The sequence below is a fragment of the Trachurus trachurus genome (assembly GCF_905171665.1).
Source record: "Trachurus trachurus genome assembly, chromosome: 15".
NCBI lineage: Eukaryota > Metazoa > Chordata > Actinopteri > Carangiformes > Carangidae > Trachurus > Trachurus trachurus.
The window spans coordinates 28,649,414-28,721,502 of record NC_139906.1 but is presented as its reverse complement, the minus strand read 5'-3'; the positions used below and the strand labels follow the sequence as shown (position 1 = coordinate 28,721,502).

The window sequence follows — 72,089 nt, the reverse complement described above, 5'->3', positions numbered from 1 at the left end:
CAGATCCGAGACTGCAACTACTCACTCGCGCTCACCCCTCCCGTCAGCAAAGTGACAAAAACATGTTTACCACGACTGGGAGTATTTCAGGAGTATGGAGCGATGAGGTGAAGATCTAAAACATTTTACGATATGTCTGCTGTTTCCTCCTCCTTCTTCTTTCCTTCCACATTCTTCTTTGTTGGTTTACTTATGAACGCGAGACTCGCAAAATCTGCTCTCTGACTGGCTGGATTTTGCGTTCGGGCTGCCGTACAAAGATGGCGACACTCTAAAGCAAGACCCTTGTTATATGTTTATATAAAAGAATAATTATAAGGCTACGAAAACCAAACTAATTTATTTTATAGCGATTATACACTTACACAAATATATTCATGGGTAGTATATTCAGATGTTGCCAATAACCTTTGCCAAATATTACACACTGGACCTTTAAAGGTGTTCAGAAATGGCAGTTTGTCCTGCGCCTCCTTCTACGAGTTTCCACGAATTGCTGCACGAGTTTACCCGAGTAAGGAAACAAATTTGATTGGTCGTTATCAAGCGGGCAGGATATTCAACATTTGGGCGAGACCGAGCTCGGTGTGTGTGTGTGTGTGTGTGTGTGTGTGTGTGTGTGTGTGTGTGTGTGTGTGTGTGTGTGTGTGTGTGTATGTGTCCCAGAGTTGATTGTGGATGACCGATCTAATAGTATTGGCTGATGAATCGTGAGCAACATGACACATTATTCGTGTGCCTGCATTATCCAATGTGAAAAAAACGACCCCACTTTCATCCCGGATTTACTCTAGAATTTTGTACAGTTTGGGCTACATTGTCTGATAGATGAGTTATTACACTAATGTTAAGACCCACAGTGGGCTCAAATTAAATTTTCTTTTCTGAATACCTTTAAGAACAATCATCACCATCACCATCATCATCATCATCATACCTGGTTGACAGCATCAGGCCAATTCTGTGTCTCCAGACAGAAGGAGCAGTGCTTCCCGTACTTGGCCCCGCCCTTTCCTATGATGGAGCCGTCCAGGTAGTTGGCAGTGTAGAACTGGACTCCTGGTTGGCTGCTAGAAACCTCCAAGACACGCCCACTGGCCGGGTGACTCACCCTGAGGTTAATAAGGAAGTTTCCTTTATTCAAGATAAAGTCATGTGTGTTGTTGTATGTGACTGTGTGTAAAAGCGTGTGTGTGTGTGTGACTGTGACCTGGCAGCGTGTCTCTCTGTCCAGGCGTCCCCAGGTGATGACAGACAGAAGTTGTGGTCAAACCCTGGACCTGGAACCTCCTTCAGCCGAGGGCCAATCGGAACAGGCTTCCTGAGGTCAAAGGGCGTGGCCTCCACTGCTCTGATCTCTCCTGTGGATACATGAAGTTATTAAAGGGATACGGCATTTTTTTTTCGTGTCTTGCCTCACTCCAGAGTCCATGACCAGCAGATAGACACCATCCTTTCACTGTGCATGCAGTAAAAAGGGAGATACAGCAGAGCTGGCGCACCGCTAATTAGCTTAGCTCAAACACTGGAAGTGCATAGGTAATGTTAGCCTGCCTCCACCTAAAGTCATCAGAGAAACTCTTCAGCAACTCTAAACGGAAACCGGCGGCCGATCTTCGTCTCAGAGCTGACAAAACTCTCCGGTAAGGCATCTTGAGCGGTCAAATGCTGCTAACGGGACGAGATCGGTCAAAACGGAGGGTTCAAGCAAAGACGGTTTATTTTGGTTCAAGCTAGCTACATCGAGGGTAGGTTAGCTTCCTATTTCAAAGTAAAAGCACAAATTCTATCGTCATGGTTTTCTGTAGGTAAAGGGCAACGGGTGTTTTATTTTGTGAAAGTAACCGGAAGTGCGTTGGTCACAACGGCTAGCTTGAGTAGCGCCAAATTCATCTGAACAAAATTGTAAACAGCTGGTATTTAGACAAATTAACGACACACTGCTGATCTAAACGACTACTTTCTCGCCTAAAAATGTTGAAATGTCGATAAAGTGATATATTTACAGAGTTTAGAGCTAAAATGAAATCAGTCGCAGGACTTATCTCTACACTTCTGACTGCTGATTTCGGCTCGGGTAGAGGCAGGCTAACACTACCTATACACTTCCAGCGTTTGAGCTAAAGCTAATTACGGGCAAAACGGGCTCTATCTCCCTTGTTACTGCACGCACAGTCGAAAGGATGGTGTCTTTCTGCTTGTCATGGATGAAAAAAATGTTGGCGTATCCCTTTAAGTTTGGATTCTTTAGGGGAAATTTACACAGAGAGGAATAAAATGTTCTCAGAAACACAGGCTGCAGTGTGTAATTATCAGAGCAGAACAACCTAAACGATGTTAGAGAAAGTAGTGAAAACACAGTAATAACTAACCCCCCCCTATAGACTGAAGCAGGCGAGTCACAGCGTGTTAACTAGACTTCATCCTCACATATAAATCATGCATTAATCATACACAGTGTCGACTTCACACCTGACCGCCGCAGCACACAGGAGAGACACGGATTCAAGTGTTTGTGCTCTGTGCTTTTGTTCAGTGGTTATAAATAACAAATGACATTAACTGAACAGTAACACCTGTCTATAACTTGACTGGGTGCTGCTTTTATTCTGAATGTCAAAGCTGTGTATCACATTTCTTTCTCCAAATATTACTTCATCTCACACATGTCTATACTTGGTTTTTTATCAGATTTCCACCTCAGTGATTTCTCTAGCATGCGCCAAACCCAGCTGTGACATAAACTCCATAAGATTTTATTATATCTACAGGTGTTTCCATCACTATACAGATGTTCTGCTCATGTTTCTATCAACGAGACAGAGATCAGGAGAAGTCTCAGCTCTAGAAAACCTCATCTTCTCCTCCAGGTCATTCAGACGATTCAGTCCATGGTGTCAGAGATCGTGTCTGCTATCCGTTTTTAAACCACTGCTTTCATGTGAAACCATGTGTCATCAATTCATTGTTTCATGGCAACTAATCATCACCATCAACAAAGAGCTGCATTGTATCATAGGACACACTGTCGTAGAAATAATTCACTATAATTGCTAGCTTGCTGTGCTGTGTGTTCTCTGCAGGCCTTTGTGTGTTCAGTGTGGGCAGGGTGACGCTGTCTCTTTAAGAATGATTTTTATGCAGTGAATAACTCTTTATCTTGTATTTATTTTTATCTTTTCATTTATTTGACCTGCACCTTGATAAAAGAACTACTTTCCCGCAGTTTCTGGACATTTAGTGACTATAAAGAGTCAGACAGCAGAAGGTCTTTCCCTTAAAAGGGATAGTTTCAACATTTTGGCAAACTGGCCCATTGCCATAATCCCTATAGTTTTAGTAGTAGGGTCATTACCTTTATTTGTCGGTGCAAGCTATTTTTAGAACGGTGGAGCAGAGCCGCGAGCTGCTCAGAGCTACGCTACGGAAGCTCATGGGATTTCTTGGTTTCCCTCATCAAACTCATCAAATACACAATCCAACAACTCCAAAACGCTCTGGTGGACAAGTTGTGACCTGCACATTCACCACGCTATGAGATAATAATGGAACGTTATGAGACAGAGTTGTTTTAGAGGTAAATGCAGAGGCTGCTTGCTGAAAAACTGCCCTTGACAGGAACGTGCATCAACGGTTTCGCATGAATTTACCTCGAAAACAACTCAGTCTCGCAAAGTTCCGTTATTATCTCATAGCGTGGTGAATGTGCAGGTCACAACTTGTCCACCAGAGTGTTTTGGAGTTGTTGGATTGTGTATTTATGAGTTTGGTGTGGGAAAGCAAGGAATTTCCATTAGCCTCTGTAGCACAGCTCTGAGCAGCTCACGGCTCTGCTCCGCCGTTCTAAAAATAGCTTGCACCGACGATTAAAGGTAACAAACCTACTGCTATGACTATAGGGATTATGGCAATGGGACAATCTGCCAAAATGCTGAACTATCCCTTTAACTTAGCTGTCACAGTGTCGACCATGGCAGTTTCATCCTCTTACAGCTGTGTTCAGCCTCCTGCTCTCTGTTTACCTACAGTCCGTTGCGCCACAGCGATTAAATGATTTTCAGATGTTGTTCTTCTTCTGACGGAATCATCATAAATCCAGGTTAAAGACGAAATGAGATCATAGCTGAGGAGAAGCCGTGCTGAGCACTGACTGAGCGTCAGCGATAAGACAGGCAGTGCGGGTCGGAGAGCATCCTTCTTAACGTCACTGCCTCACAGCTGGGTATACTGTACTGTAGATTTTTGCAGAAGCTTTGGAGAAGCTTGTTTTTGAGCATGAACAGAGGACTGAGATATAAAAGAGAGAAACACAGATTTACTGTAAATACAACTTCATCCCAGCCCGGAGCCCTCCTCCTGTTGGAGATCTGACAGCAGAGAACACAGGGCGGGAGCACTGAGTACACACCACTAATTTTGACTGCGCATTTATTCCAGATTTTTAAGTCATGCTCTAATTCGGCCTTTGAGGTGGATTTCCATTGTAACACTGATCCTGTGATATAAATAGGCCGTCATTAACTCCTCTGTCTCCAGGGAAACCAAAGCTAATTGCAGAGTAATGAATGTTTGTCTGACAGAGCATGAAGAAACACTCCACACAAAAGTACAAGTGTTCGAGCTTCCACACGTCGTACTAACAGTTATTACAGCAAGCATACACCATAATTAAAGCTAATACTGTGCCAAGCGCAAAGAGTCATTGACAGTCACATAAAACTGCAACAGAGAGACAACAGCGCTGATCTCCTGACACAGACACAGAGTGTTTAGTGGAGAAGATCATTCTGCTGTGCAGCTAAAAAAAAGACAAGATGTCAGTCTGAGAAAAAACATAAAGAAGTAGGGCTGGGATGATATGCTATTCTCCCGATTCGATTTGATTTGATTTAAACTGCGATTCTACGATATTGCCGATTTTTTGTCTGCATTTTTAACATTTATCTGCACACAAATATTGTAGGAGCCTATACATTAACATACTCTATTATAAAGTGAACTTAAACCCTTTTCAAAACCTGTACTTTCTGTATGTAAAAATGCTAACAAATGCACATTGCACAATATAAAAAAAAAAAAAAAATCTATTTAAAAATCGTCAAAAAAGATATCGCAATATTTATATGAATAGATTTTTTCTTCCACCCCTATAAAGAAGCATAATGTCGACATGGTGAATTTCCTCCCAGAAGGTTAGTGCTCCACTTTTTATTTGAGAAAAAGAGAAAAAGAAAAAACATCTGATACCTGCTGTTGTTGAGCTGGAACTGATTAGCTGTACCAGTGTTTTACTGCACAAACAGTATGTGATGTGTGAACCTCATGTTTTCAAGGGCTGATGTGGGATCAGGTTTACTGCGTCCACACACAATACCCCAAACTGATAGGGCTGAAAATTAACTTTAGAAATGCTTGCATCAATCAAAAGGGAAAGAATGAATATTGTTAATTGCATGTAAGATGTTGGAAAGAGACCAAAGCAGGAAACAGAGATCAGATGGACTGAGCTAAAATGTGCTTGTTGTACATAAACATTTAGACAGCTTCAAAGTTTCTCTCAACTCTCTGTTTATGACACACAGCTGCACAAGAAACATTTAGTGACCATGTGTTCAGTTCTTTTTGAACGACCTAACTGGGTGAACTCTCCCACTTCTCTCTGTATTGATGTAACCTGCTGAGCCTGAACAAGAAACAATGTGGAACTGTTCAAATATTTGAAGTGAACTTTATGGATTTACCCTTCGTTGTCAGGAACTCGGAGCATTAGAAGCTTTATGTCACATAATAAAGATGTGGACAAAATCGTTGGTACTCTTGTGTTAAATATATAAATTCCCACAGTTCACGCTGAAATAACTTGAAACTGACAAAAGTAATAATAACCTCCGACTTGAAAAAGTGCAATCAAACGCCACCTCAAGTCAGAACTCCAACTCGGCGAAGTCGGAGAAAAAAATCTACCCCGACTTCACCAAGAATCAGTTGTCTGACGTCACACCGCCTACAGTAAAACATCAATTAAAATGCATTTAAATGCCAAAATACATTAAAAGTCATTTTTTAAAAAATTATTTTTGTGCCCTTTATAATGTTTTTATGCCTTACGTGAAGCACTTTGAATACAAAGTTCGTTCTGGACTGGTCCCCCATGTTTTTGGTCATTCTGCCGTGGTGCGTCTCAAACGCTTTGAAGTCGGAACTCTGAGTTTTCAACTGGGAAAGATCCGAATTCCGACTTGTCTCAAATGCAGCATTAGACCGGGCTTCCTGACACTGGGCAGCACATTTGGCTCCAGAATGCCTTGATAGTCTTGAGATTTCATTGTAATCTGCACAGATTCTGTGTACAATGAGCTGATGGGAGAACGTCCTTTGGTCTTTTACTTTTGTCAGTTTCAAGTTGTTTCAGTGACAATTGTGAGTTTTTCCTTCTTTGACAGAAGCGTACCAACCATTTTGTCCACGTCAGTAAATCAATGTGTGTTGCATTCGAGCATTTAAAAAAAAAATCTGGTGTATCTAAACTTAATTCTCATCAATCAGTGTTGTACCTGTAGGATGGATGTGTCGTCCACAGGCAGGTAGGACTGAGCACTGATGGACACCTGGTGGTCGTAGATGTCTGCTGCACCCTGCGCACACACACACACACACACCTGTCACCCTCCACACACACCTGCTGCTCTTTTCCTTAGTCAGATTTCCTTACTGAGAAAAGACAGACAGACAGACAGACAGACAGACAGACTGACTGACTGACTGACTGACTGACTGACTGACTGACTGACTGACTGACTGACAGACTGAAGAGTTTTTACCTGTCCAGCCAGGTTGAAGTAGGAGTGGTTGGTCAGGTTGATGGGGGTGGTTTTAGTTGACCTGGCTTGATAGTCAGCAGTTAGTGTTTCACCCTGAAAACACAGTTCAGATCTTACTGAGCTCACGTACACATCTGTAAACCATCTATTTATATTCAAATCAACAAACATCTGCCTGGTTATAAGTTTGTGACAAATATTTAAAAGGGACAACGAGGAGTTTCTCCATCGGCAGAACGAAAAATTCCGCGACAATAAAAAAGTCTCACGTTAATGTGGATGAATCTACGTTACCACTTGTTAATGGGCCCATTTTCAATAAATATATCGTTTTGTCTCTATCGTTATTTTGTTATTATTAGTGGTGGTGGAAATGCTGGGCGAGCCGACCAGCGTTTCCTTACTTTAGGTGTTGCGGCGAGTCATGAGAATAACGCCGCCGAATCGCCGTTTATGGTCGGAACTACGACGGTATGTGATCGTCTTTGAACCTCTGACTTTAATTCTTGATGAATGAAAACATGAGTCTGTCTTGCGCCGGTCAAAGAATTTCACGGTGCGGAGGCTCATAAATGTAGTGAGAAAACACTTTGCTTTTCCAAAACTCCTCGTTGTCCCTTTAATTTACTCAACATTTACATCAGGTTGTTCAGTTTTACCATTTTGATTTCACATTAAACTGAATCATCCATGGGACAAACCCCCTCACACTGAGGCAGATCATCTAACACACACAAAAAAAATCTGGAATGAGCTAGTGAGCAGTTTGGTTGTGAATCAGGTGTTTACCTGTAGGGTGTAGGTGACGGACACCTGGACCTCTCCAGGATAACCCTGGTCTCCATCTGGACTGGTGAGACTCAGCTGCACACCACCCTCCACTGCTGCAGCCAGCCAGATAGCCTGTCAGACACACACAGTTATGCACTTTATGAAGCAAAATCAGTGGTTTTTACCAGATGTTAAACGGTGCAACGTTCTAGATTTACAGGAAGCACATGCAGATCTTCACTGGTGCACAGGTATCTAGATATGAGATATGAGGCCTCATCAGTCTGATGGAGAGCAGTCAAGAAGTTGAAGCTGCTCATTTCATTATTGCAGTATCAGGAAAATCTCCACTTCATTCTCACATTTTGACTGTTTTCCTGTAAAATGGAGACTTTCCTGGCCTTCTTTGAGGCATTTCTCTTGGAAAACAGATCCAAATTCAAAGCAAACATCGCAAAGAAATGGCACATCTTTTGGGGCACGACCCACACGTTTAGCTTTACATCAGTAAATAAATGTTTTACAATGGACCGATCAATCTACATTAATTATTTATTTTTTTTAAAGTTATATAACCTGGTTACGGTACATGACAAAGATACTTCACTTCTCTAAACCGTCTTTGGTTAGGGTTAGAGAGGTCAGGGGCGCATTGCATTGTGGGATGCAGTAGCCTACACAATGTAGACTGGTCAGATTGGTCAAATCATGGATCTATACATACATGGGTCAGATGCATACTGGACATATTTTCCAAATCAGTACGACATCTGTTTTTTTTTTTTCGCATACTGCAGATTGTGCTTTTGTTTGCATACTGTCTACTACATACTATATTTTGGCCAAATCAGTAGGCGACATACAGCACTAGCAGCACAGTATGTGGTTTTGAATATAACCACAGTGTCACAGCATCAGCTGCACTGCTGTGAAGAGTTCATGTGTGCTCCTGCCCCGGCTTGGCTGATGGCTGCAGTTACAGCCATCGTGTCACTAATGCAGTGGTTCCTCACCTATAAGTATATTTTTTGGGCTTTCTTGCCTCTAATGGACAGGAGAGTTGAGAGAGAGACAGGAAATGGGAGGCAGAGAGGGGGGAATGACACGAAGGATAGGGCCGCTTGACACGGGATTCGAACCAGGGCCGCCTGCAGTGAGGACTATTAGCTCCACACATGGGGCGGGTGCTCTACCAGCACCGCCCCTCAAGACCCCATTTTGATCACGACTGCATGTTAATCAAGATGCACCAGCTCATATTTTATGATGCATTTTATTTGAACTCAATTTATATCCGAGAAAGTGAAAGTATAGAATAGAATCAGTATTTTTTTTTCAATTACTAGACATTTCAGGCGACCCCATTTGAATTCCAGACGACCCCACGTGGGGTCCCAACCCCAAGGTTGAAAAACTGCACTGAAAAATCTGCACTAATGAGTCTTATTTCTTGATCCTGCCTCAAGTCCCTTTAATAAAGGGGAGAAATTATTGACTGAAATAACATTTTTTTTTACTTTTTTGGGGGAGTTCAGTTACTATCAAACTAAAAATAACTTTCATTACAAAATGAAGTGGAGGCACAAGCCAATAGAAGACAGCAGAAGTCTTATCCAATAATTTGCCAAGAAGATAAAAGTGTTCGATATTTTCAGTGCATAAGAGTCATGCATCAAGTGTTATAGCATTAAGAGGAGCCATAGACAGTCCCAGAAGGTCATATAAATACGAATGACAGTACTATGATCTCAAATTAATTTTACTGTTTAAAATACTGTTATATGTATATTCACAAGTTTATTCTTAACTACAATGTACCAGTCACAAGTGGTCAGCTATGAGGAGTTCACACCTATGTCCCACAGTTACCATTGTGTTAAGTGATCTCATCTCACTTTCCTGTTCAACATAAAAATACAGTGATGCATTTCTCACATGGGAAACGTCATCCTCACCACTCTCAAGGCAGTTCTCAGGGCTTTTTTCATTATGACACTAAATCACCTCCTCAACAGGCAACACCCTGTTGATGTGTCAAAACCTGCAAATTCACTTCAACAACGTAACATGTTTGTAAAAATAACACTGTATGACTTTTTACTGCACCATGACTGTGTCGACCTCTCAGCACTTCACTGAACTCTATCTATTCCACAATGTGTGGGAATGAGAAGTCTGTAGAAAATAGTTTTTAGAGTTTTTAGACTAGGAACATGGTTCATCCAAAATATTTACTGTAATGTAGACAGTGTTTGGCATTTGATTCAGACACTTTATGTATTTATACATTTTCACTGTATGATATTTTCACTGCTATGTTTCATTTTTAGTAGATATAATGTGCTACTTGCAATTTTTGGATTTGTGTGTAGAGTTTTAATAAAACGAGTCTTAGTAGAAACATTTGTGAAATAAGCCGTTATTGTAAAACTGAGGAAAACAGAATGATAAACTATGAATCAGAAAATAGAGAAACTAAATTATATAATCAAACTCAGAAAATGAAATAAATAAGTATGTGAGTGACGGACATTTCTCTGTACATAAATGAAGAAACTAAGTTTAAAGACTGGATTGAAAACACTTTGCAGTGCAGCTGTGTATCACGGCGAGTGAGAACTCTAATGAAGCAGTAAACTGTATTAATGAGTTGTCACAATGGGATGAGACACATCAACACAATGAGAAAATGTCTTGGGTGAAAGGTGTGAACAAATCCAATGAGAAATGCTAATCTGTGTGGGGACAATTAACTGTTCTGAGAGCAGCATTAATACTTTTGAGAATTAGGTTTCTGATGTGAGAACTGCATCAAATTGACTGAGAAAACCTGTTAACACATGAGAGGGACGTGGAGCGCCTGAGTGCATCAGTGCACTCCACACTATTCTCCAGTGAATGAGGATTTTACCCGTTTGAAATAGAGAAAAAAACAAAAACAAAACTAGAGCTTCAGAAAATATGGTCCCAGTCTGAATACTAAACAACAACTCTTTATCTTCGGCTTATAGTTAAACTGCGTCATAATTAGTGAATGAATTTGTGAGGTCACAGTGTCACAGACGTGTTCCTGATTCCTGTGTTGACTGATTTCATTCAGAAGAACATGAGATCACTTTAACCTTTGGCCCTGACCACCAAAGTCTAACAGTTCATCTTACAGATACAGATAACTTCATGTATCCCAAAGAAATGGCAAATCAGTTTCTACAGTCCACCTCATGCAATCATTCACACAACTTGGTCTGAAAGTGCCAGAGGCAGCATGGTATGGCCTATGTGAACGAGTGCAGTTAAAATAATACAGATGGAAGAATAAAACACAGAGTACAGGCTAAACAGGCATAACTAAACAAAAAAATATCTAAAAATCTAAATCTAATTCCTCAAGGTGGTCTTGAGCTACCACGTTCAAGAGGATAAAACATGTTTCGTGAGGTTCACCACGACTCGAATTTGGACTCTGGTGCCAAAATATTAGAAGAACTTCTCTGAGATATCACAGTAACGTATGGACAGACAGAAACATGCCTCCATGAAGGTAGCAATGAAGTAAATGGAGGAATGGGAAACACTGAGAAAAAGTGAGGTGGGACAAGTGGCAGAGGACATGTGTTGAGTAGGTGGTACCTCACTGACACCTTTTCATTCAGTGCCGGGTGTCAAATGTATCTCCATCACATATACAGTATATATATATATCACATGAGATGCATATGAATGAGTATGAACGGTAACTTCTATCTTTGATATTAAAATCTAAGAGACCCTCATGATAAATCTGTCTTTATATTCTGTGTTTCATAAAATGAACAGTGTTCACTGATAGATTTCTATATTGAGATCAGCCTCAAAAATGTCAAGGACATTGTGGAGCTGTGTGACTGAAGAACGAAGCCTTGTTCACACAGCTCTGTGTGTGAACAGACACTTTACACTGAGCTAATTCCTCTTTGATTGCCACAGCGTGACCACATGCAGGCCGCCCCTCTTCTCTTTGCTTTACAGCTTCAGTTTAAAACACTGTCCTGTCTGATGTCCGTCCCATCACCTCAGGCAGTGCATTAATAAAAGCCTGTCTGTGTTGAAGCTCATGAGACAGCTTGTCTGACAGGCTACTTTAATCAGGACATTAAAGCACTGCCCAATTATTTCCACACACCAAAAATAAAATCTCTAAAAATCATTTTCATTATTTTCTATTCATTTATTGATTCAATAAACTGTTCTGTTTTCTCTGAATTCTACTTTATTCACATTTAGTTATGGCAGAGGTCAGAGTGAGGGACACCATGTCGACTGAAGTACAGTAGTCAAAAGATTTCTCATTCAGTGTTTCTTCTTTATTTTTATTATTTTCTACAACTGAAGACATTAAAACTATAAGGGAATGGAATTATATAGTGAACACAAAAGTATTAAACAAAGCTGAATATGTTTTAGATTTTGGATTTCTTCTTTTTTTAACCTTCACTCTGTGGTCCAACTCATCCCAAACCATCTCAGTTGGGTTTAGGTCAATACACAGATAACACTTATGTGTTTACAACATAACTCCATATGTGTTCCTATCTACAATGCAGAAGGTGATAAAAATAAAGAAAGACCCAGAATGAGAAATTGTGTCCAAACTTTTGACTGGTAGTGTATCCCAACATCTACAGGATACAGACGTTCATGTTTCCTCAGGATGAACCCTACTGACTGGGGGGCATTTCCTCTGGCTACACCAGCAGGGGGAAATGTTGTCAACATCTGGTGAAATGTCTTAATATCTGCATTGGACAACCTTTTGGTCTTAAAGGGAAACTTCGTTTTTTTTTTTTAAACCTGGGCCCTGTTTTCATATGTTTTTCTGTATACGTGAGTGATGGATAATACAATTATTGAGGTGGCTCCCTCCCTCAATGAAAACATTCTTGGCAAATGTTTTCGCTTTCGTCCGTTTTCCACCGGTCCAAGAATTTGACCGGGCAAGTGGCTCCTGTCAAAGTTCACCCTATAAACGGGCATTTTTTTCACACTGACAGGCTCAGATAGTTACAATGAGTGTCCGACAACATACTAGAAAGGAGAAATGAACGTATCTCTCAACTTTTAGAGCGTCTCTTCTTTGACTGGCAGTAGTCATCCCCAGTCAAAGTGGCTGCAGACCCTGTGGTCGGCACGGCGACGGCGCAGACAGAGTGTCAGCATCCATTTGTAGCACAGCTAGCCAGAACTTCAGCGTGTTTGGTCAAAGTAAGGTAGTCTGTGAAAGCTGCACCAAGAGCAGCCCAACATTTTGTTGCTACAATTTGGAAATGCTCCGGTCGTCTCTCTTCACCTCAGTCAGGTAACAGTATTACCCACCGGTGTTTTGCCGCAAGTTATCGCAAGATTTCAGAACGAGATTTCTAGCGTGGTGAGATTTGGACACAGATCACAACAAACAGCGACCTCCAGGTAAAGGTAGAGAGATACGTTCATTTCTCCTTTCTAGTATGTTGTCAGACACTCATTGTAACTATCTGAGCCTGTCAGTGTGAAAAAAAATGCAGGTTTATAGGGCGAACTTTGATGGGAGCCACTTGCCCGGTTGAAGAGCGTTAGCTGGGCTGCAGGCTGCCTGCCCGGCTCAATACTGCAGCCACCTCAATAAAAGTATTATCCATCACTCACGTATACAGAAAAACATATGAAAACAGGGCCCAGGTTTAAAAAAAAAAAAAAAACGAAGTTTCCCTTTAAGGTTCATGGTCCCCAGCTGATGAATTCCTCTTCCTCTCTTAAAGTTATGGTTGGTAATCATGTTCACAAACACTTTTTGGGTGAAATTGTCCTTCTATTCTGAGAGTAAGCAATACATTATGTATTCAGAAAAGGGAATGAAAATAATCAGCTGCAGGACTGACACAACTCTGACCAATCAATGCTTTTTGCTCCGGAAAGCAAAAACCAATCAGATGCCTTCATGTCTAGTTCTGCCTACGCCCAATCAAGATGCGGTCTCTCTCCCTCCTCGTCACCCTCATTTATCAAACTTGCATAGAATCTGGTGTAGATTCTGGTGTAAATATCAGTGTCACGTGTGATTTACTAAAAGTGTGTACGCTGCCGATTTCGGCGTAGAACCAACGTGGTGTTGATAAATCTGGTGGCTGAAAACGATCGTAATTTAAATGTCACACCCCACTCCGATATATTCCTGCTTTAGACATTAATAGTCATAGTTTATGTGATTGATACAAGCGTCACTGGTGGATGGAGGCTGCAACGCACCTATCACCGACCACATCAGGAAACCCAGAGATCTCATGAAATGTTCGGCTGATGGAGGGATGTGAAGTAGAACTGTTTTTCCAGAATCTCCAACCCTACCCTTACAGTTTTTCTCAATTGTTTACACACATTTTCTGAAAGCATGTCTCATACTCTCAGAACTTTACACACAAATCCAAAAACACACACACACACAATGGGCAAAACCCCTCACTTCTCCTGCAAAATGAAACTTTACATTTAAAACAATGTTATTTCTTCCTAAAAATACTATTTTAGTCTCAAATGACACACACAAACCATCATATGACTAGACATTTATAAGAACCAGTTGAACACTGATGTGCTGAGTGTAAAACACTATGATGAATGGAAAACACTTCTACACTTCTATTTTTTTTAACTGTAACTACAGACAGTAGGCTATATATATATAAATGTGTTGTAAAATTTTAGAATATTGTTTTGATACTCAGAACACTCAAATACACAGTAACAAATGAAATGCGTGAAGACGCGACCGAGGTGGGTGTGTGACGATGCAGCCGTGCTGATCTGACCACAAAAAAAAAAAACTATTTTGAAAGAGTGAACACATAATTTTGATGGGATGAGACTAACATGTAGCTCACCTAGTAGAGCAGCACTCTTTGTAGTCAAAGACTTTGTTCTAGTCTAGGTTTGAATCCTTCCATCAACATGCAATTTTGGTGATCAATGCATTTTCTTTTCTCATCGTCATTATGATCACTGCTATATATATATATATATATATGTGTGTGTGTGTGTGTGTTTGTGTTACTGTATGTGTGTGGCCTCTCTCTGTTTGGTTTCTCTCTTTTTGGTGTCAGTCCACCACTGCCTGTTTCCCTTTTTTGCTAAAGCTCTGATTGCTAATTGTAAAACTGTGTGACAGGTGTTTACCCTGCATAGTAGGGAAACTAACTTTAGAATTTTGAATAACAGTGTGTTACTCGTGAAAACAAGAGATTTTCTTCATGAAAATTGTGCCAAACGCAGAAAATTGTGTGTAGTGTTTTGAAAAAAGTGTGTTATAGAACTGCAAATTGAGTGTAAAGCAGGAATTGTGCTTGTAGTTTAGCAGACTTGGTTCAGGGGGTTGGTGCATGAGTATCTATGTTGAGGCCATTGTGCCTCAAGAACCAGAAATTGTGTGTAAACAATTGAGAAAAACTGTAATCCTCCTTTTTTCTTCAGTGCCATCATGAGGTTGCATTTAAGCTGTTATGTGAAACATCTTGACGACATGTGGATGAATAGCTGCGTTCATGACACTTTGAGCATGAAGAATTCAGCTTCTAGTTCACAGAGCTGTGAACATGGCTGAGTGAAAAACACTGAATCAATAATCTGATGTTTATCAGGCCGAGTTTGTTTCATAGAGAGTGTTTTCTTCATTTATTTATGAACATTTATCCTCAGAGTAGATCAAAGGGCCGAGCAGAGTGTGCACAGTATTCGTGTGTTGTGTTTTGCTGTGTTATGTTGTGTTGTGTGTACACCAAGCAGTGTTTTCTTCAGGAGGGTAAGAAACTGCAGGGAACAAGTCAAAGCACAGTGAGAGCACAGCCCAAAAAATGCAAGGGATTATGGGTATTATGGAGATACAGTAATGTTGGGTAACCAATTGTAATGCTTGCAAACACCTGTCATGATGATCCCTTCACTATTCCTCTGTGTGGTGTGTGCTGGTGTGTGAACACAACAGGCTGCATCAATACACCGACAGTCTGCACCAACTCGCTGTTATTTACCTGCAGCCGTGCTGAATTTTTCCACGCAGGTTTTATTTCAGTTTACAGTTTTTCTCAATTGCTAAAACACTAAACCCTGTTGTCTGAACCAGATTCTCAGTTGCCTGAACCCACTGATTGAATCAGTCACTTCTTTTGGCAAAACCATCAGCACTTTTCACCTGTTTAGACACAACTTACCAACACATTTTCATTGTGATGCACCTGTGTTGCATAATGCTGAGCACAGGTGGCAAAAGTCAAACACAAGTAAAGCACAAGTTTCACCGGTTGAACACAACAACTCAAAATTGATAACACTTGTGTCCAATGATGTGAGGGCACATATACTGTAAGCTAGTTCAGGATGAAGTCCTGTGGCCTGATCCAGTACAGAGAAATGATGCTGTGGTTGAGTTGTGCACTTCTCATTTCTATATTTTTATACTTTATTTTATTATTTTTACGTAGGCTTACTGCATACAAGTGCTAAATGCACAAGATTTCTCTTTGTTTTTGTAATGTACAAGTGCTACGTGTAAAATGCACAGGATTTCTGTTTGTTTTTTTTTTACAAAAAACAGAAATCCTGTGCATTTAGCCAAAATGCACAGGTTTTTTGTTTTGCAACATGCATTTAGCCTACAGTGAACGATAAACATTTATTTCTACAGCTTCATGTGCTGAGCATTGTGTTTTCTATTTTTCTAGGTAGTGTTTAGTGACTGCTCAGTAGTGTTTTTAATTTTGATTGACTCGGGGCACGATTTGACAACATAGTTCAGTTTTGGGCACAGATTGAAGTGTTTTGAGGTGAAAGTTTGGTTTTGCAAGAAGAGTCTGAGGTTTTGTGAATGTAGCTTGAAAATTGGGGTTTGTGTTCACAGTTTAGAGAAAAGGAGAGAAGCTTTCGAGAAATGTGTCTTAGCAATCGAGAAAAACTGTATAGTAACTACACACTCCTTCAGGCTGATGAAACATAAACTCATGTCCTACCTTGTTGAAGCCTCTCAGTCCTCCATGCAGAGCATTGGGCCCGTTGTTGATGTCCAGCTGGAACTCTTTTCCCTCCATGACGAAGCGTCCGCGGGCGATCCTGTTGGCCACGCGGCCCACCACCGCTCCCAGGTAGCGCTTATCTGACATATAACCTGACAATAGGGATGTCACGATTTAACATTTTCTTGGTACGATTATTGTCAGAGAAATGATCATGGTACTATGATTATCATGATTATCATGATTATTATGCATTCATTAATTTCACAATACTATGAATGTGTAAAATCAAGTATAGTCAAAATATAATGACATTACACATTGTTTACACAAAATATTTCAAGTATCTATTAATATATGACCAATTCTTAATCCCCAGGGGAAATGTTTGAAATATTCAGGTCATAAATTGTCATCTATACCAAATGTTAACGTTTATTTTAATCTTTTTTTAATTAAAAATGACATGCTAACATTTAAATTCCTACCAATTCAATGTTACGTCAGTTAAATAACACGATTAATTGTGAAAACAAGTAATCGTGACATCCCTACCTGACAACACAACACACGTCACTCCTACTCTCCATCACTACAACAATACCTGGCTTTCAGTCATGTCAGTCCCTCTGAGTCCCTCAGCTCTGGACAGATGTCCCTGTACTGTTCTATCATATGTAGCTCTTACAGTTTTGTTTTAAAGACCACGTGGGGCAGAGATTTATGTGGTGGACAATGTCCCTGTGTTTGATTGTCCTTAGTTTAAAAGGTTTTTGGTGAAATTCATAACAACCAAGCAAATGGTGTTAGATGGAAATTAGCTCTCTGCTAAATCTGGTACACGCATTTTAACATTCTTCTGTTTAATGTCTGTGTAAACTGTCCATAAACTTAATAAAATAAAATAAATCAAGTGACTTAACGTAACAGTTAAACTACAGGAATACATCCAAACCATTAGTGGACAGTATATTATGGTGGCCGTTGTGTGATGTAATTTCTGTTGCATATAGTTATCTTATAGCATTTTATACATCTACTTTACATGTTAGTGTTTTTGGGCTTGTGAGGTCTCTTTGCAGCAGCTCATAGCTTCACTTTTCAGGGCTGCAGTCATTTCATCTCTAGGATCAAATCAGAGCTTCTCTCTGTGGACAAACAACCTGCTCTGCCTTCCTACAGAACTACAGTGACCATCATTTTTTAATCAATATCTAATTCCATAATCGACCATTTCATTGGACATAGACATCATTCCTATACCTTCCAGGTTGTCGTAGCCCAGGACTACATCCTCCGTCTTTCCGTCCGTCCCTCTGCTGCACACAGACCTGATGATGGCCCCCAGGGTCAGGACTTCCACTCGCACCTGGGGCGACTGGAGGACCCACAGGTCCACACTGCCCAGGCCCGACGCCTCCCCCCACGGCTGATGGCTCACCTCAGTCATCTTGGACTCTTTCAGCAACACAACAAGAAATAAAAACTTCACATATTCTTCACACATATTCTTTTTCCACACTGTTGTTTACTGTTGGGTAGAAGGTTCATGGTTTTGAGTGTATTTCTGTATCAACATCTACAACTAGAGTCAAGGTGTCTGGCTGTAGGCCACATCTTATCCCCTTCAGCAGAGGAAACATCTGGACCTTACTTTATAAAAATGAATAAAGAATAACTCTCCCACAATTCCTTGCTGCATCAACATTTAAAGTGGCTTATTGTTTCACTGTCATCTAACTGTAGAAAAAAAAAGTTTTATGTTTGAGAAAAATTAACTGAAACCCAAAACCATAAAAACAGACTTCTGCAATTATCATCATCATAACAATATACACTACTATAGCCGATTATGTCCCTTACCTGACATTACACGCAATTATGCAGCCTATGTACGTTGACAATGCACGCGCGTCTGAACGGCTAAACGACTTGTCACGAGTGTTGTCATGTGCACAACCACGGGTTCACACGTAAACACACTCAACTTGTGCAGTGCAGTGAAGTTAAACTTTCTGCTGTCATCACATGACTGATCACAACCTGTGTCTGTAACATCGGAGTCAGAGACAAACTAACCTACTAACCTATCTACAGCTGTGACTGCTCCGCTTCATGTGACTCACCTGAACACACACTCCATCAACAGACTTTGGATCAGTCAAAGACGGTTGGATCAGTCTATGCTTTCTGCTTTCGATTCGGACCACGGCGCTGACGTCTCCTGCTGACTTCCTAGTCCGATCACGCGGTCAAACCCAGACGACGGTATTCCCTCAGTACAGCCTGACAGGCATCTGGCCGCAGGCTTTTACAAACTCTGGTTTATTCCCCCTGAAGACCAGACAGAGTCTCTGAAGTTGTTTAGTGATTTCTCATTATTGTTTCCTTTATGCAATTAACTATTCAGTTGTATTTTCTGTAAATTCAATTTTCCCAATTATGAAGCCATTCATAAGGCAAGGCAAGGCAATTTTATTTGTATAGCCCGTTTTTACAAACAGTTTGTCTCAAAGGGCATCATAACAACATCCTCTGCCCTTAGACCCTCACATCCACTGAGGAAAAACTACATACAACATAAAACATTTTGAACACCACGTGTCATTTTCCTTCCACTTCACAATTATGTGATTACAAGATTTTTTACAAATCAAAGACAAAAATTGAACTTTTTGGCCTCCATGCAATGTGTGGCAAAAACCTAACACTGCTTATCAATCTGAATACACCATCCCCACCGTAAAACATGGTGGTGGCAGCATCAGGCTGTGGGGAGGCTTTTCTTCAGCAGGGACGGGGAAGCTGATCAGAGTTGATGGAAGATGGATGGAGCTAAATACAGGGCAATCCTGGAGGAAAAGCTGTTAGAGGCAGACAAAGACTGAGACTGGGACGGACTGGGACAACCACCCTAAACGTCCAGCCAGAGCTACAATGGACTGGTTTACATCAAAGCATATCCAGGCACGTGCACACATAGGGCCCAAAGGGTGCTTGAGCCCCTGCCCTTTTTGCCTCGTATTAAAAAGTGCCCTTTTTTTAAAATGTTTTTTTTTTTTTTTTTTTTTCAATAAATGCATTCCTGTTGTGCATGAGGATGTAAACAACCGCGCTGTAAAAATGCCTCGGTTATCTACCGTACGCAGTTTCCTTGTAATACACACTGTATTGTGTATGTACGTTGGTGTGTGTTGTCCGCTGCTGCTCCGCTCTGTCCCTCACTGAGGGGCGGGGGGGCTGCCCCGCGGTGCGCGGTGCGCGCTCCCTCACATGCACGCCCAGAGAGAGAGAGAGAGAAGTAGAAGCTGCTGCCTCATCGATAACCCGCACATAGATGAGATGTGACAGTGGAGCGACTTGTGTCGAATCTTGTGAGTTATAAATCCACCAACATCACTTCCTTGTCGGTTCTGACAAGTCGCCGTCCACTTATTCAATGAGCTTAATATGAGTCATATTTCAGAAAAGCGCTCATTTGTGTTTGTTTAGCTGACTGCTTGTTAAGAGTTAAGCCCCACCCCGTCCTCTGTCTAACATCACCTGAATGTAGTGAACAACAACAGCAACAGGAGGAAACACTCACTGCTTGATTTCACTATTTGAATTTGTTTCCAGATATTGAGTTGAGTAATTGTGACTTTGCTGTGGTAAATATTGCTGCTGTTCTGAAATATGCAGTAGCAGTCACAGTAGTCATTTCTTGGTTTTGTGTGTGTAGCCTGTAGGCTTAGCCTACTTCTATTTTGCACTTGCACTCACATGATTTTTTTTTCTGCAAGCCATGTTAATGTGCACCCAATACCATATTAGCCTCAGCCTACCAGTTCAGAAGTCATGACTCTGCAGTCCTGAAGGCGTGCAGGCTTTCTCTACCGACTAAATAGTAACTGTAATTTATTTTAATGTATTTATTTTGATATTAAGGCCTGAAAAAAATTGTACATACTGCCCTTTTCTGATGTTGAGCCCCTGCCCCTCTATAGTCATGTGCACGTCCCTGAGCATATCCATGTGTTAGAAGTCCAGACCTGAATCCTACTGAGAATATATGACAAGACTTGAAAACTGTTGATCACAGACTCTCTCCATCAAATCTGACTGGACTGGAAAAAATTTGCAAAGAAAAATGGGCAAAAACTCTAGTTTGTAGATGTACAAAGCTGGTAGACATAGGCTACCCCAAAAGACTTGGAGTTGTAATTGCAGTGGAAGGTGGTTCAATGTATTCTGAGTACATATGAATGCCACACTTTTCAGATTTTTATTTATAAAAAATCATGAACACCATGTATCATTTTCTTTCCACTTCACAATTGTGCGCCAATTTGCGCTGGTCTATCACTTGAAACCCCAAGTTTGTGGTTGAAACGTGACAAAATGTGGAAAAGTTCAAGGCCTATACTTTTGCAAGACTCTGTATGTTGAGGAGGCAGATGCAGGCAGATGCAGATGCAAAACTCGACATACTGTAACTGTGCATGTAAACGTACTGATTGTTTTTGTAGTTGTTGCTGTAGTCGTAGTAATGGTGGTAGCTAATCAAGCATGTTCTCCTTGTTTCTAACCTGGTTTCACTGCTGAAAAACGCAGCATTCCTGGAGATTTCTTTGTCCTTGGAGGAACCAACATAGTGGATGGTGTTTAAAACTGGTGTGCAGCTAAATGGTGTGTCCCAATTTTCAAAGCGGTTGACAACAGCATTCTTAAATTTATTGTAAGAAAAAAAAAAAGCTTTAGAAGTGTACTGATATGTAAATGAAGATTTGAGAGTTAAAGAAACCACACTGAGACACTGTTTGGGGGAAGACATTGCTTTACTTTATTCTGCTCTCTCTAGAACCAAATCCGCCCTCCCTGAAAAATATACAGATTTGTCCACAAATGTTAAATGATATCTAGTTATGTACACAGAATATATGTCAATACAGATATTACATGAAACATTACAGCAAAGCTGTTTCCTCATGTCCACTGACACTGTAAGAACAAACATGCTCTCCCTTCACCTGTGATGACTGAACTATAGACGCACACTGAAGTGCTGAGGGCACAGTTGTACAAGTGTAGCAGAAGAGTTATTGTATATACAAATGGTTAATGGTTGTCGTTTTACATGTTGTGTGTGGCTGCTTCACATTGTGCTTCTATAGGACTCTTGTCAGATGGAAAATAACGAAACAGGAAGTTTCATTTTAGAGTGAAGGTTTCTAGCCGCCCCACCCAATATTTGAACTTACGGTCAGGCTGAAAAGCAGTGTTTGATTGTCTGTTCTGGTTTAAAGTTTCAGGTGTGTTGGACCTTGGACCACAGACGCCTGTTCTGCTGCACCCAACTAGTCGCCATCACCTAAACCATAGATAATACAATGTGCTTGTGAATGTAACAAAACAAACACAAATCACAATCGCATCAAAAAAGAAAAGAAGTGCTGCAGAACTGACACTGTGGCCTGTTGGTGTTTGTAAGAGTCGTCTCACCAGCTCATCACAACAGATCATGACAGGTCACAGTATTTGCAAATAAGAGGAGAGCTAATGCTAAGTGGCTGCAAATTGCTTCTTGCAATCAGAGCTCTTCAGTAATCCTGATTCCTGCATGTGCAGTCAGGTCCTCCAGTAATATAAACACGACCTCAGGTTGTTTATATGTCTCACCTTTAACTGTCACTATTGCACCAAAGCCAAAACCCAATCCAAGAGGATACTGGCTGACATGCAGGATTGTTTTTTCTGCCAGAGATTAAATGTTTCACATGAGAAGATTTTTCACACAGTTCATTGATCCCGGTCAGTGAGGCTGTCAGATTAACACCATCAGTCTGTCCCACTGTCTGATGGCAGGTTTGCCAAATTGAGTGTACAGTACAGTATCCACTAATTTGCACTGGCACCACTGAAACCTTTATGATTAATTTGCTGTGTTCATTTTATGTCAGACTTACTGTAAAAACAGTTTCATATTAAATATATCACTAAGAATCGGACTCAACACAACCAGCAAATTCAATTTTTGGAAATCTCTGATGTACATCAGGCGACTCATCCTTTAAAGGTGCTATATGTAAAGTTTTTTCTGACACACACCCGCAAAGAGCTCTCTCACAATCACAAACCAGTGTAACAAGATGGAGCAGGCTACAGCTAGCTGGTTTACGTGCTAAACAGAAAAGCAATGACAGAAAAAGATGCTAAAGTAGGATTAAAGCAGCATCACTTCCCACTGCTGGAGAGGAGGGAAGGAATGAGGTACTGTATGATGCTGAACCTCCAACATTTTATCTGGACTCTTAAGGAAACAAATGTTAATGCTCCTACAGTAAACAGCAAAAACAAACATATAGCACCTTTAATGTTACAGTTTTGGTCCATTCAATCTCAAAACAATGTAATGGATATGGTGCAAAATTGTCAAATAACTGTTCTTGTACCACCAGTTCTGCATCCACACACAGCAATATCTTGAATTTGTGAATCTCTATCACATTATGCAACATCATAGCACTTCAGCTGTGGACAGAGGCAAAGAGCAGCTTTAGTTAGAGGTATCAATTCAGGATTTTGTTGTTCATTAACTATGTTTAAATGTTGATCTACTGCTGCTTACACAGTAACATGACACAAATATTCATATATAGTAGACATACCCAATATCACGGCAGCCTGCAGGTCTTACAGGAGGAGCTCTGGACTCTTTGATAGACAACATCCATAAAGGTTGAGGGACTACAGCAGGACATGCCATGCAGACTTATTGCTTGTAAACAAGGCTCCATTAATCATTTTTGTTGGGCTCTACTCTTCAGAATGACAGTGGTGAGGTACAGACTGGACAGATGGTGGTTGATGAGTTTACACTGTAGTGAAGACTCTGCTGATGAAACATACCTCGGTCTGTCAGTAGGTTTGGCACCACTGATTTGGAAGGACAGAGAAAACAAGGCCAAAATCACTGAACCTTCGCTTTTATATCAACAAGCTGGAATCAATACAATTTAAAAAATCATTCAAAATGTTTTAAGTCAAACAGTTTTGCTGCACATCCCCAAAACTTTATGTTGTGCCACTTGTCCATTCACTTAAGTTGCAGTCAGATGCTTAGGGCGTGATGACAACTGAATCTCTATCCACTGAAGAATTAAGATTAACTCTGAAGGAAATATATAGAAAGTCTTTTTTTTTTTTTTTTTTTTTTTACTTTTAGCTGTCAGTGTCTCTCTTCACATTCAGGTTGTTTTTTCAATAGATCTGAATCTCCTGAGTCCTGACGCTCTTGAACCTCCATCGATTCACTTGCAGCTGAACCTTCTAACAGTTTACAGCCAAAAGAAACTGATGCAAGTTACTCAAGGAACATGTACCACAACTGAAAGTCTGATTTATTTAAAAAAATACTGTTTTCCATAGCCGCCTAACTAATTTGCACTAATACAGTTGACCCTCTATCTGTGAAGTCCATCTGTCCACGCACCCGCCACTTTAGTCCAGAGCAAACCACAGACCAGATGACCAGAGTGGTGCCATGACCGGACCACTGCCTCTCTGACCCTCCTGTCCTCTACTTCCACCACCAACACAACATTAACTTGAGAAATATCACTATCTGATGTGACTGAATGAAGCTGCTCTGTCTCAGCCAACACTCACAACAAACATTGCTCCTCACATCCTTCTGTTCAGGGGTTTAAGATGCTGGAAACCTGACAGGATGCTGTCAGCTTGCAGCCTGTCGGGGGCACAGAGCGTTAGTCATGTGTGTATATAATTAGTAATTATTGCCACAAAAACAGGGGATATTTTAAGGAGAAAATTCAGTATTTAGCTATATCTGTGCAGGAAGATCATTTGAATTAAAGCATGTCATTGAATAAGCTGGAGAAATCCGTACGGCAGATGAGATCCTGTGCTGCTGCTGCGGTGTGCTGGTTTAGCTGGTGTCACTGAGGGTGGTCAGTATGGAGCTGGCCTGAGAGGCAAGTTTACTGCTGCTATGGTCTGTCAGTTTACTGAGGCTCTCCTTCATGTTCACAGAGTTCAACTCCTCCTTCATCGCACCTGCAGCACACAAGGATGAGAAACGAGAAGATGACGAGTGAGAGATGGTGGTGACCAGCTGCAGAGGTCAAACAGTTAAGACACACTTTATCTCAAGTGTTGTGTTGTGTACATGTTTGGATGGTGTATCTAATGCACAACTTTAAAGGGACATTGTGTAACTTCTCCTGGTATCTATTCAGGAAAATCGATTATTTCGTTCAAAAGTCTGTTTTTCATTAATCAGTAATCCCCCCCATCAACAAACTGAAGTGTTCCGGTAAGCTCTGAATTTGCCATTACATCTGCATTCACCTGCAGTCGGGCAGACGGCCAGTGGGTCAGGTGAAAAATACGACATTGCCATGACAACATATTGTCACATATTGTTTTGCCTCGTGCTGACGGACCACTTGAGGCTTGTTTATGTGTTATGTGCAGCGGCTGTCGTCCGTCTGCCGTCTGCCCAATTTCACGTGAATGCAGCATGAAAAATACGATTGAGTTGCTTGCGATCTACAACCGCAACGCTATAGGGAGGAATTCCTACACAATGTACCTTTAAAGTGAGAACAGCATGCATTACTTCAACACTCTCAAAACAGTGTTAGTAGCACATAGATCCACAGAAGCTAATGCTAATATGAGAGCTGACTGCAGAGTCCTTAATGTCTCCTAATGACTTAATGACTTCAGCAAGCACTTTATTAGAAACTCCACATCAACACTCCCTGTGCTCTAATACAGACTCAAGTCTTTACAGATCCACCAGATGTTGAAACTTTTCCTCTGAGACTGTGATGACTGCATCACATCATCTCTTCTGACTCATCAACTGCACATTCAAGCTGCTGACTCAGGGAGAGCCGTCAACTGTCAACATCTCCACAGTGACTGACTCACAGTTTCAGTGATAATAACTGGCTTAATCTACAAAAAGGCCAGTCATGGAATGTTTTTAATTAGGACACTGGAGGTGTTTAGGGGCAGGTCTGACACTGTATGTCAGCCTGGTTGACAGCATCCTCGTTATTACAGTAATATCACTGTCTGGTATGGCCACCTGACGTTAGCAAATAAAAACTAACTAAATAGGATCGTCGAGGTGGCAGGGAAGTTAGTTGGCTGCAAACAAAAGCCACTAGACTTCTTTCTTTCTTTCTTTCTTTCTTTCTTTCTTTCTTTCTTTCTTTCTTTCTTTCTTTCTTTCTTTCTTTCTTTCTTTCTTTCTTTCACTTGTGTCAAGAAATGGGCAAAGTTAGGGGCGGTGGTAAAGGGACCAACACTGTTAGGCAGGTGGTCATGATGTTATGCCTGATGGGTGGACACTGGGGAGGCCACTGAAGTTTACTGGACTCAGTGTCATGTTCACATGTGCACTTATTGGAACCATGGTCTCTGCTGTGCTTGTCCATCCACCTGGACATCCTGTTATCTCCACTGAGGAGTTGATGTTTTCACCACTGTCTGGTTGTTGCTTCACTTTATGCAAAAAAAAGGACTTGAATTTACCAAATGAGAACTGATTAAATTCAGATGCTGCACAGTTAAAGGGTCAAGTCCAGATCTGGTTTTTCTCTCACTTCCACCGAACATCTTGAAATATACAATGGATTGGACGTGTGTGTGTGTGTGTGTGTGTGTGTGTGTGTGTGTGTGTGTGTGTGTGTGTGTGTGTGTGTGTGTGTGTGTGTGAGTGAAATCAAACATACTGGAGTTGGCCAGACTGCAGATGAGACCTAAAGCACTGAACTTGACTTCCACCGCCCCCACAGGATCCTCCAACATCTTCTTTAGCATGGGCAGCAGCTCCGCCTCCCCAAATGGATCCTTCATCGACTCTGCAGTCACCGAACCCACACACACACACACACACACAAACACACACACACACACACACACACACACACACACACACACACACACACACACACATCTCAGCAATTAAATGCACATATATTACTCACACAAGTTTGTCTTTCTTCTCCTTCAAACAGCTTCCAAACTTGTCTGACCTTTTCTTTTGATAAAACATTTATCTACTGTACAGCAGCTTGTTCTCATGAACCACCTCAGCTGCTGTAGGATACAGATCAACAGAGAATGATGCTCTGTGTAAAGCATGTCGAGTTACATAAGTGAGTGAACAGCATGATGATGTGAGAGATCAAAGATGATAAGATGCATATTATGAAGTCAGGAACAATGCAGCCATGTGTGTTATAACATATGAACAGTGTCACAGAGAAAAGGTCACAGAAAATCCTGTATGACAGTGTGATGCCGGAGGAACCATGAACATCCATGAGTGTAAAGAGCAGAGAGCAGCATCAGACAGCAGGGTCTGAACTATGGAGGTGACTGAGGGAACCTGATACAGACCAGGCTGCACACACTCAGCTCTTTCTCTGGCTGATAAATCTATAACACAGTAGTCACATTTAGGCCTTTGCTAGAAATGAATCAGCTGTAGTCTCAAACTAACCCTCCTCCATTAACAGTTTCCACTCTGCAGCCGTCATGTTATTTTTTGAGCATAATGTATTTTTTATACATTAGCATATTAGCATTGCACATTTGTCCATTAGTAACACTTGAAAAAGCATCCCTTTTAAAGTGCATTCTGAACAAGTGAAAAATCTGCAATTAATTTGCAATAAATCATGATTAACTATGGATGCTCAAATGATTAATTGCAATTAGATAATGTTATTAACTGACAGCCCTTTGGCTTTGTATAAAACATGTGAAATTGCTTTACCGAGGTCGATGGCAGATGCTATTGCCAGAGCCACTAGGGCTTCGTTCTGCATGATGACGTGTTCACTTGTTGCCATGGAGATAAGGTGCCGAACCCCATCTGCTTTAGCCACAGCGCAAACAACTTCCTGTCAGAGAGATGAAATCAGCCTATTACAGAGCGTCAGTAGTCAGTGTTTATATACACACTGACTGTCCCCCCAAAAAAGTCACACACTTTAATTATTTTGTTGGACTGCCTTTAGCTTTGATTACAGCATGCATTCACTGCAGCATTGATTCAATAAGCCTCTGCAATGTCACAACATTTATTTCCATCCAAAGTTGCACTCATTTTTCAAAGATTCTCAATGGGGTTAAGATATGAACTATGTGGTCACATTGGACCACATTTCTTCCCTGCAGATGATGTTTCCCCACTCTCCTTCCAGTTGTTAATAATGCGTTGGACGGTTCCAATTCCATTAGTCTCAGCAGTCTCTGTTTTATTCGCTTGATGCCAATAATTTGACCCTTCTGAAACAGATTAACATTTTTTCCACGACCACAGGATGTGTCTTCCAACATGGTTGTTTAAAGGGATAGTTCAACATTTTGGTAAATTGGTCCATTGCCATAATCTCTATAGTCTTAGGTTTGTTACCTTTAATTGTCAGTGCAAGCTATTTTTAGAACGGCGGAGCAGAGCTGCTCAGAGCTACGCTACAAAGGCTAATGGGATTTCTTGGTTTCTCTCATCAAACTCATCAAATACACAATCCAACAACTCCAAAACGCTCTGGTGGACAAGTTGTGACCTGCACATTCACCACGCTATGAGATAATAACAGAATATTACCAGACAGAGTTGTTTTAGAGGTAAATACAGAGACTGCTTGATGAAAAACTGCCCTTGACGGGAACGTGAATTTTTTGCATGAATTTACCTCTAAAACAACTCCATCTCATAACGTTCTGTTATTATCTCATAGCGTGGTGAATGTGCAGGTCAGAACTTGTCCACCAGAGCGTTTTGGAGTTGTTGGATTGTGTATTTGACGAGTTTGATGAGGGAAACCAAGAAATCCCATGAGCCTCCGTAGCGTAGCTCTGAGCAGCTCACGGCTCTGCTCCACCGCTCTAAAAATAGCTTGCACCGACAATCAAAGGTAACGAACCTACTCCTAAAACTATAGGGATTATGGCAATGGGCCAATTTACCAAAATGTTGAACTATCCCTTTAAGAAATGAGACTGCATCGGTTAGGGTTAAATAGTTGTTGCCAGCTGAAACACAATCATCCATGCAGTAATTATACAATGGGAGGCTCTTACCTATTAGCTTAGTTAAATCCAAGTGATGACTGATATGTGTGTGTGTGTATTACAGTCACACAGACTAATTACCAAGATGTTTCAACTCAAATCTGAGTTGAAACTTCATGAAAACTCCCTGAGCTCACCGGGCTGCGGCTGTGTCTGATGAAGGCGGCCAGCAGGCGGCTGGCTTCTCCTCGGACCCCGGCGTGGTCTTTGGCCTCGCACCACTCCATGACTCGAGCCAGCAGCACAGCATCTTTCCCCAGCACCAGGGCTGCCTCCTCTGACATCACACAGCACCGCAGAACAGAGGGGGAAACCATCAACAGAGAGAACAATCAGAAACAAAGCAGGAGATCTGACCACATGGCTGCCACTGAGATGTTCAGGTGAAGTCTGAGCTCAAAGTAACTCTCTCAAAGCTCCAACACACTGGACATCATCACAACGATAATATCAGAGAGAGGTGCAAACTGTGGATGGTGGCCAGAGGACAGACGTGATCATCAAACATATTTATCTGACTGGGAGCTCAGCAGACTAGACTGGATCAAATCAGGTTCAGTGAAGCTGTGTAACTGCTGCACTGATGAGTGTGAAACTGAGAGATTAATCTGACTGCACTGCAGATACTTATTGGCTAATGACAATGTTTCAAGTAACCTTCGTCTTGTGTTAGCTTTTTACTGCCATCTATGGTGTTTCGGGTCAGTTTTGACCCGTATTTTAAATCAGCTGTAAAATACACTTTTTTTTTTCATCCAATTTGTTTTTCTTCTCTTGGTTACATTGTTAGGCTTCCTTATCCATGAAAATATTGGTTTTAATATTTTGGGGTGTGGGCCCCTGGGCCTTCTTTTGTCAGTGTGACCCTTGGCTTCAATTGAACCTTCCTCTTGTAGCTTTCTGCTACTATCTATGCGGTGTTCGGGTTAGTTTTGACCCGAGTCTTCAATCAGCTGTAAAACACACTAAAAATAATTATTTATCATCCCATTTGTTTCTCACCTCTTGGTTATGTTGTTAGGCTTCCTTATCCATGAAGAGGTTTGTTTTGCACTTATGATTTCAGTTTTAACTGTAATTATTGTTCTTATCTTTTATAACCGGGTCAAAATTGACCCAAACACCACAAATGTAACAATTTTCACCAGAGCATTTTAGAACTTTGTGAAAAAAAAATTGATAATAAAAATGTTTTATTTTATTTAAATAGAGGTTCCTGACAAAGTCAAAAAGTCTTGATTCTATAAACAAATTTATGTGGTACTTCTATGCATTTAAAACTTGAAAACGGGTCACTGGTGACCCGAACACCAGAGGAAGGGTAATTACAATATGTAAGTGGTATTTATTGTCCAGTGAAAAATGTGTGATTGAAAAAAAGACAAGAAAAGAAAAGAGACACTTCTGCCAAACTCAACCTTTATCAATGTATCCTTCTTCCACCTCTGTCTCCATGCACAAACTTTTAAAAACATGAATGATATTTGAATCATGCATAAATGTCTCACACTAACAGTCCAGCTCACCTTGTCCGTCCACCATCATGCGCAGTGTCCCCAGCAGCTTGAACTGAACCGGTGGCATGTCAGAGCGCAGCAGGGTCTTTATCCTCTCAGTCACCCCGTCCTCCAGCATCCGCACTTTGTTAGTGGCTGTAACACACAGATGTCGTACTGATGCATGCGTCGCTTCAGAGTCTCAGTGTTAAAGGTTGTGTGTTTTGCGTGTATTCGGTACCTGGAATAGCCAGGTTCCTCAGCGCGCTCAGTCCAGCGTGTTGGACGGACACGTCTCCTTCGTCCACATGCTGCTCCAGCAGAGTCAGGATGTGAGGAACCACCCCGAGGTCCAGCATCTTCACACAGTTACTGTCTGACAGAGACACAGCAGGCCAACAAACACACTTTCAAAACCTGACAAACAGTAGACAACAATCGACAAACACGGAAACCCAACCCACACAAACTCCACTGTTGTTGCAGCAGTTCTCCTGGTGGCCACTAGGTGCTGTTATCAAACTGCTGGGGAATCTTTTGTCCAGTGCAGGTGAGTTGACTTGAGTTTAACACTCATTAAATGAAGACTTTTCAATATGTACGGTAAGAACAAAAGTCCCGTAGCTTAATGTATAGATGGATACTTAGGATCAGACATGAGTATTTACACATTACTAAACAATGAAATTAAAGGGATAGTTCACCCAAAATTCAAATTTCATTCACTCATTATCTACTCACCCTCATGTCGACTAAGAGCTGTGAGAATTTTCAGAGTCCTCCGTTCCTTCTCTGAGTTACGGGGGGGGGGGGGGGGTCCGCGCAGCAGTATTTGTCCATATAATGGTTGTCAATGGATACCAACTTTCTTCGTCCAAAAAGACACACCAAAAAACATCCAAATACCTCCATACTGCTCGTCTGTAATGTCCCTCTTGTATTGAATCCCCAACATGAGAAATTGTTCTGAAAAAAATTAAATAAGTCTATATTTTAAACTTGTTTGTAGCTCCCAGTGTCTCGGTTCACTGCTCTTCCTGTGTCAGTGCAAATCTCACGTGATTTGCATTGACCGGCGGAACAATTTCTCATGTCGGGGCTTCAATACAAGAGGGACATTACAGACGAGCAGTATGGAGGTATTTGGATGTTTTTTGGTGTGTCTTTTTGGACCAAGAAAGTTGGTATCCATTGACAACCCCCCCCCCTGTAACTCAGAGAAGGGACGGAGGACTCTGAAAATTCTCACAGCCCTTAGTCAACATGAGGGTGAGTAGATAATGAGTGAAATTTGAATTTTGGGTGAACTATCCCTTTAACTCAGTCAACTGATGAAAACAAAAAACTGTCAAGTGTGTCTTCTGATGGTATTGAGGCTAAATAAACAGGATATTAAATCTTAAACCTGGAACCGATTTTTACCACTTGTTTTCAGCAAAACATAAACCGTTCATTATACATGAACATTGTGAGAGCCATTATTGCGTTCATGTTAACTTGTGTTTAGTTTTTATATTGGTGAATGTTTATTTTCTACGAGCTTCCTAAGAGGCAGGAAGGGAGGCAATGCACAGAGGGCATGAGGACTATTAGGATCTGGTAGGCAAGCAGTGCCAGGTGTTGCTGATCTGGAAGCACACAGGTTTTTGACCATTCCTTGGCTGCCATGTTTAAGAAAAGGTAGTTTTAGTAGTGTTGCTAGTAGTGAGACCGTTTTTTTTCGGTTATCCCTGGGAAATGGTCAGTGAATTTAATACTGGGAAGGAAAATAGAAAAGCTTCTTTTTTTTGGTGGGGTATTTCCTAATTACTGTGCCTTTCTACTAACCTAAACTAATAATACGCTCAATTAAATGTGTGAAATGTATAATTTTCTTGTTCAGATGGCCTACATTCGGTCAGCCATGCACAAAGACGGATACTGTATGCCCAAGAATCATTCAGGCATATCGAATGGTTCAGTCTTACGTTCAGTCTTGGATTGAATGTTCCAAAATACACAATAAATAGTTATAATGAAAAAAAATCATAAGGCTGATTTGTACTTGTTATGAAAGTAGTGTAAAGTTATTAGTATGCTACTTTATAAGAGTGAGTTTGGAGTAATGTTAGGCTGTTACCGTGTGACGGCTGTTGAGATGCTCTGATGAGCTGAACTTTATTACTGTTTCTAAATGTTGTGGTTTGATTCATGTGGAGAGAAGTGTGTGACACACTTGTCTTTCCTACAAAGAAAAAAAAATGTATGTGATAAAATATAGTCGTTCTGTTGTATTTCTTGGCAAATTTGCCTATTGCCATAATCCTATGTTCATTACCTTTAATTGTCATTGCAAGCTGTTTTGAGATCGGCGGGGCAGAGACTCGAGCTGCTCAGCTCACGCAACGGAGGCTCATGGTATTTCTACGTTTCCCTCATCAAACTAAATACACAATACACAGCTTGAACCAACTATTAAAGGGAATGAACCCACTCCTAAGACTATAGGGATTATGGCAATAGGCGAATTTGCCAAAATGTTTAAATATCCCTTTAATAGATAAGCACGCAGCAGCCTTAAAGCAGGATTAAAATGTATCCCCCTGTTTTTTGGGGGGATTTCCAGAGATTCCCAGGAGGAGGGCTCTTTTGTCTCAGGAAATGAAAAGAGGCAAAATGGGTCAGCCACCGTGATTGATTCTCTTTTGGGGGGTTTAGAAAGAGGAGGTGTCACTACAAACATACAGGTATCATCAACTGTCTGAAATGAGGAATGTGTTGGCAGACAGTCATCTTGTTACAGTTCCCAGCTCAGTGTTTGGTCTCCACCAGCTCCGAACTCTCTTTACAGTCCGTGACAAATATCTCACCGTTCCTGGCGAAGTTGGCGATGGCCAAGGCCCCGGAGAGCTGCAGCTGAGTGTTGGAGCTCTGCAGCCAGGACAGGACGTCCTGATACACTAGGCCCGACCCCTCACCAAAACACTTCTGCATGGACTCATCTGGCAGGGACACAGTGATAATGTATGGCAGGTGATGTGAGCAAATAAGTAACAAAACAATAGTGAGATTCCTGCTTTCAGACACAGAGGCATAATGGGCTGTTCTCTGCCTGTGACACATCCAGAAAGGTCACAGTGGAAATAAATGGGGCAGAAAACAGTGATAATACTGTAAACAAGCTGCCTGACTGGTTTGTTATATCACGTCCAGCTCACGCCCTCTGCACTTTCCTATCTCTGTCCCCTCTCCTGTCTCTTTTTTATGGTCCATTCAGACAAAGTGCATGGACACAGTGGATTATACAATGATCTTTCAGATTACATTTGTCACATCACACACTGCATGTTGATTGTGGAGAGGTGAATGAGTTGAAAAACATTAAAGAAGACATATTATGCCCATTTTCTACAAATTAAAAGGTGTCTTAAAGACATGTCTGTGACATGCTTCGGTCCTAATACGTCAAGGATCAAACATCACAGCTCTTTTCATCCTCTCTAAACAGCCCAAGCCACTGCTTGCCCTGCCCCACCCCCTCCACCGGTACAGCTACTCAAGGGGATCAATTGAACTACGTGTAGACATAACTCACAGACGGTCATATTGCATTGGTCGACTTGCTCTGACTCTGGCTGTAGATGGGTGATGCAGTCATCTGCACTAAAAAACTGTTCTTAACTCTGATATTTTGTCCATATAGCTATTACTTTAAAGCAGAAGTAAGCGATCCGGTGGTTTTGGCTAACTTCCTGTCAGCAGATGGAGTTAGCAGTCCCCGTCCTCGTCCCTACGTCACCACATTCACGCGCATCCCTTGGCTGCACACACAGAGAGGACCGCCCCTTTATGCCGTTCTCTCTCCTCATTGGATAAAGGTTGTAGGATACAAGGAAAGTTTTCTCCTCGGCTTACAGCAGAGCAGAGTGACTGACAGACCCGTGTTTCAGACCAAACACTAGAAGTGATTGCTGTCGGAAGATAGAACTATTTAAGACTTATATTAACGCAAACATTCCGCTTACTTCTGCTTTAACTATTTGCATAATGGAACTATAGTGTTACTTTCATAGAAAAGTACATGATTAAAATTATTTTTGATTATTTGTGAAAAAAGGACAATAGCCTATAAGTTTGGGATAGGTGCTTCTTGCTAGTACCTGTAAGCCTTCAAGACTTCAATAAACAGTCTTTGCTTTGATCTCAATATCTAATGATATTATTTAAATTTATACAAACTTTTATTTTAATGACTTATAGACAAAATAAATGCAGTTTCCTGCCTTAAAGGTGGAGGAAACACAATCAAAGGCTAGAATAGGTTTTATAAATGGTTAGCATGAAAAGAAAATACAGTCAAGTATGCAGGATCAAAACAGCATTTAAAAACACAGCGATACTGTGTCATTGGGCAGCAGCGCTGGGTGAGTTATCTAGTCTTCTTATATATATTTATACGATACTCCCAGTTAAGCGTGGTATTATGCAAATTTGAAAACTAATGACATCACTGAATGACAACTGAAGGAACAGCACATAAACCACATGGATTTCAACCTCAGGAGCCTGCAAATTACATTTTTTTTGTCAATTCTCACAATTTGGGGGCCGGAAGGCAAGTCAAACACCAAAATATATGTTCGATTCCATAATATGTCGCCTTTAAAGGGACAACGAGGAGTTTTGGAAAAGCGAAGCGTTTTCACACTACATTTATGAGCCTCAGTGCACCGTGAAATTCTTTGACCGGCGCAAGACAGACTCATGTTTTCATTCATCAAGAATTAAAGTCAGAGGTTGGAAGACGATCAGATACTGTCGTAGTTCCGACCATAAACGGTGATTCGATGGCGTTATTCTCATGACTCGCCACAAAACCGAAAGTAAGGAAACGCTGGTCGGCTCGCCCAGCATTTCCACCACCACTAATAATAACAAAATAACGATAGAGACAAAACGATATATTTATCGAAAATGGGCCCATTAACAAGTGTGGGTAGCGTAGATTCATCCACATTAACGTGAGACTTTTTTTATAACCAAAAATAAACTCCTCGTTGTCCCTTTAAAAGGCAAAATAGTAAATGGCCACACTGCTGTGGTTTAACATCCACATATATTGCACAAGGACGAAGGACTCGCATCACTCACCCCCTAAAAGCAGGGACACTATGAGGTTGGAGGCGATCTTGATGCTGCAGAGGTCGTGGGGGTCGGAACCTCCCTGCAGGCCCCGAATCATCTCTGACAGAGCCTCCGGTACTCCTGTCTCTGCAAACTGCAGCTTCAGTGCATCTGGTGGTGCAGGACAATCACATCAGCTTCACTACGGTCTCTTGGAGCAGTTATTAATAAAGCTAACATTGTCTTCCATGATATATACTATATTATGAAAAAAGAGAGGAGGATCTGACACTTCATCAGTGGACTATATGATTTCTTATAATGCTACACTAGGACAAGGTGATGTGAGGAATGTGTTTCTACATTACAGCAGATTCAATCGTGGTCTTTGTTAAAGCTAGACAACCATTTTTTTTGTGACACTTAAGAAAGACAGAGGACACTGCAACAAGTCTCATTCTATTCCCCACTCAGAGACTTGTGACATCCTCAGTACGCAGTATGCATACTGAAGATGCTGCATCCTCAGTGAGACATCCCCCCACCTGGAGGACAGAGGACACACTCAACATCTGCAGGAACAAATGTGTTGTTTTTCCCCCCCTTTTTTGTTACAACCATCCCTGATCCATGTTGCAAGTGCCCCCAGTCTCTTATGTCCTGTGTTTTTCAGCAGTTATTCTCTTTTATCCCTCAACATCTGTGCATTCATTCTGGGTTTATGTTATGTGGATATGTGTTGTGATATTCAGTTTATACAGTGACAAAGCACAACACATGGATAAAATTCAACCAGAAATGCGCTGATCCATCTAATTAAATTATTGGACAGGTTAAAGGGATAGTTCAACATTTTTGGCAATTTGGCCCATTGCCATAATTCCTATTAGTTTTAGGAGTACAGTAGGTTCATTACCTTTAATTGTCAGTGCAAGCTATTTTTAGAATGGTGGAGCAGATCATACAATCCAACAACTCCAAAACGCTCTGGTGGACAAGTTGTGACCTGCACATTCACCACGCTATGAGATAATAACGGAACGTTACGAAGCGTAGTTGTTTTAGAGGTAAATACAGAGACTGCTTGCCGCAAAACTGTCCCCGACGGAAACGCGTATCAGCGGTTTTGCATGGATTTACCTAGAAAACATAAAAATCATAACATTCTGTTATTATCTCATAGTGTGGTGAATGTGCAGGTCACAACTTGTCCACCAGAGCGTTTTGGAGTTGTTGGATTGTGTATTTGATGAGTTTGATGAGGGAAACCAAGAAATTCCATTAGCCTCTGTAGCGTAGCTCTGAGCAGCTCGCGGCTCTGCTCCGCCGTTCGAAGCTTGCACCGACAATTAAAGGTAACAAACCTACTCCTAAGACATATGGATTATGGCAATGGGCCAATTTGCCAAAATGTTGAACTATCCGTTTAAGAAGGAGTTTACCCTGAGTCATTTTAAACAGTCAGATTTGAAAGGAGAAACCGATCTCAGATAAGACAATAAAAAGTCAGACTTTCACCACTAAGTGGCTGCAGGTCTTACCGCTCTCGCCCAGCGCACCCAGGATCTCCAGGATGACGTGTCGCCGCTCGCCATCGGGGGCCCTCTTCAGCTGAAACGTCAGCACATCTGCCACATCCAGCTCAGCCAGGGCTTCTCTCGCAGAGTCTGCAAACACAGGGCCCTATAACTATGGACAGTGTTGGAGGTAACTAATTATCCTGACTAGCAGTGAGTGAGCACACATCTACTGCCAGTTTGTCCACTTCCGGCACTCTTCTCGATGACAGTCCCAGTAAAACCTCTGCAGTTTTGTAACAGGCACAAACTCCAGCTCGTTATTTGACATGTTGGAGAAGCAGTGAATCATTCCTGTCTCTGTGTGTTTTGCTTCTTCCCACTGATTTCTCTCAGCACTATATGCAAACACTTCCTGAACCACGCAGGTCTGATGACCAACGAGTCTGTGTTTTATACTGTAAGACTGAGATGGGGAGCTACGACAGTGACATGACCAGGAGTGAAAAGGACAGTGAAGGACATGTCTACTGTAAATACTGAGACAATATGACTCAGGTTGTTTAGACAATGTGTCTGACATACACTGTGACAACCTTGGGGCATATTTCTTCTTTTGTTAAGCCACAGTAACCCTTTAATTTACAGGTCGTTAATTACGTGATAACATCAAGAAATAACAATTCTTTAGCTATAGTATGTCAATAAATAGCCTAGAAATAACAGTCAATTTTAATGTTATGTTTTTCATAGGCATTGCACAGACCATAATTTCTCTCCACCAAATCCTTGCAACTGACCCTTATTTCTGGGCTATTTCTACGCAATCAATCATTATTTGTTGGCTATATTTCTCAACATTTCTTGAAATCGACAATTATTTCTAGACATTAAGGTGCAATGAATTGTTATTTCTTGGCTATTTCTTGACATTATCATGTAATCAACGGCCTGTAAATCAAAGGAGTTATCGATGAGAATAAAGTCGAGTCGGATCCCAACAAACGATGATAGTTTTTTACTACAATGAATGAAATGTGAAGAATCACCCATGTCAGCCAGGTTACAGAGGGCCAGCAGGCAGACGTTAACCAGTGGGTCGTTCCCTGGATACTCCCTCATTATGGACACCAGTCTGGGGATCACACCACTCTGGACCAACTGGTCCTGTTGGTATGCTGTGGGAGTTCAGAGAGAGAGAGATACAGTAGAGAGAGTGATGGAGGATACAGGGAGGGGTTTATACTGGTGTTTGTCGTTAATACAAAGAGAATCATTTCTTTAAAGGGATACGCCAACATTTTTTTTGTGTGTCTTACCTCACTCCCGAGTCCATGACCAGCAGATAGACACCATCCTTTCGACTGTGCGTGCAGTAACAAGGGAGATACGGGCAGAGCTGGCGCACCGCTAATTAGCTTAGCTCAAACGCTGGAAGTGTATAGGTAGTGTTAGCCTGCCTCCTACCCGAGCCGAAATCAGCAGTCAGAAGCTGATTTCATTTTAGCTCTAAACTCTGTAAATATATCACTTTATCGACATTTCAAACATTTTTAGGCGAGAAAGTAGCCGTTTAGATCAGCAGCGTGTCGTTAATTTGTCTAAATACCAGCTGTTTACAATTTTGTTCGGATGAATTCGGCGCTACTCAAGCTAGCCGTTGTGACCAACGCACTTCCGGTTACTTTCACAAAATAAAACACCCGTTTCCCTTTACATACAGAAAACCATGACGATAGAATTTGTGCTTTTACTTTGAAATAGGAAGCTAACCTACCCTCGATGTAGCTAGCTTGAACCAAAATAAACCGTCTTTGCTTGAATCCTCCGTTTTGACCGATCTCGTCCCGTTAGCGGCATTTGACCGCTCAAGATGCCTTACCGGAGAGTTTTGTCAGCTCTGAGATGAAGATCGGCCGCCGGTTTCTGTTTAGAGTTGCTGAAGAGTTTCTCTGATGACTTTAGGTGGAGGCAGCCTAACACTACCTATACACTTCCAGCGTTTGAGCTACGCTAATTACAGGCGATACGGGCTCTGCCGTATCTCCCTTGTTACTGCACGCACAGTCGAAAGGATGGTGTCTACCTATCTGCTTGTCATGGACTCGGGAGTGAGGCAAGACACAAAAGAAAATGTTGGCGTATCCCTTTAAGGTCGGAGTTTCAGTTTCATAGTTGTAAATAATTCATCACATTTAATTAAGTGGTAATAAATGATGAAAGTTGTATACATAGAGCCTATTTAAAGATGCAGAGAGACTTGTGGTCTGTCAGTCTTTGTTAGTTTCAACAGAACGATCTGTGCTTCATCAGCACGCTCCTCGTCATCAGTAAACCCGTCCGACTGAGTCAGCGTTGTCGCACCGACTCACCGTTGTCAAAGCAGATGCGTCCGATGGCCCTGCCGGTGTTCAGCAGCATTTCTGGGTCACTGCTGTTCAGATGGGGAACCAGCACCTTCACCAGGCCCGCCTCAATGCACGGCTCCCTGACCGCAGCTGCAACACACACAGGGATGAGATGTTATACCACCAACTCTGGACTTCACCTCAAATGCCCCTTCAGCTGGCCCTGTGACCCCATCCAGTTGAAATGTAGGGTTGGTACCAAATGTATATCTCAAATAATCATCAGTCATCGTTATTTTCTAGATGAGGTCACATAGAGTCCATTTTATTCTAATACGCCGATATCACAAATCATCACACCGGTTCTCTCTTGGTTCTCCAGTTTCCTCCCACAGACCACAGTCAGACACACACATTAGGTTCAGCTGTGATTTTAAATTGCCTGTAGGTTTGACTATGAGCATGTGTGTCTTATCTGTGACCTCATGTCGGCCCTGTGACCTGTCCAGGGTGGATTTATCTTAGCAAATGGATGGATGGAATATCACAAATCACCAATGTCCCTAAAAGGATTGTACAATCTGTACACCATACAACATAATGTACAAGGAAAACTAAACTAAAACCCAAAAACGGAAGAAACCTCTGGAAGAGCAACAGCTGGGGGACAGGAACAGACAGAACAGAGCTACAGTAGATTTGCAGTGTAGATAATCAGGATGACAATGTTATACACCGATATGAAGAAGCAACTTTCAGCTGCCTACTTTATTTCATCACTTCTCTTATTACTCTACCTTCTCTGGCCATCTCTGCCACCACCAGAGCCACCTGGCGGGTCAGGCTGCTTTTCTTCCGTAAGGCCTGAGCCAGCGTGGGAAGAATCCCACTTTTGGCAATGTCAACAGCAGCATCTTTCTCTGTGGACACAAAACCACAGGGAATCAAATCACAACCTTTAGTAGAGATAATGTCGACTTAGTTTTGCCTGATTGTGTTCACAGGATAGATGTGTCTGGTGGCCACCTTAACGTGTATCTTCTGCCACCATCACACCGTCACCTTCTGTCAGACCTGCTCCTTTTACAGTGTGTGAAATGTGATTTTTAAATGTAGGTCACATGTCTGAACTTCCTGAGCCAGATGAGGTCACACCTGCAATGTTTCTGTGAGGCTGCAGCATAAATAAACATAAATGCAATGAGTCATTCTGAACTCTGGTGCCTTAAAGGGATAGTTCAACATTTTTGGTAAATTGGCCCATTGCCATAATCCCTATAGTTTTAGGAGTAGGTTTGTTACCTTTAATTGTTGGTGCAAGCTACTTTTAGAACGGCGGAGCAGAGCCACAAGCTGCTCAGAGCTACGCTACAGAGGCTCATGGGATTTCTTGGTATCTCTCATCAAACTCCTAAAAATACACAATCCAACAACTCCAAAACGCTCTGGTGGACAAGTTGTGACCTGCACATTCATCACGCTATGAGGAAAAAAAAAACTGCCCCTGACGGGAACATGCATCAGCGGTTTTGCACGAATTTGCCTCAAAAACAATTCCGTCTCGTAACGTTGTGTTATTATCTCATAGTGTGGTGAATGTGCAGGTCACAACTTGTCCACCAGAGCGTTTTGGAGTTGTTGGATTGTGTATTTGATGAGTTTGATGAGGGAAACCAAGAAATCCCATTAACCTCCATAGCGTAGCTCTGAGCAGCTCACGGCTCTGCTCCGCCGTTCTAAAAATAGCTTGCACCAACAATGAAAGGTAATGAACCTACTCCTAATACTATAGGGATTATGGCAATGGGCCAAAATGCCAAAATAATTAACTATCCCTTTAATAGGCTACTGAATGTTCTAAACCATTTTGCAGTAAGACTACCTTTAGGAAGGACTTATAAGTGGTTTAGAACTAATTAGCTTGTTAATTTATATCATTAATAATGTTCCCACATGTTCATCTTATCTCTCATTAGTTTTGATCTTCCTCAGCTTCTGTAGCTGCTGCTTCATCACATGTTTGTTAAGTTAGCATCTTCATGGTCAGACAGTTGCACAGTGGATATTAACATGGAGATGCTTGGTCTCTTCTTTTGGACTTTACTGTAGGACTCTGACTATAAAACACCATAGCACCTCATCTTACTGATGATTCACCGACATTTGTAACTGGTTAAAGTGAAATAAACATTAGACATCAACTTGTTAATGGTTTACAATAAGGCTCCATTGACCAGCTGTAAATAATGGTGACTCATTATTAGTAAGATTCATGAGCCAATTATGAGCCTGAATCACTACAGTATATAAAACTAACATGTTATTTTTTTAATGATTAGTGTTAACTGAATTAATAACCTAAACCAATCTCTATAAATCCTCATAAGGGTAGTCTGGCTGTGAAGTGGTGGTTATTATTCTCTGTAGGAAGTGGGGACATTGCTGAGTAAAGGTATCAGAAAAACTACAAGGCAGAACAAGAGGAGAGAAATGTTTCATATTCCTTATCTGCAGCAGTCTCACTGAACTGTATCGCTGTCACATTTGCTGAGCACATTCATATTCCCCACAACACCTTAGGGAACATGAATATATTTTTCCTCAAAATGTCCAGCTTCCTTCACTGGCAGAGTGGAAGGGCTGAGCTGCAGATGACGGTACGTGAGTGAAGTGTTCAGTCTGACTTGAAGCTGTGTGAGTGAAGCGGTGAAGGGATGAGACACGACTTACTCTTTGCCAGCAGAGACGCCAACACTGTGTCCAAATGAGGCTTGAGCTCCTCCTCAATCAACTCTGTGCTCACAGTGATGGCCTTTAGTGCGTCGCTCAGAGAGTCTGCAACACACACACACACACACACACACCACCAGACAAACAATAAGAATAAACAACAGACCAGCTTCAAAAGACACTAAATACAGTAAACACATGGACCCTCAATCTTGGATAAATGAAAACAGAAATAAGACTAAATCCTATTAGGAGGAAAAAGTATGAGGTACAATCAGGGCCGTTGCTAGGAATTCTGGGCCCCCTTAAAGAATACTAAAGTGGGCCCCTCCCCCTAACTTTTCCAGTTTTTTTTTCTTAGACTACGTATGTATTATCATTTATTATTTAGCCTACTTTGTTTTGATGCTAATGCAGCATTACACTGCAAAAACTCAAGTATCTTACCAAGAATATTTGTCTTATTTCTGGTCAAGATGTCATTTCTAGTCAAAACAAATCTCATTCTACTTAAAATAAGACATATCATATTAAAAGTAGCTTGTTTTTAGACACTTTTTACTCCTTTCAAGCAGATTTTCACTTGAAATAAGTAGAAAAAATCTGATAATGGAACAAGTTTTTCTTCCTTATTACAAGCACAAAAGCATGCTTTCACTGGCAGATTTTTCTACTTATTTCAAGTGAAAATGTTTTTTGAAACAAGTGAAAATGATCTAAAAACAAGTTAATTTTTAGGTAATGAGTCTTATTTTAAGTGGAAAGAGATTAGCTTTGGCTAGAAATGAGACATTTGGACAAGAAATAAAACAAACATTCTTGGAAAGATGTTGAGTTTTTACAGTGTACTATGAGTATTAGTCAGGGTCTTATGCAGAATAATTCAGTCTTACAAAGATGGGGTTTACTGGGGTTTTTATGGGCCCCACTGGGCGCTGGGCCCCTAGAATTATCATCACCTTTCTCCCCTATACAACGGCCCTGGGTACAATAAGTAGTGTTAGCATGAGTGTTTCAACAGAGTTGTACTGTAGCTGTCAGGATATGATGGGCTGTGCTGCACATCTGCATGAACATGATGGGTCAGCTGATGTGAGCAGTGACCGTGAAGCATGAATGAAACAGCTGATGGCGGTCTGCAGCGTTTGTCAGGCAGTCACTGAATTTTCATAGTTTAGTTACAGTTCACACACTTTGATGTACTAACTTGAAAGTGTGTTTCATGAAACAACAAATCATTTGCAAAACTGGAAGATTTTGCAGAAAAAATGTAATTAGAAAAAAAAATATCAATAATATAAAGTTTTATCATGAAATCTTTAAAAAAAAAAATTTTAATGTTGGAGAAAAAAACTTCCCTGGCTTTTTTTCCCCTATGAAAACTTCTCACTGTGAAAGGTTAGTTTGTAGGGGAGAGTGGGGTAAAGTGAGACACTTTTTACATTTGCTCCCCTCTAAGCGAGCTAAAATGATTTATCAGTAAAATTTACACATTTCCCATTAATTCAGGATGTTTTCTAGCAATGGAAATTATCAGAATGTATTTAGGACGAAGGACAGTGAAAATATGATTGTTTTAAAAAAAGTGGTCTCGTGTCTCACTTTACCCCAGGTCAGGGGTAAACTGAGACAAACTAGAAAAATCAATGGGGTAAACTGATCCACTTACTTTTTCCACTCTGAAACTACCATAACAACACATGTTGTAACAGCTAGAGTCCTGACAGCTATCTTGACAACCACACTCCCCAAAACAAATGTCGGACTAGTAGCAGAATCATGGGGATTGGTCAATTAAGCACTTTTGTTTTCTCAACACAAAGTGACTCAAAACCAAAATCAAATACAACACAAAATAATTAATTAACATTCAAATGACAGATAGAACCAGTTAGATAGTCTGGGGATCAAACTGTAGGACCCGACAATCGTGACCATATTGATCAAAAGTCTTCTTGTGTGTGGGGGGAGCCGACAAAGTGGAATATGACTAAACTTGAGTTAATTAACCAATAAAAAAGTGAGCTGACTCAGAGCACATAGCATAACAAAGCAGTGTGGCTACAGATCATTGATCACGCAAGATTTCTGGCTTGGGGGACGAGATTCTAGTGTAAATCTTTGTGTATGGTGCTCACGGTGTCTCACTCTTGGATTTATTATAATACATCCATGGTCTCACTTTACCCCGCAGCATTTGTCTCACTTTACCCCAACACTCCCATTTTAGAAAAAACGACCTCTCTTAGAAATTCCGGCTAATTTTCAGCCAGCATCATCCCATGGTTTTATGTGTTGGTAGTTCATCATCATGTATCGTAGAAGTTTTTCTACCTGAATCAATTTGCTTTGGCACAACAGTTGATTAAGTTGACCGCAATAAAATTTACTTTTACATGCAAAAATCATATTTTTGTGAAAAAAACATGCTTTCCACAGCATCATGAGTTCCTCTCCTTCATAGCCATGGGGAAATGGAAGGGGCTTGAAAACATAATGGTCACATGACCATAAATGTGTTCTGTTTTCCAGATATAGGGGGTGTCTCACATTACCCGGTGTCTCACATTACCCCCCTCTCCTATATCAATCCGGCTGCATTCTAAAACTTTACAAAAAGCAGAGAATCAGAGTGGATAGCTGGTTTTTGCAGGATGAAAACTAAAAAGAAAGAGAGTCAAGAGACAGATGGTGAATCAACAAGTAAGAGAGCTCCTTTATGATGTGTGTTTACTGCTGCTTTCACTTGAGTCCTGGCTGAAGGTTTGAGTTGCCCTCTGTATTATGATGCGGTTGGATGTAGGTCAGCAACATTTTTGAGATTTTCCAATGGGACCAGAGTTAGTAAAGATTGAAAATACCAAAGAGGTTTAGACACAAAACGCCCACCCAGTCATGTTCCTGTATCTGTGCCTTTAGGAGACCAACAGCAGGTCTTGAGTCTATTGACTCCAATGGGAGAAGTGAACATGAGCACAGATTGAGCTCCATAGTTAAGTAGTCAAGATGTAAATATAGGACTCATTTTTCACAAGCCACATATTGTATCTTCTGAAAATTCTGACACTTGAATAGCAACTTTGATAGAACTTTGTTCAAGACCTGTCTCCATCTCAACAACACACAAGTAACATCAACTAATGACTGTTAGCTGTCACCATACTTAATGCTATCATAAGAAAATATAAATAGCTCACTTTCCTCTACCGACAAAGTTTATAAAACCACACATGTTCACAACATGAGGTGACCGTGCCCACTTAGGAGACAAGAATTGTACCATTTCATATCATTGGCACATCTTGTAATTTAATGAGCCAGTTTGCCATAGGACAGTATCTTTGGTAGTACAACTTGGAAGAACAAACGTCGTATTATATCTAGTTTCAAGCATGGATGATTTAATTACAACAGTATCTGTCTGCATCGTTCCTGCACCAGCATTGATGAGACCCAAAAATTGGAGATGTTCTTTAAACGTCTTGAGTTGTAATTGAGGCTGTATTTCAGATTAGTCCTAATCTGGGTGTATTGATAGCACAGCATTTACACTCTTAGCCAGACATTCAGATTTGGAGGAACAGGCCTTACTTTTACAGTGGGGGTATGGATCCATCATTGCTGCTGCTGCTGACTTTAAACTGACAGACTATTTAATGGTGGGCTTTTCGCTCTGTTCACTGACTCTGGTCTCTTAGGGTTTTTTATGTGGACTGTAATTGTCTCACTGTCATTTCCATTCAGTCAGAGTGAGTGATACCAGAAACCAGTCTTGAAGCAAGAATCAATCACTGTGTGCTGAACACAGTTGTGATGTTTTCTGCTTATTTGTTTTTATGTTCACATCAATATGCAGGATCTGTGTCAAAGCCAATTAAGAGATTTCTGAGCCTGATCCATTTCCCGTCCTCTGTTAATAACCAAATAATGTGCTCTGGGTACGCCATCTGTCAACAACACCATCCGCTACTTTAATAAAAGACTTTCTGGATGTTTTTTTTTATGCTGGAGAAGAAGAGAAGCTGTCTAAATCTTGTTCAAAGAATTCTTCCACGAAAAACTGCACCTCTCTTGTGACTCCTTGAGGACTGTATATAATATGTGAGGGAAAACTGCACAAAAGAGTGGACTTCCTTGTAGGCTTGTTGACTAGGCTACTTTATGCACTGTGCACAAGAAAATTCTATGCATGCATTGACTATAACGATAAAACAGTACATGTCTATCGGGACAAAATCTGATTTTATAACATTATCTGATAAAAATCACCAAACACCAATCTGTGCGAGGCTGTTCTGTGTTTTTTACTGGATTTACTGCAAAATGATAAGAGAGAAAATTAGAGGAGACAGCCTCCATCTGGGATCTGGGCGTACACTGTATGATGTTTGCCAGTTTTGACCTGATTTTTGAGACGCACATCTCATTTTAGAATCAGGCAGAATTTGAGCTTTGTCAAGACATGGTTCGTTTGTCGTCTGACGTCTGAAAATGCCATGGCGACACGACACTGGACGGAAAATGCGGAGGTAAGGTTGGTGGAGCTGTGGCAACAGCATGCGTGTTTCCTTATCCTCCTATCACAACCAGTATGAATGAGAGACTCCACAAATGATCGAGGCAACACACTTCTTCTGCCTTGTTAGCACTGACATTTGTCAGTAGCCCAGAGAGTCCACAGGGCCAACGGGTTTTTACATGAACAGTGTGAGCACTCAGGGCAAAAGTTCTAATATTTTTTATATTTGAAGCTGAAGTTTTTAACTCCAGAACGTAACTGCTGGTCTTTGTGTCTAACTCCCTCTGTTTGATATGTGGATTTGGTCATAGTCAGTACAAAGCTTTGATACTAATCACCTCTCTCCTGCTCTGTCTGCTGTGTCTTAAGGTCTTGCTCTTCCTCCTTTAGTAACAACGATACTGTGCTAGAAGTTTATAATAATAAGAAGAAGAAGAAGAAGAAGAAGAAGAAGAAGAAGAAGAAGAAGAAGAAGAAGAAGAAGAAGAAGAAGAAGAAGAAGAAGAAGAAATCTCAAAATGCTACAACAGCAACCGAAAGAAAAAAGTTAAAACAAGAGTAATGGTGAGGATCAGTGTATTGGAAGTACTCCTCCTCTTCCCTGCTGTACCCAAGAAACCAGACCAGCTCAGTAGACTGCAGCTGACCAGTGGAGGAAACACCATCATTCAGTCAGTCAGTGTTATTACAGTTTATACCACTGGCTCTGCTATGGCAGCCTATGATCAAACCAACAGTTCATACTGTATGTAGTATGCATCCAAAATCCTGAGTTGTAATGGAAAATGTTCTATAAATAAATAACGCTTCCTTGCTGCTGATATCTGCTGTAACACATTAGCTTGATGTATAGCTAAATGTTTGTGGACAGAGGGCAATAAAGAAAAAATACATCATACATCATGAAATCTGTGCAAGCTCTCTCAATCACGTTTGGAAAAAGCCTTGTCTTAGCAATATCTGTTGGCCAAGCAATTATACAACATTTATACATTCATACATGAAATATCAAACTCTTAAGGGCAGATTAGAATGAAATTGATCATCCAAACATGTGTGGAATCTGACTATGACCACGCTCAACTTAGGATGTGGGAAGCTGCCTCTGTCACAGCCCTGCAGTTAACTGTTGTCTGACCTCAACCATCATTTCATGTGTATGACATCAGCTGACCCTGACGTCACACTGTTTGCCTTGAGCGCTGAGCAGACACAGGAAGTAAAAATAACAACGCTGGCGAATGTTACATCTGTGATAGAGTTGAATAAACGGATCACAGTTACTTCAGCCTGATCGCCGTCATTCAAACTGAGACATCTTCAGGATTTGCTCCACTGCTGCCAGCTTGGACACAAACTTCAGGGAACAACGTACACAAACGCACGCACACACACACACACACACACACACACACACACACACACACACACACACACACACACACACACACACACACACACACACACACACACACACACACACACACACGCAGTACTATGCATTACACATACAGCAGATACACACAGTGAGGAGAGACCTGCCGATGGTAATCACCTCGGCTAATCCGTTGTAAGTCGAATGAAAATAGCCTGAGTGGAGGGGGCTATCAGGCTAAGACTGCCTGCAAGGTTGGGATCTAACCCCCATGTCCTTGTGTGTGTGTGTATATATGTGTGTATATATGTGTGTGTGAGAGAGAGAGAAAGAGAGAAAGAGGGAGGGAAAGACCATGCTCATGTGTCCATGTGTGTTTGACAAGAGAGCAGACGAGCAATTTACTAATCAGTCCCACAGAGTGCTGTGAGGGAGTCCCCGGGGTGCTTATTACAGCGCCTTCAACTACGCTGAATGGTTCCACATATCAAATCATCCAGACTAATGTACCTACAATAATAACCTACTGTATATATATATATATATATATATATATGCACTAGTTAAGACTCAATAGAAGGAACAAGTGCACAATCTAATCCAATACAGCAATCCAGCAACAAATCCCATGGCTGTGAAGCTTCTTATGGTTAGTGGTGCTTAGACTGTCAGGGAGCTGTTGATTCACCCCTGCCATCATTTTTAAATAAACGTGCGATAGCTCCAGCGGGGTTTCACGGCTCACATCGGCACTTAGCGAGATGAATAGCAGTCGGCGGCGGCGGCAGTAGGTTCTGGTGGTGTGTGCTCAGCTTGTAAAGGCGTGACAGCCAAAGGGCTACTGGATACTTTCAGTCTGGGGCTATAGGACCACTCTAACTGACCAGTGACACACATAGCTCCATGTTGCTGGGGTTGTCTGGGCTGGGAGTAAAGTGTGACACCAGGGAGTGGTGCACCTCCACGCCTTGCACCAAAAAATATGAAATTATTACAAATTGAATGCAACGTAAGGAACCAGGAGAGAGGAGCCCCTGTTTAACTAATTGGAAAAATGTATATTTTACAGGCAGTGTGTATGAGAGACTCATCTATCTATCTATCCTTCTATCCTTCTATCCATCTATCTATCTATCTATCTATCTATCTATCTATCTATCTATCTATCTATCTATCTATCTATCTATCTATCTATCTATCTATCTATCTATCTATCTATCTATCTATCTATCTATCTTTCTGACCATTGCCCTCATACACACATTGAAACACACATGTTCACATTCCCTGCTGTGTGATGTCTAACATCACACAGCCACACAGTGGATGTTGGATATGAAGCTACTCACCAGTGTCTGTCATGGCTGCTGGTCGGCAGGCTCTCTGCTGGCTGGCTCACTGCCTCTGCCTGCTACCACTGCCTCTGTGTTAGTGTGTCTGTTGGTGTGCGTGTGAGTGCGTGTATGTGTGTGTGTGTGTGTGTTGGGGTGTGTGGCTAGCAAAGGAGCTCCCCTCCCCTCTTGAGGTCAGGTGCACCCCAACTCTGTCTCTCACTCTGTCTGTTCCTCTGTACTCCTCACTCTCGCTTCCTCAATCCCATTATCCCCCTCTCTCTCTCTCTCTTTCTCTCTCTCTCTCTCCATCCTCCCTGCCCCCACTGCGCTTGCGCTCTCTCTCTCTGATCATTTGCTCTCTATTCCCCTAGTTCTTCCTCCCTCTCTCTCAATTCACAGATTCAAATAAGCTGTATATTTGTGCTGCACACAAGAACAATAAACAACAAATTAAAAAAACATATAAATATCTATTTTTCTTCCTTCAAGGGTTAACACAAGTCAGAGGAACACAAACAAATGAATACGATAAGAAAGATACTATCAGAGGGGGAAAAAATAATACAAAGAATAAATAAATGAAATTAAAAAAAGAAAAGAAAATCCACACATACTGCTCAAGAGATCACCTATAAATAATATTCCTTTTTCAAACATAGTTTTCATTAAAGCAGAAGTGAGTGATCCGGTCGTTTTCGCTAATGCTGCGTTCCAGGCAGGCTTTTGAAATCATGAATTACAGCTTCAAGTCACAACTTACGACTTTGTAGCGTTCCAGGCAACCCACTCGTGTTTTTCCGACCTGTTTTACCGGTGAAAGTCACTATAACGGCCACTCGTAACTTCCGACCCGTGAAATCGTACCAGTACGTCTTTTTGTACAGTCTATGTACCAGATCGAACTGGTACGACATCACAGGTCGGAAAAAAACGAGTTTCCTTGAACGCACCATAACAGTCCTCGTCCCTACGTCGCCACATTCACGGCGTCCCTTGGCTGCACACACAGCCCTGCATGCCGTTCTCTCTCCTCATTGGATAAATACTGTAGGATACGATAAATGTTTTCTCCTCGACTCAGAGCAGAGCAGAGTGACTGACAGACGCGTGTTTCAGACCAAACACTCTATGTAAGTGATTGCTGTCGGAAGATATAACTATTTAAGACTTATATTAACACAAATATATCACTCACTTCTGCTTTAAACATTAGGCTAATACTTTGAATTTCATCGGAAGAAATCTGGCTGATGATTTGGTTATTGAACCCTTATTGAAATCTTGACTTCCTTAACTGAGAAGTTTGATGGGGGGGGGGGGCAAACTGAGAACCAGCTAACTGAAGGTAGATAAGTGGCATCTTGTTCAGAGGCTAAAACAAAGCTAATACCTTTGCTGGCTAATTAGATAGTTATCAAGCTAAGCTAAAAAGCCGGGTAAAAAGCTGGTTGAGCAAAAAAAAAGTCAGCATGTGTCCTATAGGGAAGAGTGCAAAATCATTAACTTTGATAAAAGGCTAATTTACCTCTTTCTTTCCTTTGTTGCATTCCCACATTACTATCGGTATTAAAAGGTAATTCAGTCATGCATTTTATTATGTTGTTAGTCAAATAACATGATTATTCTGACAGGACTAATGCTTACAGAATTAATACATTTATCATATCACCGCTTGCCATTGTGTTTCTTGCCAGGCAGATGAACTAATGACAAGACTGGTAATCTAAGCAGCTATGACAAGGCTAACAGTTGCCTGCAGAGGTATGAACATAGCACACCACACTTTGCCATTAAAGGAACAGTATGTAAGAAATCAAAAGCAATAATGTTGATATAACATACTGATCTCACCAACAATAGTACAGCCAGAATATTTGCATACATTTTTTTTTTGCGGACTGCAAATCATGTTTATGTTTTGAATCCTACGTGTTGGCATGTGGCGCCACCCAGCTCTCTCTCCCAATCACAGCGTCGGTGGCATTTCAGCCTCTGGGTTGCCAGTTAAGCTTCCACTGAGCTGCAGCTACGGCTGGGAGATAAAACGAGATCGCGAAAAAAAAAAATGATTATGGTCATATTTCCTTGATATCACACGGTAGAAATTAGCGGCTTGTCTCTCTGCTGTTTGATACACCACTTGCTGTTGTGAGCATCTAGACCCCAGTTAGTTTGAGCAGCTAAAGCTAAAGGGAAGAATTACAAAGTGAAAGTTAGAAAAGAGGGAGGCCATGGAGCCGATGGGCGTGCCTATGTTCCCACAGCCCTATGTTCCCTCAGCCCTATGTTCCCTCTGGACTCTCTCTACCTATCTGGACTCTATCTATCTGGCCTGTCTAGCCTCTACCTGGTCTTTTTTACTAAACTTAACCAACTCTTTCTTCATTGCCTAAACCCAACCAATGGTGGGACCAAAGGGCTGTGGGAACATAGGGCCTAATTTTCAGTGACAACAAAAGTTAGAAATGTGGGAACATAGGGCTGAGGGAACATAGGGCTGTGGGAACATAGGAATGACCCCGTGATGGGAAACGTGTGGAGCGGATGAGTCTGTCCCGGTCAGGTCGCCTGTCTCCGGTCGTCATGTTTTATGATCCGACGTCAGAAAGTGGAGGAGAAACGGAGCGGCTCGCGTTGTTTATTCTGCGGTAAGACGTCTCATATATTGGCTCATCTACGGTGTGAAGAACATGCACTAAGGCTCCTGTACGTAGATGCGGGGTTACAGTGTGTGTGTGTCAGCGCTGCACACACAGACACACAGCACCGGAGCGGTTAAATGTAACAATAACTTGCAGATCACCCGAGTGACCTGAACTCCGCTAGTTACTGTGAGTCAGAGCAATAAAACAGTGAGGTTGTTGATGAATATGTAGCTTTTTACTCTGCTTTGAGACTTTGAGACTGACAGAGTATAGCGCCTCGCTGTCTGGCAACCTGGAGTGGGGGGTAGGGGAGGGGAAACAACATTGCTGTGTTTTGAATTTGACTGCAGCAACAATTTTGGCCACATTCTTACATACCGCTCCTTTAATACAATGTAGCCTAAAGACCAAATTTGCTTGAGAGAGAAAAGCCGATCAGTTTTCAGATCAGCTAAATCCCACCATCACATTGATTGTGTGGTGTCCTCTAGCTTTACCTCTATAGCCACTAAGCAACCAGCTACACATTGTTATTTTGGTTGCTTGCAAATGAAATTAAATCAGTAGAAACAACAACTTCTTCACTCACAGGGACCAGACCCTGAATTGTGCTCAATTTAAACTGATTAAATGTAAACATGGTGACTTATATGAACGGTTATCATGAAGAAGGAACTTATCTGAAGAGACCAAACTGTTCCTGCACCAGACTGTAAACATGTTTCTTTCTGCTGTAAAGATGGACACAAGTCGACTCACTGTTAGAGACTCAACCTAGTGGTCAGTGGAGGAACTGCAGTGTCTGGTGATTCTGAGGTTATCACTTGCTGACAGCAATGCTAGATCAGTATATAATTGAATGGAAGCCCATTAGCCATTATAGGTACTGAGATATGCACAGTAGCCTACAGTATGTCATGGACCATGCTGGGAGCCAATGCACTCCACTGCACTCTTCTAGATTTCTTGGTTGGAGGTGTTTGTTGTCACAGAAAGAGGAAAACAAATGGAGAATAAGATTTAAGTCCAATTTTCATCCACCAAGCTCCTCCTTCCTCAACTCCCTCTGTGTGCCGACGATGTTGGTCAGTGTTGGTCTGCTGGCCTGATGGATGTTGGTAATATCATCTGGCCTCTTCCTATTGTGACTAGAATGGCCACTAGAGGATGCTACCAACAGATTGAAACTGTGTCCTGTGACCACTGTGTCTTTATTACGTAACATTAAAATGCACCACTGCATGGGTTGCACGTCCAGCCTATGTGTTTTCTATAATATACAGTAGGCCTATTGTTTAAATATCACAGTTTAAATCAGGTATCATCAGCAGCTTCACCTAATGACTCTGAATCTCTCATCTCCTTCCTTCAGAAATCCTCCATCCCTCTCTCTCTCTCTCTCTCTCTCTCTCTCTCTCTCTCTCTCTCTCTCTCTCTCTCTCTCTCTGTCAGTCTCTGTCTCCCTCGGGTGCAGACTGCCGTCTCTCCCTTCTCTGTAATTCTCTCTAAATCTATTCAAAGCTCATCAGTTGATTATCAGGTACAAAGCAGGGAGTCGTGACACAAGCTCACACATCTTCCTGCTGAGGTTGTGACTGGAAAGTGTCACAATGTGTTAAAACAAACCAGGGAATGAACAGAGGTGGAAGGAAACAGTGGCAAACAGTTATTTATACGTGTGGGTAGAAGAGGGAGGCTGACCTGAGTGGCTCTTTGAAACAGATGTAACATTTTCTTATTTCTCACTGCAGCTGTCACAACAGTTTCATGGTTCATCAAAACTGTATTTCATGTTTGCACGAGAGACATCCAAAACATTTCATTTACATTTGAAAACCTAGTTTTTGTGTCAGTTATTTGACCAGTGCCTCCAGAATGAAAAGTTGTTTCAATATTATTTGAGCCAAACTCCAAACTGCTCAAAACGTGAAGATGCTTTTTCACTATAACGAATTACCTTGAGGATTATGATTTCTGCACAGCTTGTGAAAAAGCTAAATCTACAAAGAAAAACAAAATCCTACAACAATAAAAAAAAAAAAAAAAACATCACAAAAATAAGAATAACCTGACTACATACTGTAACTCTGAAGTTCACAATACATTTCATTTGAGATGCGCCAGGGGAGATGTTCCATGCATGTGCTTGTGCTCACATAGGGCCCAAGGGGTGCTTGAGCTGTATACAAAGTAGAGTATTAAAAAGGGCCATTTTTATGTGCTTTTTAATAAATAAATAAATTCCTGTTGTGCATAGGGATGTAAGAAAACACGTTAAAGCAGAAGTAAATAGTTATATCTTCCGACAGCAATCACTTACATAGAGTGTTTGGACCGAAACACGGGTCTGTCAGTCACTCTGCTCTGCTCTGAGCCGAGGAGAAAACTTTTCTCGTATCCTACAAGTTTTACCCAATGAGGAGAGAGAACGGCATGAAGGGCTGTGTGTGCAGCCAAGGGATGCGCGTGAATGTGGTGACGGAGGGACAAGGACCAATAGATCCATGACAAGGGCGGGGGCTGCTAACTCCGTCGGCTGACAAGAAGTTATGGTGCGTTCAAGGCAGCCCGTAACTCGTGTTTTTTCCGACCTGTGAAGTCGTAGCCTACCAGTTCGATCTGGTACAAGTTCACGGGGCGGAAGTTACGAGTGGCCGTTATAGTGATTTTCACAGGTAAAACAGGTCGGAAAAACACGAGTGGGTTGCCTGGAACGCTTCAAAGTCGTAAGTCGTGACTTGAAGCTGTAATTTACGGTTTCAAAAGCCTGCCTGGAACGCAGCATTACCCAAAACGACCGGATCGCTTACTTCTGCTTTAAAAAACACATGCATTTCCTTGTAAGCCTTGACAGCACTCTATCATTCAAATCTCACATCAATAACACCACTCCATCTACTTCCACCTACGACATATCAACCGACTCCGTCCCAACACCACAGTCTCGTCACCTCCCCTAAGCTGTGAGGAGTCTGACAGTTCCCCCGAGTTTCAAATCATCAGTTGCAATTTGTGCAAATGAATGTGAAATTCTACACTGTGTCACTGTTTTGAAAATTGGTTTTCTCATTCGAGAATTGAGCCAAAGCAACTGAGACAAAGTGTAAAAATTGTGAAACCAAGCTCCACCACCAAAAGTGAAGGCTGATGGCTTTTTAGAACGGCCTCAGAGACCCAGAGCTTCTAGCTGCTTCAGAACATGGTGCTGCAGCAATCAACCTGAGACTGTTTGATTAGTTAGGAGTTACTATTCAGGCATTTTAGGACTTGTTTCCTTTGTCCTAGTGTCTGGGGTTGTTTGATGTGTTTGATGCCTGAAATTGGGTCATTTTCATATTGTATTCTACTATATAAAATACATCAGTAAATAGCCATGTCCTGATTTCCGTAAGAGTTTACCTCTTTAGAAAAAAGCTGGTTGCCCATAAGTGTCTAAACAGATGTTGTTGGAGATATGAAACATGAAACATCATCACGGTGAAATAAAAACTGATCTGCTCACCAGATACAGTATGTGTTTTTATTCACACTCCTCTCTGAGCTTTTCCTCTTACCCAGTTAGAAACAGTTTGTAGGAGGGCAGAGCAACATTTAGTGATGGTGAGGGAGTGTGAAGTCATGTGACCACAGTGCAGTTGGTTTATAGCCAAAGACTAGTGTTTTTATGTATTATATTCAGGCTCCAAAAATCATTTGTCATTTATTAGTCGCTGGTCAGAAGGGTTGAGTATCATACTGTTGTGTTTATTTTTCTGAAATGATGCTTATTTTACTGAGGTAACCAGGGTGACTTCCAGGTGGGCCCTACAAACACTTGTCATGCCTGCTGCACTCTAGATCCATAGTGCTGCACATATTCACTCAAAGTGCAATATTCATAGCTGATAATAGCTTTCCCTTATTTCTTATCATATATTATTCTGTATTGTAATTTTATCGTGAAACTGTTGCAAATATTCTGTTTTCTCTTATATTTATGCAGGTAACAATGCCATGCAGCGCTGCATGGCATTGTTACCTGTTTTCTTATTTCTCTTTTTCTACTGATATATAACTGCTGCTAGCACTCTGGCCTCTCTTGTATTTATGCAGGTTGCTACAGTATCTGTTTTCTTATCGTTGTAACCGCTGCTACTATGTCTTTTTTACACTTACGCAGGTAGCTTCCTATTGTTGTTTTTTTGTATGGTATGTCTGACAGTCTTTAAAGGTGTACAGAAATGGCAGTTTGTTCTGTTTGTCGCGCCGAGTTGTCACGAGTTGCTGCACGAGTTTACCCGAGTAAGGAAAACGAATTTGATTGGTCGTTATTGAGCGGGCGGGATATTCAAAGCTTGGGGCAAGACTGAGCTCCGTGTGTGTGTGTCGTCTCAGACGTTTGATTGAAGGATGATGGATCCAATATCGGTGGCTGATGAATCGTGCGTAGGCTGACATATAATCCGTGTGCCTGCATTATCCAATGTGAAAAAAATACCACACTTTCATCCTGGATTTAATCAAAAATAGAATTTTGCACAAAGTTTGGCCTACATCGTCTGAGTTATTACACTAATTTTATGACCCACAGTGGGCTCAAATTCAATTTCCTTTTCTGTACAGCTTTAAATGTGAGGACTACAGATGGAAATTAGCTCTAAGCTAAATCTGGCACATTTACATGACGTCAAGTGCGCATCACTAATTGTCCATTAATGTACACTGTCCTTGTCAAATAAACAATAAATGAAAATGAAATGAAATGACAATACATTTAAAAAATCAGCACATAGACACATTTATGATTTTGTTGTGTTCTTGGTCCCAACACATCGTCACACGTCTTCTCTGGGGGGACCACTCAGGTCAGACTCACAGGACAGATGGACACGGCCGAAAGCTTCTTACTGCAGCCTATAGCTTATTTGGCTCATGTTAATTACATTGTAAAGAAGTAATCAGAGCCAATGGAGACTCTAATGCTTGATCAGCCATACTCACACTGGCCAGGTGAGCTTTGCTGGCAAATTTATAGATGATGGACAGCTGATGTTGGTTCTCTGTGTGGTACTGTTAAATTACACCTAGCTGTTACACTTTTGGTTCATTCTTTTTCTTCCATTGCCCTTCTGCCTCTTTCTGCACTTCCTCCTCTTTAAAAAAAAAGTCAGCTAGGATGATAAATGACAGAGATGCTAACTGAGAGCCACTGAATACACTAAAAAACTGAAAGTCAGTGGTGACTGAAAACAGCTGATATAGAGTAAGCTAAGAGAGAAAGAAGCTTGAAGCTGCTTTCTGCTGTTACCACTCTTTATACAGTAGGGGGAGTGCTTGCGCTCTTTATCTGTCTCACAGTAAGTCAGGACTGGTCCCACATGTGGCGGTCACCACCATGAAACCCCTCCCCACCCTGGATTACATCCAGTTTCATCATCTGGATATCTATATAATCACATGGCATGATGCAACCCTGCAGCTCCTTTTAAATTATGTCAGGTGAGATAACACACACACACACACACACACACACACACACTGGAGGGAGAAACATGATCCTAAAGATATTCCACAGTTTGGTATTTTGATTAGCTGCCCTGTGGATGGGGATGTGACAATTTAACAGGTCCTTCCTTTAATTAGTCACCATCTGTTTATATGCTGGTTGTAAATGCTAGAGCGTGATAGTCATGTGACTGAGAGCACCGAGAATATGAGGAAATGCAATTAGAGCTGCAGGTAATTTAATGAACCCTGACTTCAGTTCATTGGGTCACTTATAGATCTTTCAGACATCGTCAGGTCACAGATGCTGTCTGGCCAGAAAACTAATTACAGTCCTTTAACGATTTAAAACCAGCCTGTCAGCTCCACTGTAATTTAGCTGTATCAGTCAACTACTAATAGAATATTAACTACATTTGGGGAAAAGAGTTTGCAAACTTGGTTATTGTGAGTGAAAAGGGGGAGGACATCCCACAGACATTTATCATGTTTGATCCACCTTTAATGTGTTGTATTTGTGAAGCTTTCAATCAAATTGATCTGCCTTTAGACAGTCAGCCAATCAGAGGCAGGCAGGAAACAACACATACAAAGTGAGCTGAAATAGCAACAGTAAAGGAATCTGCGTTCATTCCTTTGGAGGCCAAAGCCAGCTCTAAATATTACTGTCGTCATATTTGCAATTTGATAAGTAGGTTAACTTTACTGGAGTTTTAGTAACCCATGTTCTAAAAGTATTATCTGCAGTGACTGAACATTTAGGTCAAATACAGTGTTGAGGTATTTTGACTCCTCTTCGGTTGGAATTAGAGTAGCTGTTACTGGTTAGCCTACATTAAGGATTGACATATAGTATCAAAAACATGCAATGTTGTAGCCTACATTTCGATAGATTTGAGTAGCCTATGTGAGCTTTACAAACTAGATGAGCAGCAAATAAAAAATGCCATAAAATGTAACCACAAGATCAAACTTAAAGGAACTGCACCTCTCAGCAGAGTCACACATGTTCTGGAAGAGTTCAGAGCCTAACAGATGTTTATGTAGCCTGGTATACCCATGCTGCCTTGCGCAGGAGTTTATTTGCTCTGCAAGTCAGCCTGGAAACCATGGACCCAATTTTTCTCTTAACGAGGGAGCCAATCACAGAACGGTTGTCGATCCAACATGGCGGCAGACGCTTTACCTTTCGATGCAGCGTTAGAAAGTGTTTTAAGTGTTTAGACCGCAAGTTTATTTTGAAAAAAGAGCAACGTTTAGCGAGCAAATTTCTGTCGCTCTACATAGGCTACATCATCGGGTATGATTGATACGATTGGCTATAAGCTACATACAGACACATTTGATAGACATTCGTAGCGCCCAATAAACAGCTCTGGGCTTTCATAAACCACACCTCAAATACAAAAAAATGTGTTGTTCCCAGACCGAATCTCAATCTACAAGCCGCAGCTCCAGTGTTGACAGCGGACTGGAAACTCACCTGCAGACGAACCTGACAAACCCTCTGCATCACGCCTGCACCGGAAACGTCACAGTGCCGGCTGACCGTTAGTTAGCATTAGCATTAGCATGATGCCATCACGATCTGGCGCCCCCAAGCGCTGTTGGCGCAGAGATCATTTCATGCCGACGTTGCCAACGTAGCCAGATGTAAATATATTGGACCCATCAACATTTCTAAAACAATCATAGCCTAGGCTACTATTAAAAACAAATCTGCAAAATTCATAGGCCTACTCTTCTTCTGCACCCCTCTAGACGTTCTGTGGATGTAGGGCCCTATTATTTTTGAAAAATGAATCGTTTTGATTAAAAAGTTGTAGTTATAACCTTTAAGGTTCGGCTCTTAACTGAATTGTAACCCACCTTTACCCACCATACAGTAGCCTATGTTGTACATAATGTGAGACATACAAATGAAACACCACAGAAACACTGTGTGTGTGCTCCATGTTGCTGACACTGTTGCTCTGTACACTCAGGTAGAGAAGCTGGAATGAGCTAAGTGACAACAGCTGGTGCAAGACTGCTGTTTGTTTTAGTGCAATGTGTTCAGTCTTCTTTGTCTTATTGTTTTCACTGTGACTCACTGTGAGTAAAATTGTTTTAGTTGAGTTTTGTTGTTTGCACAACTGCAGAGACGGTGACATGGTTTGTGGTGGCACATGCAGCTCTTTGTGTGGTGTGGTTGTGGTAGGATACATCTGGCTCCTCTTCTCTTCTCTTTGTACCTTAATCAGCTCCTTTTGACTCAATAATCCCATTTCCATGTTTTCCCATATTCCATGTAAACTGTTTTCTTGTACACAACATCTATTGCACATCTGCCCGTCCTGGGTGGTGGATCCCTTCTCAGTTGCTCACCTTTAAATTTCTCCGTGGTTTTATTTTTCTTGGGAGTTTTTCCTCAGTCGATGTAAGGGGTCTAAGGGCAGAGGATGTTGTTATGGTGCCGTGTAAAGTCCTTTTCCTCTACAGACCATGAAGGTGCACAGCAAAATGTGAAGCAGTGGGCCTGGTGATGGATATGTTTGATGACAGGTGGTCACCTACCATCAGTGATCCTCTGTGGATCATGAACATGTGATTAATCCAGTGTCACAGCAGCACACTGTTCCAGATCCATTTGATGTCCTACCTGAGACCTGAGTCCAGAACCCTCACAGACTTACCTGATGTCACCCGGCGGCATAGATATATACACGTAGATGCTGCCTCTGACGCTGCTGCCCATTGGAACGGAACGTCGCCGCCGCCGCCATCTTGAGGGGGTGGAAGTATGCGTTTTGTTATGTTTTGTTTCACCTTGTACTGCCGTTCGTGACATGCATGACGTCATCTGCGTTTTTACCATAGATACAAGGAACTCTCTCCCAAGATGGCGGCCGCGACGACGTGCCTGACAAGCCCGAATGTGGCATCTATTGCTGCGTTCAAGACAACTCGGAAGTCGGAAAAAAACGAGCTCCAAGTTGTAAAAAATTAATTGAACGGCGTCGAACTCGGAAATTACAGGTCAGAAACTCGGGTATCGTATCAGAGCTCCGACTTTCCGACTTGACGTCACGACAACATCAAAACATGGCAGCCCTCGTCTTAAACGGTTAGAATTTAGACATTTTGGGCCCTAGTTTCTTAGACCGAGCGATGTCTAACCTCAGGGCAGCTTCACCACGCCAACGGGGTGTGGACCAGGTCCTTTTCGCAAGATTGGTGGGCCGCGCAGTCAGACTTAGACCAGCGCAAGCCCTCCCCTCGTCCCTCCCACCGGCGCAAACGGCGAAGAGGGAGGAGACAGGGCGGCAGGGAGACAGGAGGAGGAGAGAAAGGCGTGGAGTGGGTTTGACACAGCCGAGTCAGATCTTCACCAATCAAATGAGCTCCTCTCCTCACCTTTAACTGCGCGGAGGGCGATGCGCGCTGCAAGTTTGTCATTTTATACTTGGACATGGACGGAGGAGACAGCGACGCCAGAGGCCGAACCTCTCCCCGGAGGAAACAGTTTTGGTCCGGAGGTCCGAGCTCAGAGTGACCAATAATGAGTTTACTAATAATAATACAAATATCCTTAATCAGGTTTGATCTGATACACTGAGAACCCCTGCCCAATATAAGAAACAACAACTAATAAACTAATAAAGAAACTCACATTTATTCAAACCCTGTGTAAGCAAGATGAGAGGTGTAATCACAACATAAACAAACACCATGCGTAACGGATGAAATCAGCGTAAAGGACGCTCTCTCTCTCTCTCTCTCTCTCTCTCTCTGTCCGTCTCTTTTTTTCTCTTTTTTTTCTGTGATGGAGATGCTGAGTATACTATAGTAGGCTATATACTGACTATCTGATACCGAGGCTGTGGTGGACTAAGAGAGATGAAGATTTGTGTTTTGTTTTTCATTACGGCTGCCTGCTGCGGTCGCTCGCGCTAATGAATTAATAAGTAAATAAATAAATAAATAAAGCGATCATCACAAGGGCAGAGTGGTATCTCAACACGGCAGAGACATGCAGTCATCCACCCTCAGTCCTGCTTTTGGGACATCCACAGCTGCTTTTCAGTGCCAGTTCGTCCCTGCTGTGTTAATTCAGGTGGAGTTTCCATTACGCACCGACAGCCTTTGATCTCTGCTTTGATCTGACGTCAGATGTGACGGGACAATCTATATAGATATAAATTCATGTGTTGATTCCATTAGTTGCATTAAATAGTGGTTATTGTGGATATTTATTGCATTGAAATGTGTCTGGAACTGTGGAAATCTGCCTGTGAGGTCTTGGTGACGTGTGTGCACTGCAGGTCAGTCAGTCAAACTTCCACTGCACCTGCTGCGCTCCGCCCTGCGCTGAGAGTAGACCTGGTTGGAGGTGGCGAGCTTTCAGCGCAACCTCGGCGAGACATTTTCGCACAAAACTTCCACTGCACCAAGCTGAATCTGTGACGCCTCCCCCTGCTGCGCGGCCACGCCTATCTCAGCGCAGCGCGATCTACAAATCTCCCAATCTGACTTTGCGCTAGGCTGCGCTGGTCGAAACTTGCATTAGACCGGCTGCGCTACCTTGCGCCACCTGCGCTGCGCCAGGAAACTAGGGCCCTTTAAGTTATTTGTTGAGGCTTGAATGCATATTTTTGTGTATTATTGCAGTAGCCTATATGAAATATGTTTATATTAAGCTATGATTGTTGTATGGTGTGAAATTGTGGTTCTTCGTATGTGACGGAAATAACGTTTAACTGTTATCAAAGCTATAACATTCTATGTGCACTCTTCTGCAGCATCTCTTCTCCTCCAAAATAAACATCATTTACTGCTGCATTTATTTTTCGTATTCAGCTATGAGCCACAATATGCCAAACTTCCTTCAGGTATCCATGTTTTTTTTCTCCCGAGTTCCTGCAATGATGTCGGAAGTTGGAAATTTTCGAGTTGGGATTTCCGACCTCCGAGTTGTTATGAACGCAGCATATGACCCGGCAGTAAGTGACTGAGAATCTGGAATGGGATGTTACTTAGCAAAACCCTTTGTGCACTGTTGTAAGCAAACAAATAATGTTGGATGAGATCTGATGAAAGGAGATTATGGATTCATCATGTTGTCATGGGACAAATAACTGCAGACAGCTGGAAAGCCAGAACAGATACTTTCTTCCTCATGGACTTCCTGTGAACCAGGTGGACACTGTGATTGGGCCAAACTCCCTGAACAGGCACAGGTACCACACTTGGCAAATTCACTGTCACTACACAATTCTGGACAGCAACCACTGTAGATATAGTTTGTCAAGAAATAGCTCCAGCACATCATTTCCAACAAACCCCAATCTGTTGCTGCCACATTCCCATTTGTTCAGATGAATTAACCAGATGAGATATTAATGAATGAGCTGCTGGTGGTGCGGGTTCACAAAGAGCCGTGCTTGCAGTTTTCTGCTGCTCCAGACTCCGGCTAAGCTAACATAACCTGACTCTGCACTTAAAAATAACACTGGTCTTCTCATCTACCTCTTAGAAAGAAAACTAATGGGGACATTATTTTACAAGGGAGTGTTTTCCTTCTGTGCCAAAGAAAAGCTATTGGAAAAACCACCACTGTGAGTGTAAGGACTCTTCTAAACAGGTAGCACAAGTCATTGGCATTCAGACAGCCTCCTCTTTGTCACAAAGGAGCATAACTCATTCTAATCTGCATTATTAGAGCGGCGTTGACGCTCTGAATGGGACACGGAGGCAGATGTTGGGGGAAATTCTATGATTTCATGCGCGATCACTGCACCTGTCTGAGGAGCGAGTGTTTCTTCATGGCTGCTTAAATCTGCATATGAATGAGGACAGTGACTGTTGTTGCCCCTGTGGAAAGGCAGCAGTGATGCAGCAGTTGTTAGGAGGTGGAGGGGGGGGGGGGGGGGATTTCTCAGAGGAAAACTGTGGTATTCTCCAGACAGACGCGTGCTTCATTAGCTAATGGTCTTCTCAGGATAATCAATTCAGTCTGTCAGACAGCCACAGACCGTCTGATGCTTTCCCACCACTCTGTCCTTCACCTCCCTTTGGCTTCAACTCACTTCCCTAAAAGTGCCAAACCTTTCTTTCTTTCTTTCATTCTGTCTTTCATTCATTTTCATTTCATTCAGTTCCCTGCAAAAATAGGATACTGCATTTCTATCAAGTGTGATAGCTGTCATGCTTAAAGGGATACTTCACCCAAAATCAATAATTCACCAATTTTCTACTCACCGTCATACAGATTTTCATAATGGTGGCTGATAGTGCTCACTTATGAATCGTCCAAAACACACACTATGAAACATCCAGATACCTCCATACTGCTCGTCTGTACTGACCCAAGTGTCCTGAAGCCGCCACATGAAAAAGTTGTTCTGAAAAAATTAATGTGATCTCTGTTTTTATCCTTGTTGTAGCAGTAGCTCCCAGTGGCTCTGTTGATATTGGTGAGGATGTGCGAGATTTGCTGCCAGATGTTGGTTCGTCGTTGTAAACTATTGAATGTAAACATGGAAGAACATCTCGCAGCGAATCTTGTGCATCTCGCGCAGCCACTGGGAGCTACTACTACAACAACTTACATGAAACCCCTAATTCAAAGTCTCCCGGAGTCTCACGCGAGACCCAAGTTGACGCGCTCAGTGTGTTTACGTGCAGTCGGAAGCTCCCGTTTGTGTCATAAACACAGGAATATCAACTCTTGACTTTCTTGAAGTGTAGCCTACATCTTTTTCCACAGACAGCGTCAGGTGGCTACTCAAACATGCGCCAAGAAGTTTTTTTACTTGAAGCAAGTCAAGAGTTGATATTCCTGTGTTTATGACACAAACGGGAGCTTCTGACTGCACGTAAACACACCGAGCGCGCCAACTTGGGTCTCGCGCGAGACTCCGGGAGACTTTGAATTAGATCTAGTTTTACAAACATGTCGGCTTGCTTGAAGTAAATAAACTTCTGGGTGCATGTTTGAGTCGCCATCTGATGCTGTCTGTGGAAAAAAAAAATGCGGCTTTGAGGGATGTAAACAGCCTAAGCAGCAGAACTTAAATCCGCTCCCATTCATCGCTGCCGTGGCGATGCGGGGACAGACACAACTACCGCAAAACAGGAGCAATTAAACTGAAAATCCTAAAGGGATAGTTCACCCAAATTTGAAATTTCACTCATTATCTACTCGCCCTCATGTGGACTAAGGGCTGGGAGAAGTTTCAGAGTCCTCCGTGGCTTCTCTGAGTTACAGGGGGTCTCGGCGTAGCAGTGCATGTCCATATAACGGTTGCAAATGGATACCAACTGTCTTCGTAACAAAAAGACACACCAAAAAACATCCAAATACCTCCATGCTGCTCGTATGTAATGTCCCTCTTGTATTGAAGCCCCGAAATGCGAAATTGTCCCGAAAAAAATTCAATAAGTCTATATTTCAAGCTTGTTTTGTAGCGGAAGCTTCTCGAAGCTCCTCGTCCCGGTTCGTCAAATTTGGACAAATTGGGAAGAGGACAGACCCTGGTTCGTCCAAATTTGACGAACCGGGAAGAGGAGCTTCCGCTACAAACAAGCTTGAAATATAGACTTATTTAATTTTTTTCAGGACAATTTCGCATTTCGGGGCTTCAATACAAGACGGACATTACATACGAGCAGCATGGAGGTATTTGGATGTTTTTTGGTGTGTCTTTTTGTTACGAAGACAGTTGGTATCCATTTGCAACCGTTATATGGACATGCACTGCTACACCGAGACCCCCTGTAACTCAGAGAAGCCACGGAGGACTCTGAAACTTCTCCCAGCCCTTAGTCGACATGAGGGTGAGTAGATAATGAGTGAAATTTCAATTTTGGGTGAACTATCACTTTAAAGGTGTACAGAAAAGAAAACTGAATTTGAGCCCACTCTGGATCATAAAATTAATGTGATAACTCATCTATCAGACGTTGTAGGCCAAACTTTGTGCGAAATTCTATTTTTGAGTAAATCCGGGATGAAAGTGTGTATTTTTTTTTTCGCATTGGATAATGCAGGCGCACGGATTATACGTCAGCCTGTACACGATTCATCAGATATCTGATATTGGATCCGTAATCCGTCATTCAAACGTCTGAGACACGCACACACACACGGAGCTCGGTCTCGCCCCAAGCTTTGAATATCCCGCCCGCTCGATAACGACCAATCAAATTCGTTTTCCTTACTCGGGTAAACTCGTGTTGCAGCTCGTGACAACTCGGCGCGACGGGCGCGACAAACAAGGACGAACGGCCATTTCTGTACACCTTTAAGATTCCTTCTTTTAGACCTAAAATGTTAGGAAAATACAGCCCTGAGTTTAATTTGCCCGGGATTGTCCTTTAAGGCTTAACGTTCTGCAACTAGAGTGTAGGTTACTGCTTTGAGTGTAGGACAGGTTAGCATATGCCTAAATCTCAGGTTTACACTTGTCTTTCGACTTTGCCCACTTTTGGATTAGCAAGGAATTCAGGTACATGGGGTAGGCATACTGGCAGGATGGAGCCATGGCAACAGCCCACCATAAGCTTTAAAAACAATGCAGGCAGGTAGGTAGCTAGGTATTTCATTTATCTCCTATAGGGAAATTCACTTATGCTGACATACTGACATGTTATCAGCATAGTTAACACAGTACTGCATTGCAGCCTGTAGCAGACATGAGGAGCAGGGTACAGAGGTTTGGTCAGCTTCTAGACTCATAGTGTGTATTCTCTATTGCTCAAGTGACATAACTTGAAGACTTTCAGCAGACCTCTATTAGTTCCCTTTGGAAACATCAATGCCTTTGCTCTACTGTTTTCACATATACAGGAAAACTAGTCCCACCCAACACTTCCCGTCTAGGTGTCAGACCTCAGTTCAGGTAAGGGGCTGTCCATTGCGTGCCCTGTTAATTAAATTTAATCAGGAAATCACAATAATATTAGCCTAAATCTAGACGCACCCTAGCGGCAGCAAATCTCTTTGCTCCGTAGGTGGGTCTAGAAACGAGCCATAGGAACTTTTTGAATCTCGAACACCGTTTGTGTTCACCAATCACAGCGCTCTATCTGTTTAGAGAGTCGTTGGGCGGGCTTAATGCCATGACAACATACATTTTAATTGGCTTGTCAGGCTAATGTCACCCTGCTCTTTGCTCTGATTGGTCGTAGCGCTACCCTATTGGTGCAGAGGTAGTTTGAAAGACAGCCTTCATCCCGCCCCCTGGATTGAGCCGAGGTCTACTGGTCGTTGCCAGACTAGACATGTTAATGATATAGTCTGGCTTGTCAGGCAGGCTACAATAATATTATATTGGAGTTTAAATTTTCAAAGGTTTTCCATTCATTTGGATTCAGAGGTCCATACATTAATATTTCTTAGAGTTTTTACAACAAGTGTTGTTTGTGTTGCATTAGTGCTAGTAGTACAGCTGGCAGCTGTCTGAGTATAGTGGTGTGTTAGTGTCGGCTGAGCTCTTAGCACCCTGCTCATCACTGCTCATCATCTGCTGTCACCTTAACACACACTTTACACGCTCCTCCATTCATTCTCTATGTTACTAACAGCTGTGGTTGTGGACCTGCACTCGGCGGGGGGGGGGGCAGGGCGAGGTGAAGACCCTCCGGCCTCCGACTCACACACACACACACACACACACACACACACACACACACAACTTCTATACTTTCCCTTTTTGCACTATACCAGCTGTTGCTTTCCCCAGACCCCATGCCCCCCATTAATTATTCAGTTCTTAAAGACAGACAGAACACACACACACACACACACTGGGAGTTTGTATGGTCAGCCAACATGAGCCTGTCATATTTCATATTATTTACATGTTATCCGTTCTCTTACCGTGAGACTCCAGACTCTGCTTCCAGAACCTTCTCCATGATCTTGATCTCCATGGACGACTGGACAACGCTGCCCCCACTCTCCTTCAGAAACAGACCCTGGACCTGCTGTATGTTAATGTTAAAGACGGCTGGAGACTCAACCTCACACATTACTTTTCACACATTTGCATTTGAACACTTGCTGTCAATATATCATAACTATTTTATGATATAATTCACTTTTTTACTTGTTCATCAGTTCATGTTCACATCTGACCAGGCTGGTCAGATGTGAACATGAACTGATGAAGCCTCTTGGATGAGAGGTGACACGTCTTCCTAGACAAATAACCAAGTCCAGTTGCGTTCGATTTAAATTTCCTTGAGATAAAGGATCAGTGAAGTTTTTCCTGAGTTAACAAACAGATATGTTACATTGTGAATATAATTTTGAAATGTTCAAATATTTATATATATATATATATATTTATATATATATTTTGTTCCCGCAGTTAGGAATAGCTGTAAATATTAACAGAAAGGGGGATAATGAGATGGAACAGTTGCTTTTTGTTTTCTGACTGTGGGACATAGAGCTTCTCTGGGATCTTTGTCTGCAGTAGCTGGGATCTGTCTCAATAGGAGTCAGCCAGAGCTAACAAAGTATAGTGACCCAGCATGGCCTTCCACAGGCTGAATAGGTTAAGTGTGCAGATCTTCAGAGGGCTTTCAGGGGTGAGTCAGGCTCTGCATCACTGAAGGCAAACTAATCGGAAGGGGTCAGAGGTCATGGTACAGCTGGAGACGCAGAAACACAAACAAGGCAGAGCTGACATACTGAAAGGCGTTCCTCGCTCTCCAAACACAGTGGTAAACTGATCCAGAGGCTTCCTGGCTGAGTGAAATGATCTGAGGAATCTGAGCAGTGGCCATGATCACAGCTGGTTGAATTCTCTGCATGATAATGAAAGGAACTGTCATATCTCCACTGGGCCTTCCTTTATGAAGGGGAAGGATAAATGTCATCCCTTGCTGTAGTCCACAGATTGACTGTAAATAAAAGCTAAACTTGTGATATCATTGATCATCATTATATGAAGAGTTCATTTGCAAAAGCAGATAAGTGCCATTTTGAAAAAATGAGCTGAGGCTTTGTAATTATTCTTTGCATAGTGTTGTTTTCAATCAAACTTTATTTTTTTGAGATATGTCTGTTTTTTTACATCTCAAAGTCACTCAACTTTGGTTTGACTGATATCACCTTATGTAAATAAAAAATAAAAAATGAAGATTCTAGAATTTTTTTAAAACGGAGTTATCTGCTGCTATTGCAAATGAACTCTTCATATGTAAACAGCCTAAACAGCCTAACATCCATCCGCTCCCATTATACGCTGCTGTGGCGATGCAGGGACAGACAGAACTACTGCAGAACAGGAGCAATTAAAAATAAAATCTTCAGATTCATTCTCTTAGACCTAAAATATTAGGAAACTATAGCCCCAGGTTGAATTTGCCTGGAACTGTCCTTTAACACAGACTCTGACCCACGATCTTCAGACACACACAGGTAGCGATGTTTAAAGGGATAGTTCACCCAAAATTCATATTTCACTCATTATCTACTCACCCTCATGTCAACTAAGAGCTGTGAGAAGTTTCAGAGTCCTCCGTTCCTTCTCTGAGTTACGGGGGGGTCCGTGCAGCAGTATTTGTCCATTACAGGGCCGGCCCCTGGCATAAACACTCTATGCGGTTGTTTAGGGCCTCAGCCGACAGGTGGGGCCACATGATCAGAAGGTACTGGGGTTCAATTCAAGTCATTTTAACACTGCGGTCGGCGCGCGCGTTTACGCGACGGTCTTGATATGTTTTTGTTTATATTTCGGTCATTTTACGCCGTAGAAACGCGGTTTAACTGCTCCCGTGACCGAGGGACGGCTCTCCTCTTTCAAATACACCCGCCCTCGACAACCTATGTTATTCACAGCCAGGGTTTGAGAGCCAACTAACAGAGCATAGTGCACGCATCGTCCCCTCTCACTGTGCGTAATTGGTTGAATCCGTTGTCCGTCAACTTGAGCATACGTGATTGGTTGAATCGCCTGTCAGTCAACTTCGGCCAACCAATTGGCACTCTGGGATCACTAAGGTCCTTCCTATCACAGTTTTAGCTCCATGGTTTACCTACAGCGGCTGGCATGGAGAGAGACGGCAGAGGAGACCGAACCTGTCAATTAAAACAACGGTGAAGCTTCAAACCCGCAGAATCGTTAGGAGAGAGAGAGAAGCGGTGATGACGGTGCTTCAGATGCTGAAAGTTTTGACTCATCTGATGAGCAGGATTATTTAAAAAATATGTATATATGAGAAAGTTCAGACCTAAACTCAGCTCCAGCTCTGTATATACAGACCTGTTGAGCTCTTACACTTTTTTTTTTTTTTTTACCTTTCACACAGCACAGACACAGTGACAACACACATTATATGAACAATGTAAATTGTGTGTTTTCCAATTATTTATTTCATTGCACAACAATTCCATTTGTTTTAATTTCTCATTTAAAAAATCTGATGAAGCTTTGAAGTCAATATTCAGCTTCTTTTATCTCACATTTAAGACATTTGGTGAAAATAGAATGCCAGAATGACAACATTTATACTCAAAAGGCGATTTTACAAAATTTCATTTTAGACTTGTTTTCTACACTTATCTATTACTGTATTCATATCCTATTTCAAGCACCAAAAGAGTTTGTTCTCATGACTGAAGGAGTGTTTTCACAAGGGATTTGAAATTTTTCAGAAAATTTGGCCTAAATTATTTCTTTATACAGTGGTCTAGGACAAATTGGCCTCAGTGTACTTAGAGCGGAAGATTAGACATAAAACACTTGAGTATTGTTACATCTGTCTATCAAACATGTCTGTATTCAGTTTTAAGCAGTGTATGTGATTTGGTGTTTGCGCTTAGAGTGGGCCACAAACAAAAATCTTGTTTAGGGCCACCAAAATGCTAGGGCCGGCCCTGTGTCCATATAATGGTTGTGAATGGATACCAACTTTCTTCGTCCAAAAAGACACACCAAAAAACATCCAAATACCTCCATACTGCTCGTCTGTAATGTCCCTCTTGTATTGAAGCCCCGACATGAGAAATTGTTCCGAAAAAAATTAAATAAGTCTATATTTTAAGCTTGTTTGTAGCGGAAGCTCCCAGTGTCTCAGTTCACTGCTCTTCCTGTATCAGTGCAAATCCGGCGGAACAATTTCTCATGTCGGGGCTTCAAGAGGGACATCACAGACGAGCAGTATGGAGGTATTTGGATGTTTTTTGGTGTGTCTTTTTGGACGAAGAAAGTTGGTATCCATTGACAACCATTATATGGACAAATACTGCTGCGCGGACCCCCCCGTAACTCAGAGAAGGGACGGAGGACTCTGAAACTTCTCACAGCTCTTAGTCGACTTGAGGGTGAGTAGATAATGAGTGAAATTTGAATTTTGGGTGAACTATCCCTTTAAGTCTCACCTCAAGTTGTCTGCTGCTGCCTCTGGTTTACAGAAAGTGAAAGTAGAAAACTGCAGCAGTGTACAGTAGTACTTAAAAACGTCGTCATCACTTCAGATAGGCCTACATCAAGTATTTTTTGAGTATAAGGTATTTTGATAAAAAAAATCATATCAAATTTTAATAGACAAGTCTATTGTTTTGATTTTACAATGAATAAATGATATATTTTACATAGGCCTACACATATGAAGATGGGTAACATATAGTAGGCTATATGGTCTGTCTTGTTATAGGGGCACATTTATTTCATTTCGGTTAGAGTCTCCTCCTCTTTTCCTAAAATGTAACACATTTACAGATATTCTAACTGTCTGACTTTTAACTTTTATCTGAGAGCATTTTTACTGGCTGTTCTTTGTATCTATTGCAGGACCTGCTTCGTTCTTGGTCCATTTTTAATATGTTACTTCTGGGTTAAATATTTCAGAAGCACCATATCAGTCCATTATTATGCAGATGGCTCTAGCAACACAGTTAGGCCAAATTTAGAGGTGTTTAATACTGACTCAGGTTCTCTGCCCTCCTGCACCGCACCTCTTTTTGACTAGGTGACCATGCCTCTTGCATAGCTGCATCATGTATTTCAAATATTAAATGACTGACAGACAGGTGGATTCATGATGTACATGTAAATATTTGGACATATGCAAATGATGATTGTATACATACATGCTCATGGATAACTATAGGAATACATGTGTAAATAATTAAATGTATAAATGCTGTAAATACATTTTTAGTAAATTAAGTCAAATATATTTTTGAACTTTATTTTATTGACTATTTAATGGACTCGTCAGCTGTAATTAATGAAGCAAATAAGTTTATATCGTTTGGGCCTTAAACTTACTTGGCATCACTCTATTGTAATAGGTTTGAAGACTCGAATAAAACGCTGGAAAGGGATGGATCTGAAGCAGGGTTGTCTTTTATTCGTTCTCAGACAAAGTAGATACAAGTTAACGCCCCGAGTCACTCCACAAGATACAAAGTATCGGAAAAAGACACAGCGTCGGCAGACGGGTGGACGTGACCGATTTTCACATCATCTGAGTGTGGCTTATATACTGGTGTGTGTGTGTTTCAGGTACTTTCCCATGGCTCGACCTTATCTTCAGCTAAATCCGTGATTTTTGCTAACATCCTTTCCAAATGAAGCCCTTCTCCCAATGCATTCGGAGAGGCTTCCCATACACATACATGGGATTTTGCAATCCCGTTTAGCATGGTTAGCCTTGCCACGTTAGCATTAGCATAACAACTTTCAGCAAAACACCAGATGGTAGGGTCATACATAGTTCACTCTTGTCTCATGACTTTGCACTTTTGACTTTCACTCCAAAAGGGCATGGTATGATTTTTGTAAGCCAATCGGTGAAGGTAAAGCCATGGTGGGGTGATTTTAGGCCCATCAGT

At 41.7% G+C, this 72,089-nt stretch overlaps 1 protein-coding gene and 1 pseudogene across 2 annotated transcripts in view; both read right to left on the bottom strand.

Annotated features, from left to right (window-relative positions):
• Positions 1-18,651, bottom strand: part of LOC310998096 (galactose mutarotase-like) — a 20,628-nt pseudogene extending 1,977 nt beyond the window's left edge. The window contains exons 1-8 of the transcript in view: positions 18,470-18,651; positions 17,870-18,064; positions 16,604-16,758; positions 7,611-7,724; positions 6,822-6,914; positions 6,555-6,635; positions 1,211-1,361; positions 938-1,112 (exon numbers count right to left, since the gene is read on the bottom strand). The product of the transcript in view is annotated as a galactose mutarotase-like (transcript). The remainder of the gene's footprint in view (positions 1-937; positions 1,113-1,210; positions 1,362-6,554; positions 6,636-6,821; positions 6,915-7,610; positions 7,725-16,603; positions 16,759-17,869; positions 18,065-18,469) is intronic.
• A 5,882-nt stretch (positions 18,652-24,533) lies between these two features.
• Positions 24,534-67,270, bottom strand: LOC310998031 (rap1 GTPase-GDP dissociation stimulator 1; the record flags this gene model as incomplete). The annotated part of the gene is made up of 16 exons (XM_083987915.1): positions 24,534-24,661; positions 26,353-26,481; positions 27,402-27,528; positions 28,843-28,982; positions 30,232-30,357; positions 30,443-30,577; positions 33,051-33,182; positions 35,332-35,475; positions 36,846-36,971; positions 37,871-37,999; positions 39,194-39,319; positions 39,967-40,089; positions 41,900-42,004; positions 58,740-58,774; positions 59,932-60,021; positions 67,119-67,270. 16 exons carry the CDS (start codon positions 67,268-67,270, stop codon positions 24,534-24,536), a joined length of 1,947 nt encoding a protein of 648 aa, XP_083844041.1.
• Between the last annotated feature and the right edge of the window lie 4,819 nt (positions 67,271-72,089).